The sequence below is a fragment of the Acomys minous genome, assembly GCF_964271855.1.
Source record: "Acomys minous genome assembly, chromosome: 10".
NCBI classification, from domain to species: domain Eukaryota; kingdom Metazoa; phylum Chordata; class Mammalia; order Rodentia; family Muridae; genus Acomys; species Acomys minous.
In genome coordinates, this window is record NC_140491.1 from 17,340,546 (window position 1) to 17,412,023 (window position 71,478).

Below are 71,478 nucleotides of genomic sequence, written 5' to 3' on the forward strand. Positions count from 1 at the left end.
AGTTTATTTAATTTCTCACCAACTTAACCAATCAGAATCCAACTAGGAAAACAAACCCTTTCAAGTATGTGTAGAGAGGAAATTTAACGAAGCCATTGGTCGTACCAGTGATGGCGGGGGTGGGGGGGGGCGTGGTGCTGGTGAGAGAACTCAAAAGGCCACAGAGAGGTAGTCTGGAAATTAATACGTGACAATCTGGTATTATCAGAGCTTAGGGGTCAGCACAGCCCACAGGAGGCTGGGACCATGGTGGATGTGACTTGATTGTGTGTTTGGAGTTCAGGGGATGGTGAGCCCCAACCTTAGACAAGAGGGCCATGGAAAAAACACCCTCTTGTCCTTCCTGCCTCTCTTACTGGCTAATCACATACCACAGCTCCCTGACAGGGCAGTTCAAACTGCTAAACAAAACAAAATAAAACAAACAAATAAACAACAACAACAAAGCAGGCCAGGAATAGACCAAGCACAAAGCTTTTAGGGCCTGGAACCTTCACTAAGACATACTTCAGGAAAAGCTGTTGAAAGGCGAAGGGTATTACGGGTATTGACCACGCACCTACCCCCCCACTAACCTCCTTCTATTTCCCTTTCTGAGCCAGACAGGCCAACACTGCCCAAACCCTAAACCCTAGAACTGGGAACAGGTCACCTTAAGTGGCAGATGGCACTTTCTATCTGAGAGGAAACGAAGGCTTTTGAGAGGGAGAGATGATCCTGGGTCACTCAGGCTCAGTGGGTCACGGGGGCCTTGGGAGCAGGAGCCAGGAGGAGCATAGACTTTGGAGGAGAGGTAGAGTATAAACAGAGGTGGTAGTGACAATGATGGGCTTTGAAGATGGAGCAAGGGCCACCAGGCATGGACCGTGGAAGCTTGTGGAAGATGCAAAGGAGGAGATGGAGGTTGTCCTATGGAACCTACAGAAACCTCCAGGGGAGGGAGAAGAGGAGGACTGACCATAGTCTTCTGCTTCAGGAGGAAAGGTAACACGGGTTTTTGTGAGCTGGCATGACAGCAAGAAAACACGATAATGGCTCTCCTACTCCGTCAGCAGCCAAGCTGCCCTTCTTTTCCCTTCTCACCTGTTCCTTGTTGCAACTCCCCACCAAAAGAGGTCCAGGAAACCACAAGTTTCCTTCCTCCAAAAACATGACAGTGATGATTCTGTGCAGTTTGATGAATTAAAACACACACACACACACACACACACACACACACACACACACACACGCACGCACGCGCGCGCACACACACACACACCACATGCGTTTAAAGATGCCACACGGGCTAGGGTCCTGTCTCAGTACAGGGCACTTGCCTAGCACACATGGGCCTTGGATGTTTTGTCCTCTGGTGTGGAATTGGGGAAGCAGCTACCCTCAGTGATGTCACACCAATCTTGTGTAGAAGCTTGCTTTTTCACTCGCAGAACAGCGTTTACCCCAGTGCCTGTGCTCAGCAGGTAATCACACCGCATCTGACAAATGGCCTTTCTAACCCGTGGGCACTCGCCTTGCTTTGGGATTGTTTTGGCATCCCTGGGATGGCGTTTGTTAGCGATGAGAAATGCTTTATGGGATTAATTGAATGTCTTCATGAAAGGCAGCCAACTTGATTCAGATAAATGAAGTGGGAATAGAAAGGGTATTGCCCGTCATAATGGCTCATGTTTTTGCAAGAGTTTCTACAGCCTAATTAATGGCAGAGTCCCATGGCTCCAACATTCCTTTCTCCTTTCTCCATTCTGGGGAAAAGGAAATCAAATGAAGAGAGAAAAGGAGCCAGTCTCTTTAGCACCCAGGGCTAACAGACTAATAATAGTGGCAATCATGATATAGTAATGAATTGGACTGCATGGCACTTGTGCTGAGAGAGTGGCTTTGTGAAGCCTTTATTTGGTTCACGCGGCCTTTTCGTTTGGTTCTCAAACCCTGTTAAAGAAGTCTGATTAGCCAGATTGGAAGCTGAAGCGGCCACATCTTTGCAGATCAGATTCATTCAGGTGGTATGTATGGTTTGAGCCAAACTCTTGAATCAAGTACTTGAAGGGCTATTTTTGTTGTTGTTGTTGTTGTAGTTGTTTCAACAAACAGCAGCTTGGCTGACTGTCATCTGAGAGCATTGAGAACACCTCGACGCGCAATAATACTTTATTCATGGCATGTCGCAGTTTACTATTTATCTCATTCATTATGAGTTAATGAGTGAAAATTGTTGCTCTGGGCCCACACACCTAGGCCAGCTACCTACTGTTCTGCTCCTGAGCAATATGTTTCTGGGTGGGAAAAGACTGAATGGCTTAGACTTCTCCCTCCCTCCCCCCTCTGTCCTTCCTCCCTCCTTCCTCCCCCCTCCCCTTTACTGGCCCTTTACTGGTCAGATATTACTGAAGCTCATCATGAGTGAGTGCTAGGCTCCCATGGGAGTCACAGGAAAGGACAAGGCTTGGAGGTGTTTATTGTTTTCTCTGTAGGTACCGAACCCCAGCCTGTGCAGATACCATGGAAGACGACGAGCCCTAAAGCGCACCTTGGAGGTCATCTCTCCAATGTTAGGCAAGAGCCACATAGGTCTGGGTCTACATCCTGCTCCGTCACTTCCTAGCTAGATGTCTGGCTACATCGGCTCAGATGGTGACATTAGTACACACCTGAGAGACTTGCGCTGAAGTTCAAATGGGGTGACACGACATGGCCAGCTCAGGACCCATGCTATTATCTGTCCGCTCTTAGCTGTTAGCATCATGGTTGTGTGTTGTATCTACTTATCCACATTAAGTTCCTCCAGGACTGGTGGCCACGAAAGGATGAGGCTAAGTCTGGTTTGAAACTCTTGGAAGTACAGGGGCCAGTCTATAACCCTGTAGAACTGTGTGACATTTTCCCCAGGACTCTTCTAGCACCTGGCCTTCCTGCTTCCCCTTGCTTTCGCTGGTCTCCCTTTTGCACAGCAAGCCCTTTGCCTGTCTTAGCTTGGCATCTCTTTCCCTTCCTTCAGTTACCCCCACTGTACTTAAAATGAAACTCAAACTGTTCCTTGTGCCCTGTAAGCTCCCTCCGACTGCTCTGACGTCAGCCTGCCAATTTTCAAGGCCAGGGTTGGCTGCCTCGGCCTTCTGTCAGCCCTTGCACACACCAAGCCCTCAACCGCCTCAAGGCCGTTTTGCTTTCTGTCCTTTCTGTGCAGTATGACCTTTCCAACCTTCCCTCCACTTACTCAGCTTCTTTTTCTCTTTGGTTTTATTTTTTGTTGTTGTTGTTTTGTTTTGTTTTGGGTTTTTTTTTTTTTTTTGAGACAGGGTTTCTCTGTGTAGCCTTGGTCGTCCTGGACTCACTTTGTAGACCAGGCTGGCCTTGAACTCACAGTGATTCACCTGCCTCTGCCTCCCGAGTGCTGGGATTATAGGCATGAACAGCTTCTTAAAGGCCCTCCATCTCCTCAGATGGCCTTCGGGACACTTCTCACTGTGTGTATACCTGTCAGTCTCCAACTCTAGAGGGTAAGGTCTTCACAAAGACTGACTTCCTACAGCCCCAAGGCCAGGGACAGAGCCTGGCATAGATTAGGTGCTCGATCAATGCCTGTTGAATGAACAAATCCCCCACAGTGGTGTCTTCAGTTTGGAGTTTGAGGAAGGCATATTTTACATTTCAATCTGATTGTCACTATCTAGTTTTAACGTTGTATATGCTTGAGCCACAACCATTGCACAATAGCACCAAGAAAACTCACTGATATTGTCTCCCTCCCTCGGGGTAAATGGTCCATGGAGGTTCACTCACGTGTAAGGTGGTGCGGGGATTAGACACTCCAAGGTATCAGGCTGGTTCAGAACAAAGGGTTTCTCAGGACCCTAGAAGATGCTTAAGTTCACCCAGCGCAGCTGGACACCTGTGGCTGAGAGCACGCTAAACTGGAAGCTCGTATCCCCCGTACCAGAAAGCCATTAAAAGACTAAAGGCTCCCGAGCCCTTCTAAGAGTCTGCCTGAGATCCTTAATTCATTGCGCTGGCATTTCCATTTCCTGTGAGAAGTGGAGCCTATGGGAGTTAGAACGACAGAACAAAACTCAAGGGGAGACAGAAAGAGAACGAGGAAGTCAGTGCCAAGAGCCGAGCCACCACCAGGTTTCCTAAAGTGGGAAGGACTATGCCAGCTGTGAACCAAATGTGCCCTGTGACCTGGACAAGCTGTTTAACTTCCCTGAGCCCCAACTCCCTTATCAGGGAGAAGGGAGTGAAGACCAGTGAGCTGTTCTATGGGGGCAGGCCTCCCAGGTTCTGCTAGGGAAGGTGCCAGTGCCTCCAGGCCTACGGCTCCATGCTCTAAGATAATATTTTCCCTCCCCTAAAGGTTCCTTTAGACTCTCAGTTGCTATAACAAAATCCCCAAGGCCAGTTATTTAATAAAAAACAGTTTATGTAGCTTGTAGTTCTAGGGGAAGTTTAAGGGTGTGGTAGCAGCCCAAATGGGTAAAGACACCCCAAGTAGGTAAAGACACTCCATGTTGGTAAAGACACCCCAAGTAGGTAAAGACACCCCATGTGGGGAAAGACACCCCGTGTGCTCTCATGCAGAATAGTGAAGGAAGATGGCCCTTCGGGTTCTCGGTTCAATTACTGGACAGCTTTGAAGTCTGTTTTGAAAACTTTTGGGCATATGCTTCCTTTTCAGCTAGAAATGTGTTAAATAACAAGCATGGATAAAATGTAGCTGAGGAAAATTTAGCGCCGTGAGTGTAAACTGTCATTTAACTGCAAAACACACCACTAAAGTTGACGCCTCAGTGTAAGACTCAACTCTGTGTTTTAAAGACTTAATATGAAGAAAATAAAAATAGCTCAGTGTTGATCAGAAGATTGAGGTGAGGACATCTTGTGACTATCTGCATTGACTTGTGTCCTCCTCCAAATTCCCACGTCAAAGGTCTAACCCAGGGCACTGGGAAATGACTGTGAGGGCAAAAGGGTCACTATTAAGATGACACTGGACCACAGGGTAGAGGATTTCTAGTTCCTTGGGACTGATGTAAAGAATGCCTATCCTTGAAGTGACCTGCCAGGGCGGACGACATATTTACAGTCTCATATGTGTGCATGATGAGGAGTACACATGCTTAAACTTACGCGATGTATGGCCTGCACGTGTAGAGACTGTCCACAGTTATGTAGGAACTGTGCTAATTAGTTAACCTCAGTGGTCAAGTTGAGGAGCTCTGGACTAGATGGGCAAATGACTCCCTGCAATGCCACCCCCGGCTGAAGAGGGGCGCTGTAGGTCAGAACCATAGTTACAGAGTTGTAAAGAAGAACCAAAAGAAAGCCATCAGCCTATGGACAGTATTACGTACAACTGCAAGATTAGAGGAAGTCATGAACTGAATGATTCATGGGCTTACATAGTTCAGGACCACGTAGAGATGGGCCTGTGATAGCCGAACAATTTCTCCTTTCTCTCCCCACGCCCATTCCTCCTTTTTCCCATCCCTTCCTTTCCTCTCTTTCCTTTCTTAGACCAGAGTTCTGATGACTCCAGGGGTCCTGAGAGCCCATGGTTTTCCCTGGTTTCTTGCTATGTGGCTCCCTCTGTCCCATCCTCCATTTTTTTTTAAAGCATTTCTTCAAGGCCCATCTATCCCAGTGCTTGGTCACATTGGAGATTTCTGGGATGAGCTTGTTCTTTCATTTATTCATCCGACAAATATTTGAGGCCATTAGGCAATGTGAAGTGTGCTGTGTGATGGGGCAGTGGAAGGGTCTACCTTGGACCTCTGCGGGAGCAGGCTCAGTGCCATTCACACACGCCCTCACTCTCAGGGATGGTCTATCCTGGGGATCAGGTTCTTATGAGAAAACAAGCCCATGTAAACAAATGTGCAGACAAGTATGCCAAGGACGGGAACCACTTAGGGACAAAAGGCTGTGTGCATGGATGGAGATGAGGGTGGGAACCTATCAGAGGGCAGCAGGGACAGGACGGGCCCATTTGAAATCAGGAGAATCAGAACCATGGACTATGGTTCAGTGAAGGTGAGGGGCAGGCCATGAGGACAGAACTGGGATCATGTGGAGCCACAGTCCTTGGCACCTGAGTGGGTGCAAGCTTCGTCAGCATGGCGGGATCTCACCAGCATTGCTGTCCACCCTTTGGCTGAGAAAGTCGCTCCCCAAACGTTATGTCCATGTTAGCTGGGGATAGTCACGACAGAAAAGCCCAATTCTCCATTCTCCATCTCTCTCTCTCTCTCTCTCTCTCTCTCTCTCTCTCTCTCTCCTTCCTGCCTCCTGAGAGTCCTTCACCTGTCCAGGGAGGGGTGAGTCATTTCCTAAAACTGCTGGATCACAAACTAATTACCTCCATGGCCACAGGGTTCCTGTCACCTGGCTCTGGGAATCAGGTCAACAGGCAGGACAGAATGTGCTGTCCTGGAGAAGCAGGAAGTCATGCCAGCCACGCACCCCAGGGTGGCCCACTTGACTCTGCTACAGAGATGCACCTGCTGCGAACTGCATACACCTGTGCTCAGTGCCTTACTGAAAAGGAACAGTAGCTGCTGAGACTTGAGGGGCCAGAGAACTAGATCTGACGATCACTACTCCCCCAACAGGCACCTTGCCCTTGTGCCTTGTGCCTTGGCTCCAAGTTCCCAACCTTCTTGGGCTCGGCTCGCAGCGGCCCTGGGAGCTGCCCTTTGTCACACGCCTCCTGCAGAAAGGCCAGCAAGCTCTTCTTTCTGCCATCCCTTTTCTAGAGTTCTAGATGTGCCTAATAGGTCAGCTATGGGATTGCTTGGGCTGGGGATCCATTGTGGGGACCCAGAACTCTGAGGTCTGCGGTTGATTTACTGAAAGGCCAGCAGCTGGTTCAGGCTCACTTGGGCATGAACTTCTTAACTGGGCGTGGCCTCCTTCTCCGGGAGTGGCCTTCTTGACTGAGTGTGGCCTCCTTCAACTGGGCATGGTGTCCTCTGCAGCTTCTTCGGTGGTTGGCCTTGAAATTGTTCTAGTCTCAGCTTATCCTTATAACACGGTGAAGATGGCAGATCCAGTTTGACTCTCTGGCCTGTGATGAGAGGTTTCTTCAACTGCATGGATGTGGCCAACACTCTTTAACTGAGGTATACTCCAAACCTTCTTCTCCATCTTTCTTGACCTGTGTTATCAATTCCTAAGGAACCGTGAAACTAAATCACCACTTACGGTCTGTAAGAGGAAGCCCAGCTGAGCCCTAGAGAGCCAGGAGTCCCTGTGAGGTGCCATCACTAACATCTCTGTCAGTCTGAAAGGCCTAGAGAGATGCAGCGGTGTTCACTGAGGTCCTCTCTGTGTTATGTTCACTGACTCAACCCACATGCCTTTCACGCTTTGCAGCAGATCCAGACAATGGTACTTGAGATGGCTCCCCACAACAGGGACTAGCCATGTGCTTAGCTGACAGCTTCCAGCTGTTCGCTTCATGGGATCGCCCTCAGCCTGCAAGCCTAGGTCCTTCTTCCTCCAAGGAACTCCGGACTGTGACTGAACAAGGTGATGGGACCAGCCCCAGTCATTTCCGCTAGAGCCATGTGGGACTCCTCCCTGCGGCAGAGACTGTGTGTCTGTGTCTGCCCTGCCAGAGGTGGCTCCCCTGCCCAGATTCACTTTGGTTTTTTTCTTCTTTATCTTCTACTCCTTGGTGGACCTTCCCCTGTCTCTCTAGATCAGGTTGTGCCTCTAAGCAATGTCAAATAGCACTCACTGCATGCCAGAGGTCCAAGAGAGCCCAGAGCGAGCCCGAGAGCAGATGCAGCTCCTATGGCACCACACACTGAAGCAGACAAAGGCTTAGAGCATCCTGCTGTGGGTGCAGAGGTGATCCCGTGGCTAAAGATACTCGCTGCTGAGCCTGGGGACCTGAAATTTGATCCCTGGAACCTATATGGTAGAAGGAGAGATGGCTCATGCAAATTGTCCTCTGACTTCAAACTCACTGGCTCATGTGCCCCGCCCCCAATATAACATTATGCGCACGCACACGCGCGCGCGCGCGCGCGCGCGCACACACACACACACACACACACACACACACACACACACAGAAAAAAAAGGAAAGAAAAACCAAGAGCACTCCACTGATCCAGCAGCAGTATCAATTTTTTGGTCTTCTGAAGGCCATCAGATAGGTGCCTTTTCCAGTGGCCTGTCCATAACCCAGAAGGACACTAAGAATCTTTCTGGGGAATCCAGCTGTAATTACATTGTCCACAATATTATAGAAAAGTCAATCAGACTATGCTATTCTTGGGGCACATTTTCAGATTTCCCAAATGAGCCTAAAGCCAAGACATTATTGATGAATCCCATTATTTCTTTCAGAGGATAAAAAAATAAAAATAAATAGTGCTGTCTGGGACGGCACCCCCTGGGAGCTGCTGAGAGGCTTGCAGGGCTGTGGAGAGCAGCTGGGACAGCTTTCCTTCTGGCCCCTTTCTGGTCTAGAGCCCTCAGGAATGACCTCACAAGGGTGACTATGTCTTTTTTCCTTTCTGCTCTCTTTAACCTTTCACAACCCTCTCTTGCTTCTTGGGGATTTTTGTCTCCATCCAGGCCCTAGTTTCATGGAGCGAGTTTATGAAGAGCATTCCTTCTGTCATCCCCTCAACACTCAGCTGGGACCTCCTGGGACATTTGGACACGGTCATCTTGAAGTTCCCATGTGTCTGAGTTGTCAAGACTTACTCTCTGAGGGACTTAAAGAACAGATGTACTTCGTCTTGGTCTCGGACAAATTTTAATGTCAAAGATGCCTTCTAAAAATTGCATGAGGAGGAAAGAATGGCCAGGTTTCTGCCTTCTCCAGAATATTAAAGGCGCTAGTACATTTTCCCCTCACGTAGACACCCATCAATAGCACTATGGATGAAGGAGAACTCTGATCAGTCCAGTGTTTGACACAAGGACACTAGTTGTCTGATTCTGGACATGTTTTAGTTGCTTCCTCTGTCCCAGGGTTATCATGAGCTGCTGTTGAGATTAGAGGGGTGAAAAGGCTTGTAAACTGTGAGCCCTCCGTGTGGCTGTCAGATACTGTCATTGTGCCCCTAAGGGCCGTTTCTCTTCTTCAAAGTGAGTAGATAAGGGAAATATCTCAACAATGTGCATGCTTCGAACAGATACTCTCAGAGTTTTCTGTGTAACAGAAGGCAAGCCTCAATATGACAGGAGCAAAGATGACCTGCTGAGGACAAACCTGGAGTTTATGACTATCTGCTCCGTGTAGTGCCTGCTTTTGTGTGACAGGTATATGTTGCACAGAAATGACCCTTTGACCTTCAATAAATGATGGACCATCGCCCATCCTGCCAAATTGCCAGTCTTTAGTAGCCACATACATTCTAAGCTCCAAGGTCACTGAAAGACACAGAACAAGGAGGCCTGTTTAAGGGATTGTATCTGTGCAGTGGCAGGTCCAGTGTTGCCCTGGCATAAGGGCAGTGGTGGAGTTAGGGGTTTTTAGCCATCTTGCCCTCTGAATGGATCCTGTGAATCCCATTGGCTGAGAGTGGGTGTGGCTGTTAACTACACAGTTCAACATGTCCACTAGATTCACAGGCATATAAGGTGGTCTGAAGGCAGCAAACATCACATTAACACTGGGTTCAAAGTCCAGGATAGCACCAAGCCCATAGGAGCCACTAGGAGAGAAAAAGATAATGTGTTTTAGTCTCCAGCTGGACACACATCCCATCTCTTGAAGCTGTAGAGTACTGAGGAAAAAGTAAGACACTGCTGAGATCCCAGAGGGCTTTCCTGACACAAGGGAATCTTATTTCCTTGGGGGCTATTTCAAGCTTCTGGAAGAAGATTATCTGTCTTTAGATTCATATCAACCAGTACCTATGCGTAGTTACACATTGTCTTAGTTGTGGTGACAATTGATGCAATAAAACAGCATGGCCAATGTCAACTTGGGGAGGCAAGGGTTTATCTGGCTTATGCTTCCACATTACTGTTCATCATCAAAGGAAGTCAGGGCGGGGACTCAGACAGGGCAGAAACCCAGAGGGCAGCACTGATGCAGACGCCATGGAGGGGTGCTGCTTGCTGGCTTGTTCCTAACAGCTTGCTCAGTCTGCTTCTTATAGGACCCAAGACCACTAGCCAAAGGATGGCACTGCTAGGGATAGGTTTTTCTTTATAAATCCCTAATTAAGAAAATGCCTTACACAGTTGCCTACAGCCTGATTTTATGGAGGAAATTTCTTAATTGAGGTTCTCTCTTCTCAGATGACTCTAGCTTATGTCAAGTTGACATAAAACTAGCCAACACACACACATGTATCATGGTGTCAGTACCTGTGATAATTTATGGCTCTTAATAAAAACAAATAGGGACCAACCTAATAACTGCTTGGTTAACTTGTATCGCATATAAGAAATTTACTGACGCCCCTAGCAATGAGGTGATGTGCTCTGTCCTTTTCCACCTTCAAAGCAGAAAGTCAGGATCTTGAAGAGAAACAATAGAAATGGGGTTCAAACCATCAACTCTGATGCCATATTTGATGCTCTTTGGTATCTGGGATTGTAGTACTACATTCTAAAGTGCTCAGAAAGGGAAGATGTGTGTGTGTGTGTGTGTGTGTGTGTGTGTGTGTGTGTGTGTGTGTGTGTGTGTGTGATCAGAAACAAGTTTTGCCTACTTATCTTCTGAGGAATCTTTTCTATAAGACATAGGTGAAGCCAAGAGGAGACACCCATAGCTAGATTTATAGGGTGTAGTGTAAAGCTGGGTCCATTTTCTGACTTTAGGAATGTCTTTCTGCCATCCTGACCATGGCTCTTAGTCTAAGTCTGAGAACTACGTTTCTTCCCTGCCTGTCCTGAACTCACTTTGTAGTCCAGGCTGGCCTCGACTACAACGATCTGCCTGCCTCTGCCTCTCAGAGTGCTGGGACTAAAGGCATGTGACGCCATGCCTGGCTCAATTCTAGTTTTTTGAACACTTACCACATATTACCTATTGAGTTTTGCTCTCAGTATTCTGGGGCTTCTCTAGTCTCCATTCCCAAACTCTTCCACATTTCTCTTAGAAATCATTTATAAACACTACTAGCCATGGAGTCAGATTTACCATAGCAATGATCCCACTCCTGGTACCATTTTTTGCACTAGCTACTTTTTCTTTTCTTTTCTTTTCTTTTTTCTTTCTTTTTTTTTTTTTTTGGCTCTGTGACAAAACACCTGCTGGAAGAAACTCAAAGGAAGAAAAGTTTATTATGGCCTATGGCTTCAGTCCACCGGGATGGGAAAGGTATGCCTGTGACTGTGAAACAGATCAACCTGTGGTGGGGTGTGGGGCAGCTGCATGGGTGGTGGGGTGTGGGGCAGCTACATGTGTGGTGGGGTGTGGGGCGGCTGCCTGTGTGGTGGGGTGTGGGGCAGCTACATGTGTGGTGGGGTGTGGGGCGGCTGCCTGTGTGGTGGGGTGTGGGGCAGCTACATGTGTGGTGGGGTGTGGGGCGGCTGCCTGTGTGGTGGGGTGTGGGGCAGCTGCATGTGTGGTGGGGTGTGGGGCAGCTGCCTCTGTGGTGGGGTGTGGGGCATCTGCATGTGTGGTGGGGTGTGGGGCATTTGCATGTATGGCGGGGTGTGGGGCAGCTGCATGTGTGGTGGGGTGTGGGGCAGCTGCATGTGTGGTGGGGTGTGGGGCAGCTGCATGTGTGGTGGGGTGTGGGGCATCTGCATGTGTGGTGGGGTGTGGGGCAGCTGCATCTATGGCAGGGTCTAGGGAATGTGGCTGGGATGCTCACAGTTTGGCAGACCAGGAAAGCAGAGAAGTTAAGCAGGGGCAGTTTACAGCTTTTCTAAGCCCATCCCTAGTGATCTACTTCGGCTAGCCAAGGCCCATCTCCTAAAGGCTCCACAGCTTTCTAAATAGTTGCACAAATTGGGCGCCAAATGCTCATAGCAGGAGCCTTTAGGGGACAGTTTATATTTGAGCCATGACATATGAAAAGCCCAATAAATAGGCAGTCTTTGGGGTTCATGTGCAAGCCTTTCAGATGATTCCTTCAGAATACATTTTGATGTGGGCTGGGCCAGTTGATCAAGAGCAAGATATCACAGAATAACAGATGCTATGAAACAGAAAAATTGTAAAATCTCTAATTTGGTTTGGCATAGATTAAAAATAAGTAGGGACCAAAGGCTACTTCAAAAGCATGAATCTTGAGAACATAAAAGACCAGAATGTAAAGCATGGGATTCATTTTTATTTGGGATGAAAGAACAGCTTAGAGGCTATTTTAAGGCCCATTATTATAAGTCTAAGCATGTTCACTAAGAGGAGCAGAGGTAGCCTGTAAAATTGTCACATGACTATGAGATTGAACACTTTCCATGCAGAGCAGGTGACATGATCCTAGACCCCCTCTGTGCGACCTCTTTGGTGTGATTCTATCCCATTCAACTCAGCTAGATTTAGCACATTCCCCTAGAAGTAGGAACACAATCAAGGGCATCCTGGCTTGTAAATATAAAGTAACGCAAAGATAAAGTGACTTGTATGATGAAGTAACTCTAACTGGTGGAGTAATTTTTACAAAGTGCAGAACTCCAGAATAAATGGAAGAAAACAGATTCCTATAAACAATATAGCAATCCCTGACAGAACAGGTAGTTAATGTAGGGTCAAAGCATGGAAAACCACGGCAGAGAAGAATAAGCCGGCAAAGGCTCTCTGAGAAGACCATGAGCACAGGTAATGCTCTAGCAAATGCTGTTCAAGAGAAGAGAGAGGGCACTGCTGAGTGTCCACATTTCTTTTTTTTTTTCCGAAGTTAAATAAAAAATATTAGCATATATTGATTGTGGAGGTGATGGCATCTTTAATGTTTCAGTACATGCACGTCTTGTACTTTGCGGATACCCATCACCCACTTCTCCATTTCGCCCTTCATCCCAGCAGTTCTCACGTTATCAAGTATATATTATTATGCATATAAGCAAATGTACATGCTGCATATATGTGTATACACACACACACACACACACACACACATATATATATTCCACATATCAGAAAAATGTGATGTTTGTCTGAGTCAGGCTTATTGCATTTAACATGATGATCTCTATTCCCTTTGACTTTACTGCAGTAATATAATTTCATTGTACTTTAAAAGAAGCTTTTGTTTTTTATGGGTATGAGTGTTTTGTTTGCATGTAGGTATGCATACCATATGTAGACAGTACCTATCAAGAACCAACCTTGCGGGTGCTGGGAACTGAACATGGGTCCTCTTCAAGAGCAGTCAGTGCTCTTAGTCACTGAGCCATCTGTCCAGCCCCAACTTTGCTTTTCCTTATGCTGAGTAAAACTCCAATATATATGGACCACAGTTTTTATCCACTCATCTGTTGATGGACATGTAGGTTGGTCCTATATTTTGAAAATTGTGAAGAGTGCCATAATATACATAAATGTGTAGGCTTGGTAAAAATAAAACTACCATATGATCAAAATTTCTTTGACAAAGGGGATATTATAGGATATCACAGCACTGGGGGAAAGAGGGCTGGAGAGATGGCTTAGTCAGTGAAGAAATGATTGCTATGCAAGCAGGAAGAGTTGAATTGGATTCCCCTAGAAGCACTGTAAAAATCTGGGTGTAATGAGCTGGGGGTGTGGAGACAGGAGAATCACCGGGTGCTTCCTGGCCAGCTAGCCCAGTTAAGTTGGACAGAACAGGTGAATGGGGGTGCTTGACTTGAGGTCCCTAAAATGCTGCAGCAGCCCTTCAGCAGGTGGACTTCCCTCTGGCTGTGTGAATTCTCTCACTCCCAACAACACAGCTCCCTCGCAGGTACAAAAGAGAGCGCTCCCTTGCATTTCATGAACATGCTCAGTCAAGGGCTTTGTGAGACCTACATTTGGTTCCCTTTGCTGTTGCTGTAATAAAATACCCTGGCAGAAGCAACTTAAAGGAGAAAGAGTTTATTTCAGTTTGCTCTTCAAGAGACAGTCCATCAAGGCAGGGAAGCCAAGAGGACGGGAGCTTGAAGCAATAAGAGTGCTCGGCTCACTCTGTCCACTCTTTCTTTAAATTTGTGTTTGTTATTATCATTGTTATTATTACTGTCGTTGTCGTCGTCATCATCATCATTTTTTGTTTTTTGGGTTTTTTTTTTTTTTTGAGACAGGGTTTCTCTGTGTAGCCTTGGCTGTCCTGGACTCACTTTGTAGACCAGGCTGGCCTCAAACTCACAGGCGTGTGCCACTGCTCCTGGCCTTTTAGTTATTTTTTCAAGACAGTCTCATTATGCGTCTCTGGCTGTCTTCCACCTCACAAAGATCTGCCTACCTCTGCATCCCTAGTGCAGGAATGAAAAGTGTGTACCACCATGCCTGCCTTCTACTCTTTTTTTTTTTAATTAAAAAAATTACCTGTGTCTCTGTTTGATTTGAATAAACGCATGTGAGTGTAGGTGCCCATAGAGGCCAGACATGTTGGATTCCCTTGGAACCACATGATGAGGGCACTGACAACTTCACTTGGTTCTCTGTAATGAAGCTCACACTCCTACCTGCTGAGCAATCTTTCCAGCCCCTACTTTATCTACTCTTACATAGTCCAGAATCCTCTGCCTAGGGAATGATCCTGCTCATAGTGGGTGGGTCTTCTCATGGCAATTAGCATATCAAAGCAACTCATATCAGACATTTTTAGAGACTAACCTTATCCAGACAATTCTTCATGAATGTGCCTCCTAGGACTTGAAATTTAATACTTACGAACACAGCTTAATTACTCAGTCTGTGTGGCCGGAAGAATGGAGTGTCTGGAACAATCTGTTGAGGTGACATCTGCAATGGAAGATGAAGGTGCTCCTCAAGTGAGCCACGTGGTCAAAGAGGCCTGATTCTTTATGATGCAAAATTATGTACTGTTCTTATGAGACCACGTGGCTGCTGGTGCAGGCTAACAAAGATCCACAGTATTCCATTCACAGGTGATGAGGAGGAGGTGACAAAGGTCAACAACACTATTGCCAGTGTCCCAGGGTCCTTTGGATAGGGGTAAGACAGACACCCACAGGCAGTCCTTTGGGACTTGAGTGAAATCAAGGGGCAGCTCAGAGTGAGTTCCAGCCTGGGAGGCCTACGGAGATTCTTGACAACAGCAGAGGAGGGTAGCTTGAAATGGTTTGTTTGATCAGCAGCCAAACACAAGAGTGGCAGCTTGGGGTGATGTGGTCAGACTGGGATTGGCAAACTCTGTGCGGGGCAGGGCGGGGAGGCCAGGCGGCGGGGGGTGGGGGAGGGGGGAGAGGGCAGCATCACCAAAGTGCAGTCATTGAAACCAAGTGCCTCTGAGGTTTGAATGAGCAACTCTCTCTCTCCAGCTACAGAAAGCCTGGGAGCCAGGGGCATCAGGTGTTGAGATGGCTTTCCACAGCCTGTGGTTCTGTGGGAAGGTCAGGCGGGGGTACGGGTAGGGTTTGGTTGGCGAGCTGGGGAGAGACAGAGGCAGCATGAGGAAGGCTCTGAGATTCTCAGAAGATTTATTATATAGTCAGTTTAGGATTTGAAGATTACTTGTGATCTAAAAATACATTTCCAACTGCAGTATTCTTAGCTCCACGGTTCTCTGTAATATGCATTGTTCCTGACTGAATACGTCTGAGGGATGTCTTCTCTCTAATGTACATCTGAAATGTCTCCCATTTCTGCAATTAACCGGCTGTACACTGAGAACTTAGAAAGAACTGAGGCTTCACTGAGCGTATGAAGGCCTCCTTCTGTAATTCCTCCCGACCAGTATGATTGCGCATCGAAAGACCCACTCGGCATGTGCACTACTTGGGTGCCTCCTGGTCATTTAAATGTTCCTGACATTCAATGTTCCTGACATCAAGCCCTCATCTTTTCCAGATGTTGTCATCTTAGCAAGTGGAGCCCCATCCATCACCCACAGGCTCTAGCCAAACCTTGAGAAGCAACGTTGACGTTTCATTGGACTCCCCACCTGAATCTAACCCAACGGTGAGTTCTGCTGACCCTACTTTTAGATGCCTCCTGAAACTACACCCGCCATCATCTTTCCTGCCATAGGTGGGACCCAGCTGCCCCGATCACTTTCCCCAATTTGCCAATCCTCTGACTCAAGTCCTTTCATGGCTCCCTCTGGCGTTGGGAGTGACAGGCTCTTTGATTTGTCCTTCAGAGTCCTGATTTTACAGCACTCAGCGGTTCTCAGTCCTGGGCCTTTGCACGTGCTGTGCTTTCTGCCTGCACCACCCAGTCCTTGGCCTCTGCTGTCTCCTTGTCTCCTTCACATGAGAGCTAGATCTCCCCATAGCAGCTCTCTCTCCATTTGTAATTGCGTATTCATTTGTACGTCCTTTTATTTAAGGTCTGTCTCCAACAGAGGTAGGAAGCGTGTCTGTCTTGGCATTGCTTTATCACTGACTGCCAGCTCCTAGCAAGCTCCCAGTCAGTGGCGACCCACGGTTGATGGTTGACTGTAGGGTCACGAATGGATGCAGTGCTGAGCTTGAGGCATGCGCAGTAATGTAAGGTACAGACAGTGTTAGACCGGAGTTCTACTATCTCATACACCGCAGGCCTCACTAGGACACGTGTCCATCTGAATGAGGACATTTACATTTTTCACAAACTCTTACTAGCTCCTGGAAACAGATTGTGTCTCTCTGATTGTCTTTTATATTCCCCCCCCACCCCCAAACTACTGAAGATCTTGGAACCAAATCAAAGTAATCTGCATTTCCATTTTTATGTCTTAATTTATAAACTGTGCCTTATAATTTACAAGCACTCACTTAGTGTCTCTCCCAGAGCCTAAACAAATAGCAGCTCCTCTGCCAGCCCTACTCCTCCAGGCTTTCCCCTACACTCTGCTCAGGATGGGCGGCAGCTGGCTCTAGCACGGTGTGATGGCTGGAGTGAGGATGGTCCCCATACTCTCATGCATTGGAATGTTTGGTCCCCAGCCGGTGAAACTGTTTGGGAAGGGTGGGTAGTATGGCCGTGTGGGAGGAGGCATGTCCTTGTAGGGTGGGCTTTGAGATTTCAAGAGCCCATGCCATCTCAAAGTTAGCTTTCTCTCTCTGCCTCTGACTTGCCCATTCGGGTGTAGGCTCTCAGCTACCGCCCCAGCACCATGCCTGCCTGCCTGCCTGCTGCCACGCTCCCTGCATAGATGGTCATGTACTTGCCTTCTGAAGTTGTACTCACCCAATAAACTCTTTCTTCTATAAGCTGCCTTGGTCATGGTGACTCTTCACAGTAATAGGAAAGGAACTAGGATACCAGGAGGCGTTAAGGACAGTGGTAATGATGATTAGCCTCATGGTACAGGTGAGGAAAAAAAAAATCATCCGATGATGGCGTGGTGTGACCGAGAGGACTGTAAGAGATGGGCCAGGTCTAGACATGTGCTTCTGTACTTGCTCATGCCTGGGGCCCTTTCAGGAACAGGGGCCAGTGCTATTGGGGGGAGGGCTGGGTCACTGTTTGTGCAGTCCTGGCATCTTCTGCCCTCCCCAGACCCCAGCAGCCAGTCCTGGAATACAAGCCTTTCTGCCTGGGTCCTTGGTGAGCTTGGGGAAGTGAAAAATGCCTCTGGGCTCAGTTTCTCGACCTAGAAAATGGAACGATCCAATCCTCAAGGCAGTTGTGTGTGTGCGTGCGTGTGTGTGTGTGTGTGTGTGTGTGTGTGTGTGCGCGGGATCAGTGAGGAGTGGTTCACATCACTGCTACCTGTTGGATACGTGTTGACCTTCAATGATGTCTTTGATGGTTATGGCCAAGTGCCAACATGATAGGATCTGGGAGCACCTAGGACACAAGCCTTCAGGCACTCCCTTGAGGGGCTGCTTAGACTAGACCAGCCTTTCAGCCTGCCTGTGCTGTGCAGGATAATCTTAATTAGGCGAACGGAAGTGGCCAGATCCACCCAGACATAAGGTGGCGCCATTCCCTAGGCTTGGGTCCTGGACTGCATTAAAAAAGGAGGAAGCTGGCCAAAATGAGCATCCATCCTTTTTCACTTCCTAGAAACCTGATCAGATGCCTTGAGGCCCCTACCACAGAGGACCTCCCTGAAATGATGGACTACCTTTGGATGTAAGCCCAAATAGATGCTTTCCCCCCCCCCCCCGTAAGTTGTTTTTGCTAGGGTATTTTACCATAGGGACAGGAAAAGTAACTAAGACAGTGTCTTACTCTTTCCATGAAGTGCCCTACTAGCAGCCTACTTTCTATCCCTGAATGCTCTGACCAGTCTATTATATCCATGGAACCCTGGGAAAGTCCTCCCATTGGGCTATCTGTCCAGCTAGACTGAAGTTTCCTGCCCCTATGCACTGTCCCACAGTGGGCAGCCGGAAATTATCCACATGAATGGTGCTAACGTGATTTAGAAATAAGTCACAGTATTGATGACATCCCCTCTTCTGCATTGGCTAGTTTGCCTAGTCGCCTGATGGACAGGTCACAGCTCTGAGCAGTTGCAGGGGTGAGGTGTGTGGGGGGGTGGGAATCTACAATGTTTTGCTCTGCTTTGGCATTTTCCTCCATTTCGCCAGTAGCACACTACCCTATGGTAACATTCAAGCTCCCTGAGACAAATTCCAGAAGTAGTAGAAAAGGGGTTCCCTGGGGCTAGTGACAAGGACCCATCTCAGACTCCAGTTTTTCTCTCTGGTGTTAACTGTGACACAGTTACTGAGGCCTTCGGGGCTTCAGTTTTCTCATCAGTAAATTCCGGAAGGTGGCTAAGGGTTAGGAGATGGAAGGCACAGTTTTTGGTGAATCAAACTCTCCAAAATAAATGAAGTCTGCTCAAAGGTCTGGCTTCTTCAGAGCATTCAGGGCAGAGACTCGTCTCCTAGGTCAAGCCAATGCTCCCCACCCCTACTTTTGGGAGGGTGTGGGGATACCAGTTCTTACTGCTCTTACTTTTTTTTTTGTCTTCTGGGAAGGAAGCTCACATTTTGACCAGGCAGGAAGGAGTCCACTGCCTCTGAAATTCTTTGCAGCCCATAGAAGGATTGCAGGTCCCTGCTCCTGCTAGGCTAAGTGGGGATCCCAAGGGGTCTGAGCCACGGCCCGCCCCTCCCCCAAGGTCATCCAACTTTTCCCTTCCCCTCCCCCGCGGGGCGGGCCCCCTCGTGCATTATTCATTGGTCCCGGCCCGCGGCGGGCGCGGGTGCTGATGTCAGGCCAGCGCGGGTGAGGCGGGTGCGGCGGCCGCCCAGCAGCCCGGGCGCAGGTGGGGGGGCGCCGAGTGGGGGTGGCGGCCAGCATGCTGCTCGGCTGCGGCTCGGCCTCCCACACCCGCGGCGCCCGCGTCCTCGCCAGCAGCGCTGGCGGCCGATCGGCAAGCGGCACCCGCGTCTGCAGAGGCGCTGGGTCCGAGCGCGCGGTGCGGTGCGGCGGCGGCGGCGGGGGTCCGGTCCCGGTCCGGGACCAGGGGACCCGGCATGGCGCTGCGGAGAGGCGGAGGGGCGCTGGGACTGCTGCTGCTGAGCGCCGCGTGCCTCATCCCGCCGAGCGCTCAGGTGAGGCGGTTGGCGCGCTGCCCCGCCACTTGCAGCTGTACCAAGGAGTCCATCATCTGCGTGGGCTCCTCCTGGGTGCCCAGAATCGTGCCTGGCGACATCAGCTCCCTGTGAGTGGGACCCCTCCATCTCCGCCCCGCCCTGCCCTGCGCCGGCCGCCACCAAGGAGTTGCGGCTGGTGCTGGGGCAGCGCCACCTGACCCTCCTCCTCAGTCCCTTTCTTTGCGTTTGGGTTGGGGGCACAGAACGTGGGTGGAGTCTATGCCGCAGGGAGGATAGGGGGTACTCTGAACCCCAGAGGACAGGAATCCAGACAGGTCCGCCTGACAGTTTTTCATTGTGGCCCGCGGCCACCTGCATCAGACCTACTACCTGGGGGAGCTGGTACTGCTGCAGACCCAGGGCCCACCGTGGGGTAGGGTCTCTGCACCAGAGTTCATAGTCTGCTCCCCGGGGTGATCCTTGGGGTGCCTTAAAGTTTTAAGTGGTTCTGTTGTGTTGTTGGGTGGGTGGGGGTGTGTGTGACTGGAGAGCAGCTGAATGTCCCCGGACTGAAACGGGCTAACTAGGAATGGGTGAGGCCTCACCGCAGCCTCCCTCGGTTGTGCTGTGAGGCTGACCCCCTCCCGATCTCTCCACACTGCAGGCTAGGAAGAGCCTAGCCTGGGCAAAAACACGCAGCTTCTAGAAATGGAGGGGCTGCTCCACGTGGCTTCAAAGAGGGGGGGGGCAGAGGGGCTTCCAAGTGCTTTACAGTATATGAGGTGTGCAGCTGAGCTCCTAGGGTAGGTAGCCACCCCGACTTCTCACCTTGAGTTCAAGAGGGCCTCTCTTTTACCACCTTTCTCCGTGGTGGGATGTATTACCAGCACTGGCTGAACACAGAAAGGGTCCTCTGTCCACTTGATAAGTGCTTTTCACACAGTCATACTGGCGAAATGTCGGTGTAGAAAGGACCTTAGGGCGTTATCTTTATTGCTGTTCCAGGCTGAGGTTCTGGGGTACTCCCTGCAGTTGTACAGGAGGGATTCCTAGGGGTGAAGGGAGTCCTGAGGATCACATTTCTTGTGCTTTCTCGAGCGTTCCGTCATTCCTGTGCCTCTTCTCCAAGGCAAAAACAGCATCAGTGTTCAGGGACGGAGAGGGTTGGGGTCCGTGTTCTTTTTACGTTTCTAAAAAGTTGTAAGAGTTTGGAGCAGCAGGCCTTGTTGATTCTTGCTATTGGTAAATCAGATCACATGGAAGATTCTAGAATTCATCTTGTTAAGCCCTTGGGATGCGATCAAAGCTGAAGTGTTTTCCAACAATGTATGGAAATCCTGCTGTGGCCAGAAAGGATAGGGGACCCTGAGGCAGAAACAACCATGCTTCTTTCCCAAATTGACTGTTTATCTGGCAGATGGCCTTGCCTCTCACTTCTTGGGCAAGTTCAGGTGTCTCTAAGATTTCCCCAAGGCCTTCACAGTGCATTTAATCAGACGTGCTCTGCGTGTCTTTCAGAGACTTGTGCTTCCAAGGGGAATGCTTAATCCTACCCCCAGAGTTTTGTGGACCAACATTAACTTTGTGTCTGCACAGACAGAATCTTGGATGAAGTAATTATCCTTTTTTTTTTCAGCCTGGGCCTCCTGTAGTTAAACGAAGCAAGCTAGGGGATTGATTTGAGCTGGCTGAGCTAATGTCTGTGCAAGGAGGCCCAGGGTCCAGGAGTCAGTTAGCCACACTAGTTTTCCTATTGGTCACGTGCATAGGACAGCAGCTTCTCCTCTTCTCGTCTTGTTCCCTGGGAAGACAGTGGCCAAGCATATGAAGCTTCCCTCCCCCTGCTGCCCTCCCCCACTACCTCCCCCCCACCAGAGGAGGAGTGTGAAGTTCAGGTGGAGGATGAGGCCAGCTGCCCACTTGGCTTGGGGCATTTCCTGAAAGAAACCTGGGCCTCACTCTGTCCCTCTCTTGCCTTTAGGAGCCTAGTGAATGGAACATTTTTGGAAATCAAGGACCGAATGTTTTCCCACCTGCCTTCCCTGCAGCTTCTGTGAGTATGAGGCATTCCTGGCAAAGTGGGGGGTCCCTGAAGTGGGGTCCTCGTTGGCGCGGGTCTTCCGATAATACACCAGCTCTCCGAGTCCCCCTGGCTGCCTCTTAGCTTTAGCTTGTCTTACAGTGTCCATGTTAAACCATTGTCCTCCTGCTCTGGTTGGTTCCCTCTCTGATTTTATGCCAGTTTCTCTGCTGGGACTTTGTGGTAGATCCTATTCACAGAGCAGGCAATTAGGAGGTGCCTGCATTGATCATAACCAGAGTGTCACCTCAATGAATAGTTTTCCCCAAACATCTCACCTCAAAAAAAAACTTACCTTTAAAAACCTTGATATCTGGCGCACGCCTGTGATCCCAGCACTCAGGGAGGCAGAGGCAGGCAGATCGCTGAGTTTGAGGCCAGCCTGGTCTACAAAGTGAGTCCAGGACAGCCAAGGCTATCTTGCTATCAGTCTTCAAATAGGACCAGGATCCAAACCCAAAGCCCAAAGCTACATTTGCCCCAGCTCTACTTAGTGAACCGTGTCTAAGTCACCATGGTGAGTGCACACATAGGGCCCTGAAACCCAAGTCAGGTGATGTTTGATAATGAAAATAAGTGCCCCAAAGTCACCTTTTGAAAGCAGTTCACTAGGCTGGTGTGTGTGTGTGTGTGTGTGTGTGTGTGTGTGTGTGTGTGTGTGTGTAGGTATGTAGCTCAGTGGTAGAATGCTATCCTACCGTGCAGGAAGGCCTGAGTTCCATTCTTAGCACTAAGTAAACAAAACAGAGAACCGACAGGCAGTGCGACTAAGTAGCACAGACTCTTATCACAGTTTTTAGACTGAGCGGGACCATCGCTGCAGCAAGCAATGCACTGTGGAAAAATACAGATCACTACTTAGCCACAGTAAGTTGCCGTTGATAGTTTGGTTTTTAACACGTTGTATAGCTCCTAGAACATTAAACTTACCACTTAGAAATCTCACTTTGTTCCTCAGCAAGATGACTTAGTAGGCACAGGTGCTTGCTGCTGTGACTAATGGCCTGAGTTTGATCCCTGGATCCTGAGTGGTAGAAAGAACAAACTGACTCCTGCAAATGATCCTCTAAGCTCACACATGTGTTGTGGCACACTTGTGCCCACAGATATGTCATGCGCCTATACAATGAATGAAAGAACAAATGAATGAATGAATGAATGAGTGAGCGAGCGAACAAAATGAACAAATAAATAAATAAAACATAATTTTAAATCTTAATTATTTTAGCATTGAAATATAGCTTAGATATAATCTTAGGCAGTTTCTATACTTACTAAAAAGATTTACCTGGCTACTTAAATTGAAAACTACATAGTGATAGTCTTCTAGAGCTTTCTTAACCTTTTAAAAATGATTATTTCTCATGAGAATGTACAGTGTGGTAGAAAGATTTTGTTTTTTTTGTTCCCACCTTGTGACTTTCATCAAGTCCTTTATTTTCTTTGGGCTCAAATATCTCTAGAATACAGTTGGGGTAGATCCTTGCAGGTCTGTAATTCCAGGGTTTCTTGGACATCATGAAATATTCATTAGCTATCCTGTTGTGCCTAGCAGAAAACTGTTTTTGAATAATGATCATCTGGTCATATTTCCTAAGATCCTCTGACAGAGAGAGAGAGAAAGAGAGAGAGAGAGAGAGAGAGAGAGAGAGAGAGAGAGAGAGAGAGAGAGGTTAACATTGGAGATAGCAGGAAATTCAGCCAACAGGGACCCCTTCCTCACTGTCCCTATCACAGTGGTGAGGACAGTTGGAGACCTAAGGGCTTGCCTTTAGGCTGAGAGGCGCCTTCATTTGCCTAGGGATCAGCACCTAGCAAAAGAAGAAGAAATGGTTTTTAACCACATAACCTGTCTGGTTTTCAGATTGCTCAATTCGAACTCATTCACAGCGATCCGGGATGATGCCTTTGCGGGCCTCTTCCATCTCGAGTACCTGTAAGTGCTGTGCTGTGTCTGCGTGTTGCCTCCTCGTGCTTTCTGGCTTGTGTCCTGTGGAGGGGATGGGGGTGAAGAAAGCCCCGTTCTCATGCCAGCGTTGACCTGTGGATTGACTTACTTCCCAGCATGCTGGGGCAGGAGGAGGCTGGGGACAAAGGCCAGGAGGGGAGGCACTCACTCACTCATTCTCTGCTGACACTCAATCTGTCATGTAGTACGCAGGATTGGAAATTGTGTTGGGTATTTTTACCTCCATGACTGGGCATGGATTTGCTGATGGGCCAGGAATAGAGCGGGATGGTTGTGAGGGCTACTTATTTTTAAACGAAGTTTCCCTATTTGGGGGTAAACTGCCTGGTTTTTATCCAGCTGTCCCATACCCCATTTGCTCTATCTCCTGTGACTTCTGCAGAAGGTCTAGTTAGATTTTCCTTTTTCTAAAAATGGAAGCCAAACCAAACCAAACCGTAACAACAAAAAGGCAGGGGCAAGAGATATTTTCCCCTCCTCAGATGTCCCGTTTCCCCCATTAGCAAGTGAGCTTGGCCATGGTTCTTATTTCAGCCTTTCCCACATCCAAGCCTTTCTCTTCCCCCTTAAGTTGTCCCAGCCTTGTATTCGTTAAGTCTGTGATAACGTTAATCCTGCTAGCAGTTGGGATTTTTCTTGTTTGGCATTCAGAGGATTTGCAAAGCCTTGTTCCTGCTGTCTTATCTGAGGTGAACAGGTAGACGTTGGGATTCCAGACACATCCCAGGTAAAGAAAGCTCTCTGCTGGGGTGAGGTCTCAGGGAGTGATGGCTCCCCAGGAATTCTTTCTCTGGAGAACCCTCTCGTAATCCAGTATTGCGGCGTGCATTTGCTGTGGAAAGAGTGTCACAGCTGCAGGGCTGAAGCCACCAGGGTCTGGCAAGAGCCCATGAATATCTGTGGGGTACCTTGGATTTTCTCTGTTGTGGCGTTCACATGCTGCCCAGGGCATCAGGGAGAAAGCTGCCTTATCAGGGTATACTATAGTATAGTCCTAAACAGACACCAGAGTTTTTAAAAACAGGCATCAGAGAATTCTCCCTGAGAGAACTAACTCATCAATTGTGTCGCAGACATGGCCAAGTCTTTCCTCTGGACCATCTCATCAAAGACCCGCTAGCATGTGACTTAACTCCTTGGCCCTGGAGAACAGTGTCCTGTCCTGTCTTGAGAGTTTATAGCTTGGCCGGTGTCATTGCCTCAAGGTCTCTGTGTGATCTCTGTATCATTTCAGCACAAAGAAAGTCAGCCGTGGTCCCTGGACTGTCCTTCCTGCCTGCTAGCCTTGCCCAGAGCTTGAGAACATCCCTGCCTTGTTTCCATTTGCCCAGATATGAGGCTGTGCAGGGCAGGATGAGCTCAAAGTTGCTGGAAGCCTTGCTTAACTGAACTCTTCCTCAGCAGGAACTAGAGTACAGAGATGTAAAACAATGGGCTCCCCTCTAGGGACAGTATTAACAAAAGGATAGATAGCTCCGTGATGGCACAGGGCACTGTAAGAAGGAAAGTGCCTGGAAGCCTTCCAGTGCTGCAGAGAATTCCAGTGTTGGGAGAATTGCTGGCCTCTATGCAGAGTGCATACTCCATCTTTCCTCAAACCCTGGATGTCATTGCCCATGTTGCCGGCTCTGAATCTGGAGGCATCCAGGTTAGTCTGGAAGGAGCAGAGAGCACATGTTCTTGCTCACATGGCCGCCTCCCTCGTGGAGTTTAGCGTAGCTTGTTGCTAGCCTTGGGGTGTCCGTGCTTCAGGAGCGCCTTCTGACTTTGTTGCCAACGCATGCTGTATCATCTGTTAGAGATGCTAAGGACAGGGAACTCAGTTGTGTCATATTGCTTCTCTCCTTAGGTTCATTGAAGGGAACAAGATAGAAACCATTTCGAGAAACGCCTTTCGGGGCCTCCGTGACCTGACTCACCTGTAAGTTTTATGAGATCTGGCGTGTGGTTCTGGGGAAATGGCTCAGTGTGTAAAGTGTTTGCTGTGCAAACATGACGTCCTTGGTTTAACCTCTAAAACCCATGTAAAAGACAGGTGCAGTGGTGAGTATGTGTAGTCCTTGCTGGGACAGGAGGATGGCCGGGGTTTGCTGGCCAGCCAGGCTTGCCTAAGCAGTGATTCCCAGGGAGGAACTCTGTCTCAAAAATTAAAGTGGATGGCTCCTGAGGTCACATGTGCACACACATACACTCAGATATGCACACATGTACATGAACACACACACACTCAGATGTGTACACACGTACATGAACACACACACAGAGTTGTTTTTCCATGATGTTTCCATATTCACAACATCTCTCAGAGGAAACTCATTTCCAGATTACCCAAGAGGTTCCTATGCTGTCAGACAGTATCCATTGTGGTGACCAACTGCACATTGGTTTCCATCATCCTATGTCACCATGGGGACCACGTGGCTCCATGTGAAGTGAGAAACAACCCTCAGTGCTGTGAGGGCTTTGTGCTCGTGGAGGGAGTGGGAGAGAGGCATAGTTCACAGACCCACTTGGTGCCAGGTGTCAGGCTTGGTACCTGAAGGCCTTCTCCATGTTTTATGATAATCTGTGAGTTCCCAGTCTACAGAACTAAGAACTAAGACTTAAGGGACTCGGGGAAAGGCATCACCTAGAGGGCAGAGAGGCATAGAGACATTGAGTGTCCTGCCATTAGGATGAAAGTTGCTTTTTCTTTTCTGTTAGATTAATCTGTACTTTCAGCTGAGCTCTCCAGTTCCTTAATAGCTTGCCAGAGATCAAAGGGGGTAAAAAAAAAAAAAAGGAATTGATCTGAATCGATCAGCACATCAGAATGAAGCAGGCACACATGCTTAGGAAAGTTAATAAGATTGGAAAAAAAATAATGGCTGTGTTTGTGAAAATGCAAAGACAGTCATTGTCACGGGAGGCGTCATTTATTAGCCAAGACATGGGCTTCATTTGCATAATAGATCATTTTTGTCTGAGGAAGAGGATGAGCCCTATATCCATCATCCCCTAGGCTACAATAAAAAAAGGAATTGAGGAAATTGGAAGTCACTGAATCTAGGTGCTAGGCAGGGATGGTGGTATCTTGGAGTATAAGTGTGACCATAGTATAGGGACATCGTCACTTATAAAAGAGTCTTCTCATTAAGCAGTAATGATCTTGGTGAAGGCATCTGTTGGTGGACACAGTGAGCTGGGGCACTGGGGCCATCACACAGAAGGCCTGCCTGAGCTAGAGGCTGGAGAGTGAGGAGATAGGGAGTGACTGTGGGAGATGGGAACATAGTTGTCAGCACGGTGCACACAGGAGGATGATGTCCTGTTAATGTCATCGCGCACAGGAGGATGTGCATCCTGTCAGCGTCACTGTTCTGGGGTTCCTTTTCTTCCCGTGGGAGTGCAGAGTCAACCTGTATGCCAGTCTGCAGTTCGCATGGACCGAGACTTCAAGTCTGGGTTCAGAACTCCAGGCATCACTTACTGAGATTGCTTTGAGCTTTTCTGACTCTTAGGTTCCTCACTCTCAAGATTAAACATTGACTCTACTGACTGGACGGCTGACGTACATAACAGATATATGATGTTTTGGCTGCAAAGACCGCAGCCCTACTCTCCGCAGTAAATGCCAACGCCAAGGGTCTGGCTGTATCACCATCATCACCATCCTCCTCCTCTTCCTCTGCATCATCATCATCATCATCATCATCGTTTTCTCCTCCTCCCCTTTCCCAATGACAATATCATCCCATCCTTCCAGTTATTAAAAAGTCTTGTTTTTCCTCCCCGGCTTGCCAAATTTTCTTAGTGATTTGAGTATCCAGACAGACACTGCTAGGGGATAGATGAGGTGGCATGGAGAACAGCTGAGGCAGATAAGTGTGGGCCTCAGAAGTTGGGAAGGAGGGCCGTTGCTATTAGGCACGGGCTGCAGGCAGGACTTACCCATTGTTTATATAGGGAACTGTCTCCATCTCCCCTTTAAATTTCTCACAGAGGGGACGCCTCAGCGCCAGAATCACACTCGCTTCCTTAGGGAAGTCACGAGCCAGAATCTTCCCGCTTAAGTGAAATGTTCGGCCTTGGCCCTTTGTGAACTTTCCCAACACTTAGAGACCCATATTCATATTAAAACACGAGTTGGGTTCCAAAGCAGAGGGAGCAGTGCCAATCTGTAACTAAAATCTAGGACATTTGTTTTCCAGCAGTCTTATAGAACCCAGGGGATAGGAAGCTATTAAATAGTTTGAGAAATGAAGTAAGTGCTATGGGTTTGTAGACAAAATGAAATTGAAAGGAAGATGTTAAGCACTTTTAGCATGGGTAGGGTAGAGTGCTCATGAAAATAGGGATGGCTCTGAAACCTAAATAATGAGCTTAAAGCAATTGCTAAATTTATTTTCCCCTTTGGCATTCTATATATTATTATAGGATTACCATTTCAATGCATAGCTTCCAGGTAGCCACATTTTTTTAAAAAAGCTGAACAATTAACTGATAGTTAGCTAAAGGTTTGTTTGTTTGTTTGTGTGTGTGTGTGTGTGTGTGTGTGTGTGTGTGTGTGTGTGTGTTCTGCTTTCTAAATCAAAACAAATACCCCCCCTTAAAAACTTCCAAAAGTTACCCCCGTGTATGTTTAGTGTTACACATCAAAAAAAAAATGTGTAAGTACCTCATTAAGAAAAGCGAGGTAAAATGACGCATAAGATGGCATGCTAGTCCATTTCTCGTTACCTGAGTGGGAAGGGGGATAATTAAGGGCTGCTCTTGTCCTCTTTCTCAGTCAGTATTTGAAGGAAGAATGTTTGGAGTCAAAATGAGCCTAAACTTCCCACTACACCCAACTGACTGTAGAAAGAAGTACATATTTATTTGGCCATCACTCTTGGGTGGAATTGACCATGCTATGACTAGGTAGGACTAATTTCATAGGCAGTTTTATAAACCACCTACATGTTTATCATTTATACGTGTTGCCATTTGTACTTAGGAGTAGAAGAAAACTCTAGAAGAAACTATGCATTTCTTGACCAGTTTGCTTTAGTGTCTGGGGAAATCACAGACTTGATGTACGTCCACTCCACTCAGCATCTTCCCACAGCAGCACTGCTCTGAGGGCATCCATCCTCGGCTGGCTGGCGGCAGGCCACTGCAGAATCCCCGCATCAACAGGGCTTGGCGCTCTTCTCAACAGCCTACCTTAGCTGGAGGTGGGAGTGGACGAGCATCTCAGAAACCTCTTCCACACTAAGAAGAAACAGGGGAATGGTTTCTCGTCAGCCTCGATTAATAAGAAGATGAAATTAATCACACTCGGTTACTCGCGGAACATGCCGCTTCACTGGCATTTTCATTATGTCACCCTGATGTGTCAGAGTGGAGTGGTCACTGAGCCCATTTCAGAAGCACAGATGATCGATTACACTTGGATGGACCCTAAGAGACCTTCTCAGGAAAGGATTGTGCGTCTTCTGTTGTCAGTCTCATTGTTGCTTCATTCATTCAGTTTTCACAATAGCGTACCCGCCTGCTTGATTAGCACAGTTTCACAACTTTCTGCGTGTCTGCCCTTTTCTAGGGATGGCGTAAAACCATGGACAGACAGCGATCTCTGTCTGTGTATTGCTTTTGTGTTGGGAAGGTACGCAGGCAAGAAGCAAACAGACAAAACATAGTTTGCAAATGACCACCTTCCAATGAAGTTCAAGGAGCCTTGACTGGGACTAGAGTAGTGGGCGGTGTGGTCTCACCTAATGGGGAGGGTCCCCAGACGATGGAGGGTCCTACACACCGTGAAATGGAACCTTGTCTTTTTTTCCTTTTTTTGGTTTTGTTCTTCCTTTTTTTTTATTTTTTATTTTTTTTTAAGACAGTTTCTCACTATCTAGGACCGACTGGGCTGAAATTCACTGTGTAGACCAGGCTGGCCTCAAGTTCACAGAAATCCACCTGCCTCTGCCTCCCAAGGGCTGGAACTAAGTGCTCCACTAGACCTGGCCTGGGACCTTGGCTTTTATTCCAAGAACCATAGAAGCCACATCTAGTGTAATAGGTGTGCATAAAGAGCTTAATAAAGAGTTTCTTTTTTAAAACAAAACAGCTTCATTGGAATCCAGCTGTTTTTGTATAATGGAACTTGTATCTTTCGCTCAGTGTTGATGAGCAAAGCCATGGATGGAGCTATGTTTTCATGAGGAGGCCCAGAGTTTTCCTTGAATCATTAGATGTACTTAAAGAGACTTTAGAATGACTGCCATGACATTAAAATGTGACCTTCTTTTTCTAGTTCTTTGGCCAACAACCACATTAAAGCTCTTCCAAGGGACGTCTTCAGTGATCTAGATTCTCTGATTGAACTGTGAGTAATGCAACTTAAGTTTGTGTATGCTGTCACAGGCCCTGGTCAATTGTGTCTTTCAAGTCCCTTTGCTCCAGACTGTTGGCCACAAAGTGGTACACACTGAGAGATAGCAAGTATATTGTCTTGTGTTAAAGTCAGCCATTATACTGTACTCTGTGTCCAAAGTAAATTATGCTTGCTGGCCAGGTGGGCGCTCCCTGTGTAGTCTATCTATCTGCTTTACTGTCTCAGATTTCACCAGAAGCATCCTGACAGCGGCACATCTTACTGGATGCAGTTTAACAAGACCTTGAATGTTCCAGTTGTGTTTGTGATCCTGTCTTCCCATTGTATCCTGTTTCCACTTATGGGAAGCCTGTACTGGGATGTTTTTCTCTCATCCCTTCCTACCTCCACCATTGCACTGTGATAATTTTCAAAGGGATGATGTCTCATCTTTGGGAACTCTCTGTATGCTGCTCAGTTAAAATCACTACACCAAGGGATATTCAGTGAAGACAATAATAAGTACAAGAAATAAGATGCATGGATTACAACTATTTATTTTAATTCCGTATTTGGATTGCTTCAGATGAATAATTCCAGTGTTTCATATTACTACCAAAACACATCCGACACATCTGTTTCCCTGTGCGTATGTCTGTGGTTTGTGTTTCAGAGATTTAAGAGGCAATAAATTTGAATGTGACTGCAAAGCCAAATGGTTGTATCTGTGGCTGAAGATGACAAATTCCACTGTGTCTGATGTGCTTTGTATCGGCCCACCAGAATACCAGGAGAAGAAACTCAATGACGTGACTAGCTTCGACTATGAGTGTACCACCACAGGTAGGCGGCGCCCCCGGCCTCAGGGATGGGCATGTGCAATAATCCTTTGGTTTCCTTGTAGACTGTCAACTGCACAGGAGGCAAAGTGAAGTAGAGCTCTTCTATCAAAATCATTTTAGAGAAAATGTAAGGATTGTAGAAGGAAGGAGTCAGGGCTGACAAGTGGCTCATTGAGTAAAGGTGCTTGCCACCATGTTTGGTGACCTGAAAGACTCAATGCCTGAGATCTGTGTGGTTGAAGGAAAAGAACAGACTCCTGCCAATTGTCTTCTGAGCTACAAATGCACGTGGACACACACACACACACACACACACACACACACACACACACACACACACGAACTGTTTAAGAAATGTATCAATGTGGTTAGGAATCTCTCTCAACAGTTGGGAAGGGCTTCGTTAGCTGTAGTGCTCTAATTTGAGTTTTTTTCTTTATCTCCCTCCCCCTCTTCTTCCCCCCCCCCCCCCTTCGTGACACGGTATCAGTATGTAGCTCTCAGGCTGGCCTGGTTCTTGTTATGTTGAACAGGTTGGCCTTGACTTTGAGGCAACTGCTCTGCTTCAACCTCCCAAGGCTTAGCAATTGTGGGTTTTTTTTCTTTTTCACCAAGCCTGTTTTAATTTTGATTCTTTGCAAAATTCGAATTCTCTAGTGTTGTTTCTTCCCTCTAATTGTGTGTGTATGTGTGTGTGTGTGTGTGTCTGAGTGCATGCACATATTCACGCATGGTTTTTGAGGTGGCATCTCTCATCGGTCTGGAACCTGCTGACTCAGCTGGACTGGATAGCTGGTGAGACTCTGGGCTTTGCCTGTCTCTGCTTCCCCAGCACTGAGCTTTACCATGGACTTTATGCATCCATTTTTTTTTTAAAGTAGGTTCTAGGGGAAGAAAACTTAAGTCTTCATATGCAGAAAATACTTTTCTGACTGAACTAACTCTCTAGCTTGCCTGTCTGTCTGTTTGTCTGTCTTTTAAGAATGAAATACAGCCTTAGAATTTGGCATGAGGCCCTCTTCAGACTGGCCTGTTTTTCATGGAAAGCCAGTGTAGAAAGGTCTGGATATTTTGTTGTCACTGGCTCTCTCTCTCTCTCTCTCTCTCTCTCTCTCTCTCTCTCTCTCTCTCTCTCTCTTTCTCTCCAGTAAGATGATACTTATTGTAAGTTTAATGCCACATTTTTATATCTATAAATTATATTCCATTTCAAGTAGGAAGAGATAACTAGGGAAATTATAGCCAGTGGCAAAGTAGAATATATAAGTTGACAAGTGCTTGCTGAAGAAAAAGAATCACACTGAGGGGAAACTGCAAAGGCGGTTTAGCTTTGTTTATTTGCTTTTTTTTTTTCCTTCAGAGCCCACCTCAGGGTTTCCAGTTCCACGTTTTTTTGAGGTTATAAAATAAAATTAAAATGCCGACTACCTCCCAAGTCCCTGCAGGTAGAGGGGGGGGGGGTACCTCGTTTGAAAGGTTCAAGCAGATTTCCACTGCTTCTGAAGCCGGATTTTCAAGGAGAGAAGATCAATCCACAGTGTGCAGCCAGCTTTCTGAATGTTTGTGGAAATAAACGGTGAGGTGAGGAGTTGCTATCTACAAAGCCTGAAGGCATGTTGAGAGGAACAGTGGGCATGGGAACTCAAAAACCAGTTAGGGAAATGCAAAAGTCATAAAAACCCCCGAGAACAAAGTATCACATTTAGGCCAAAAGCTACCACTCCCTTCCAAACAAATAAGCCAGACACACCAAGCAGAAATGAATTTCAGGTGTTTGAATCTGTGCACATGCACACGTGTGTGTTTGCGACTAGAGAAACTCACGTTCTGCTCTTTTATGGGAAACTGGAAGTTTCAAGGAAGTAGCCTTGTCTTTCTCCACAAACCTGGGGCGTATTCAGCTGTGTAATTGGCAGGTGCCCTCTACTCAGCCAGGGACTGAGGGATTATTTATTGTGCTATTAGGCCAGTGCAATAAATCAGAGGTCATGGTCAATGACATTTGCACAAAAAGCTGTCATTCAAGGCCACTTGGCATTAAGTGCCATGTCATAGCTTTCTGAGGCTTCTCTTGGCCTTTCTTTTAATTCTAGTCTATAGAGTTCCCTAAACCCCGCAGTGAGGTTGGAATCTCCCATCGCTCTGTTTGCACCTGGTCACAGGGTCCGTCCATGAGAAGATGACACAGGCTTATAGAAAGCTCCGGGAACAGAGCATCATTTGTACAAGAAAACAGGATTTCTGACCCCAGGGTTTTCTCAATGGTTCTAATCCTGTCCTGGGACTGAGGATTGCTGCTGGAAAGGGGACGCCTTGGAACTGGAGCAGACAGGTCCTGAGTCCCAGAATCCATCGGGGGCAGCGTGAGTCCTTTATCACATTTGGGCCATCTCCTGAGTTTATTTGGCTTTGCTAACTACATTCCTACTCCTTTGCAAAGTCCACATTTGCTAAGATGTAGCGGACTGTTCTGTCTCTGTGGCCTTAAGGCTTCATGGACACCATTAGCTCTGCTCCAAGATTTTTCTATGGGGACGGGGAGTGACACAACAAGATGACCCATCCCCAGTGACACAGGGACAGTGTGTGATCAAAGTGTGAGGGTATGACGATCTGTTCTTCTGCTCACCTCAAGCCCTGGCCTCTGGTGCTTCACCAAAGGCTCAGGAGGGTGTGTGTGTGTGTGTGTGTGTGTGTGTGTGTGTGTGTGTGTGTGTGTAACTGAAGGATGGAGACCCAGACTCACTGAGAGAGAGAGAGAGAGAGAGAGAGAGAGAGAGAGAGAGAGAGAGAGCTCAGGGTCACCTCATGGCTTCCTTACTTTGGAGAAAGGTCTCTTAGCTCAGACCTCTCCTTGCTAGGCCTTGTTACCATGTTGTCCCTCCGCAGAGGGGACAGATGGACAGATGAGCAGGCAGCCACCACCGGCTGCCTCAGCAATGCAGCCTAATCACAGTTCGTCCACATGCTTCCCTTCCAGTCTATTTTTAACCAGATTCCTGTTACCCACCGATAATCCCATGTTAGGTGGGTAATTCGCTAAAATTCCTTAGAGGGAGTGAGTTTTGCATCCTAATTGTCCTGTTGCTGTCCCTGTTTCGGGGCTGATGAAAATGCAAAGAGAAATAATGCATTAATGTGCATTCTTTCTCCCCATGGGCTCGGCATCATGTATAATTTATTTTCTGCATGTTCTATAAATAGCTATGTAAAAATCTGTGGATTCCAGCGGGAGAAAGGCCGAAATTGTAAGAGACCCACTGACATCATGAACTTGATCAGGTGTGAATGGAAGTGGTGGCTCTCGGGGCAGAGTGTACCATTAGGATTTTGATGCTAGGAAATTGATGTCACTTCAGTATGTGTGTCCTTTGAGGTCTCGCTACAGTGATCGTGCCTTTGGCTTTTGTGAAGTCAAGTTCAGACGTGGGTAGGAAAAGGCATTTAAATTTGTCCAGCACCTTTCTCCAGAATGTGTAGAAGCCTGCGTCTCAGTCACTGACTGACCCCTTCACCCTTTCTGTCTTCTCCTTTGGCGGTGGGAGTCTGGCTATGTCTTCTCTGAAGGATTAGTCATTTCAGTGATTAACAGTTTGTGTCATGCCAGATAGTCAATGTATAGGAAATATTATGAAATGATGAATTAAATTTGGAAAAATAAATTTAAAACAGTCCCAGGGAAACTTGATTTATATAACATGTATTCTGGTAGAAGTTTTTTTTTTTTAAACCAGAAAAATGTCTTTTTCTTTTTAATTGTGTATGTGCCTATGGATTGGTGCGTACAGTTGTGCCTGTTGAACACAAAAGAGGGTATGGTATGCCTTGGAGCTGGAGTCACAGACACCTTTGAGCTGTCTGACAAGGGTGCTGGGGATTGAACTAGGGTCCTCTGCAAGAGCAGCAGGTCCTCTTAAGCATGGAGCCATCTCTCCAGACCCTATTCTGGCAGATCCTTTGTATTTTAGGATTCCTCAGGAAAGGTGGGAACCTTTGCTCTTCTTTAAAGCACACACATTCTAACGCAGAGGCTTATGTTTCTGAGTTTTGAGAACACAGTTGGGAGAGGAACGGGAGCCAGCAGGTACATGAACTCAAGACGTTGGGGAGGGCTTAGAACCTGTGGCCTTCATGATGGAAAGAAAGCAGCTTAACGGAGAGGAGTTTGTCACTGTCTCTGCTGAAGTGAGAAGAGCTGCAGTTTTTGATGTTTTGGAGCCCAAGAAAGGGAGCTTGCAGGAGCCACCTTCTTCTTTCTTCCTGTTCTCCTGCCTTGAACGTAAGCTGGTTGCCTTCTGTGCTGGCTTGGCAGTTACTTCTTGGTGGGGGTGGGGATGTCAGGAGCAGGCTAGAAGCTGCTGGGCATCTTCCCCAAGTCTTTAGGAGATGACTTGCTACTATCATCTTGCTTAAATAACAATCCTTGCTGATTGGCACGGGCTAGGTGCTATGGCTCACGCCGCCGCCGCCACCTTTGGAAATGTAGGCTGCTCTGATCTTACCCTGGGGGTTCTCGAGGCTCCATCTCCCGCCTTCGGTCCCATGGAAGCTTCATTTGCCTGTCCTCCAAGGCTGGCCTCCCCTGGACTTTTTGCCGTGATGTGGGGGGTGGGGTAGGTGGGTCACTCTGTGCACTAGACATGAATATCCCCCCCACCCCCATCCCTTGTTCACCTTCCTACCTGTTGGGCTACAGAGGCATCTTCCTCTTAGTTTCTAGTGACAAACTCCTCACAGGAGTGACTCCCCACTCTCACAGGACCTGCTTGCTGCATTCAGCCTTCTTGTCTGTCTCCCACAGGGTCCATAACACACTCGGGTTGAGGCCACGCCTACCTATTAAGTTAAAAAGTGTATTAAGCACTTCTTGTGTACCCCAGATGAGGGAGGGGCACCTCTTAAAGTGAAGATGTATGGAACCTTCTTTTATGTTAAGCTAAGCGGTACTCACAGGCGTACAAATGTGTGTAGATGTGTGAATACGCCACTTCCCCCCCACCCCCAATGCATAAGAAGGCAGAGAGAGGTCATGCCATTTCCCCAGGGTTACTCAGTTATACCATCAAGAATAAACTCAGCAAAAATGTTATTAAGATAACCCCACCCCAACCTCCTCCCCTCCCCAAGATGCTCAGGGCATAGACACAGGTGAGATGACTTGTTTGAAGTCATATGATTAAGACTTAATTAGGAAGGTTAAGGACTGGATGTGAAGGAGCTGAGCAAAACCCACAATTGCCTCCTGGCTGTGTAACCAAGGGTTCTGGCCTGAAGAACTTGCTTATTCTGTTTTTTAACCCTTTGTTGTGAGTTTTTGTTTGTTTGTTTGTTTGTTTGAGTCAGGGTCTCACTGTGTAGCCCTAGTTGGCTTAGAGCTTGCTGTATAGACCAGGATGGTCTTGGACTCACAGAAAGGTACCTGCTTATGCCTCCTGAGGACTGGGATTAGAGGTGTGTACCACACACCCTGCTCGCTCACTCGCGCTTTCTCTTCCCCAACTCTGTGTAGTGTGTGTGTGTGTGTGTGTGTGTGTGTGTGTGTGTATTCTTTCTTTCTTTCTTTCTTTCTTTCTTTCTTTCTTTCTTTCTTTCTTTCTTTCTTTCCTTCTTTGTTTGTTTTTCGAGGCAGGGTTTCTCTATGCAGCCTTGGCTGTCATGGACTTGCTTTGTAGACCAGGCTGGCCTCGAACTCACAGCGATCCACCTGCCTCCACCTCCTGAGTGCTGGGATTAAAGGCATGTGCCACCACCACCCGGCTTGTGTGTGTGTTTTAAAGAAAAAAAAATTTCCCTCTAGATTTCTAAATCCCCCACATACAGGCTATGCTAGCTCTGTGGGCATGCCCCCTCTGTCCCTTGGCAATTCTGTACCATACCCAAACTTCCACAGAGAGTTGGCTGTCACTTTTGGGCTCAGTGTGTTTGAGGCACACTCCCATCCCAGGGAGACGGAAGAGGAGAGCCCATGTTGCTGTGTTACCAGCAGATGTTCCTTCCCTGCTTGCTGCTGTGTTGTGATTCCTAGACCCTGGGCACAGCACACCAAGGCCAGTGTCCAGAAAACTCATTTAGGCTTCCCCTAATTTCTCCAGTGGTTCCTCATAAACCCCTGGGACCCCTGCAGAAAGGATTTGTTTCTATACTTAGGCAAGCCCTGTTTGGAGTGCAGTACTCACTGTGGCCTGCAGGGATGCTGTTTCCCAATAGGGGTGTGTGGAACTGGGCATAACTCACAGGTCTGGACCACAGGATGCCTATGTTGGGTGAATTTGAGAAGAGTATCATCAAGCTATATTCAGCCAGCTTCTTTGCCACAGGGGCTGCTCTGAAAGAGCTAGAAGCGTAGCATTCTCAGAACTTAACTCAAACACAACATCCCCGGTCACAAGAGCAATTTGTGTGCCAGCTTCATGACTCTCCGGCCACCTTCTCTCTGCCCTGGCTTTCTGAAAACCAGGTCTCCCCGATTCGCTTTGACAGTTGAGATCTTGTTGGTAGCGTGTGACAGTGACTCCTTGGAAGCAGCATCCGAAACTGCACTGATCTGGCAGTCCCATCGATCAGAATCTACAGAGCAAAACGTTCCACGGGGCAGCGTGGAGCTGCCTGTTCCTCCCCAGGTCGCTAGATTGATGATGCAAAGCAGAGAGGATGGCAGTTTGGGATTCTCACTGGGGTTTTATGAACTAATAATACTTGTTTTTACGACACCCACTCTCAGATTTCGTCGTTCATCAGACTCTGCCATACCAGTCGGTGTCAGTCGACACGTTCAACTCCAAGAATGACGTGTACGTGGCCATCGCTCAGCCCAGCATGGAGAACTGCATGGTGTTGGAATGGGACCACATAGAAATGAATTTTCGGAGTTACGACAATATCACAGGTGTGTGGTGGAAAGAAGCATCTGCTGTCCTGATCCAGGGAGGGCCTGGATGACGTAGGTTGAGGGGGAGGCGGGGCACCACAATCCAGCTCACACCAACGGTCCCTCTAAGGCTTTCTCCATTCGGTCTGAGATTGGCGATAACAGAGTTTCAGGTGGTGATGTCTCACTGGCCGTGGTCCCTTTGGGGAAGAGGAGGTGGGGACTCCATGAGGAAGGGGAGAAGCTTCTTCCTTTAGTGGTAAGAAGTCACATCGGAATGCCAGGGTCCTGTGTCTCGTTAAGGCAGGCTGTCTGTCCTGGAGTTAGTCACAGCTTTGTGTTTGTTAAGCTGATTATTAACTAACGTACTTACACACACACACACTCACACACCACCCCTTCCCCCATTGCTCCCTTGCTGGGCCTTGATGGTCACTGCACACACTTAGTAAAAGCATAGAAATGAGAGTGAACCGATCATAGTAAATTCAGGCCTTTCGCTCCTTCCGGGGCTGCTGTGAATTCCCGGGGGTTCCGTGATACTACAAACAAACAATCTGCTTGGCCTTTAAGTAAATGGATAAAATTAGGATCAAAATAATCTTTCAGTCTCCTCAGCTTTTCAAGTGTAACTGATACTGGCCATAGAAACAGCACTCTGAAATCCTGACCACTATCCTTAGAGAGGTTGGCTGCCCGGGCTCCAGGAGGCATGGAACTGTTTCTCTGGAGTCCATCATGGTAGAAATTCCAGCTTGGGAAGAGCCTAGCAGTTTCTCGGGCACAAGTGGCTACACAGCAAGTGCAGGGGCATAGGCAGGCAGAAACAGTGGCGTGTCATCCCTGGGGAATGGACTCCTAATGAGTCTAAGCATGAGCGTGCCGTCCGGAGGGCGGGGCCTGGAAGCGCAGACCCAGCACAGATCTGCATGGAGGACCTTGACCCTGGGGGAAAGAGAGGCTGCAAGGAGACTAATATCCTGAGGGAGTTTGTTCCGTGGTTGGGGCCTTGAAGCTTGGTGGAACATGCATGTGCTGGCTGCTGCTTGTGTCTGCTTGTGTGCCAGGCAGTCAGCACAGCTTTACAAGTGACCTACTCTATTGTGTGTGTGTCCCTGTCCCAGGTTGATGAGGCTAGAAAGGCGTGGCATCTGCCCTCGATGCCACTCACTGCAGCTGGCAGTATAGGGGAAACTGGGTCCCCCTTTAGGGTTCTTAGTCTCATTAATAGAGGGTTTTAAGGATGAACTAAATGTAAGCAGAAGGGCACTTTTTATTAGTATTGAAAGGAAACACTCAAGGAACACAAGCTATCCATTTCAGCAGCTGCCCGGACAGGGTGGATGAAGGAGAGTGAAGGAAGGAAGGAAGGAAGGAAGGAAGGAGAGCAGAAAAAGCCATGCCATTTCAGCTAGTCCAGAGTCAGAGACAGGTGAACAAGAGGCTGCACGTGAGGGGCGGGCATGACACTTTAGAGAAAGAGTAAGGAATCAGGAAAAAGCCCAAAGTCGTAAGGAAAGCAGGCTTAGAAAAGAGATAGAGGAAAAGGAAACGTTGGACACTTATCTGAATGATTCAGAAAAACCAGGCAGACTTATGAACCTACTTGGCTGTGGTCCGGGTCTGTGAACTTCTGTACTAGGGATGAGGATTCTGGAAAAATCTCGTTAAAGGACAAAGTACTCCACCTAGCTTTTTAGCGTGGCTTAAGGTGAGCCTTCCTCTCTAGAGGTGGTCCTCAGCTAAGGTGGTTGGGCTGGCCCAGCTGGAACGGGAGGTCTCCCTTTCGCCCGAGAGTCTATTCTCTTGGTTAGCAATTTTATTATTTATTTATTTATTTTGTTTATTTATAACTCCAGCACTGGTGGCAACTACAGACCATTCATTCATTGGACATTTCCTCGGAGCCAGCTGCATTCTAGCTGGTGGGGGCATAGTATTTGGACAAGTTCATTAATGTTCATATGCTTCGTTCTTCTGTGCAGTGGGAATTTTATTGCTTCTGTTTCATCTATGCAATGGGCTTAGTGTGGGATTGGACTTGCAGTCTGGTAAGGATGTAGCGGCTGGCGTGTATAATGGACAGAGCCCGAGGTCGATGGTAGCCTGCCTCATCCGCCAGGGCTGAAGTAGAATCAGTTCTCCTTCTTCCATCAGGGACCCCAGCTTACTGACTTCAGTTAAGACTTCTAAGCCTTTTACAGGCACAGAGACCCTGGGACTGGCAGAGACGGCCTGAGAGTGAGTTGTTCGGGCAGGGGAGATTATGTGTCTGTCCTTCGTAGCTGAAGTTTAGTTTGGCGTTAAAGAAAACCTTCCGGGTTGGGTGGTCAAGCCAAGCCACATGTGGAGTCACACCCTCCTCAGCTGGACCTGTCTCGTTTATCGTCTTGCTTTGTCATGGGTGACCCTAAAGTCAGCAAGTGCTGCTCAGTGTGTTCTCAATATGTGTCTGTTATATGGGGGTCTTTGAGGAATCAGAGGCGCCCAGTTTTTCTTCTGGGTCCCTGGGTCTCTGTTTCCAGCGAGAAACCCAGTGGTCATTTTCAGGCCAATGTCTGGTACTTCTTTTCTTCGGTACTCTTCAGCTTTTCTCCTTTTTAAACTGTTTTGTGATTTTTGCATGTTCTGACCTGTCATCTTTGCTCCTACACAAACAGACAGACAGTCAGACAGATAGACACACACACACAGACCCACCCACCCACCCACACACACAGACCCACACACACTGGTGTTGCTGACACACTCATAGGCTGGTCACCTGGACAGTGGGACTGGGGTCCTCCTCTAGGACAGACAGACTTCTAAGCCCCACCCCCCGCAGGCATAGGGACCTCTGTAGCCAGTCCCTCCGCTCCCAGGAGGAAAGGAAGCTTGAATTAAAAATTGCTGTGTGTAAGGTGGGAGTCCTTGAAGAGCACATAGGTAGTTCATGCCCTAAAAAAGATACACAGCATTTATCCTAGCAGATTCTCACAGTTGAGAACACTGCCAAATGGTTTCAAAGCACGTTTATTTAACGATATGTGAAAGGAGACATGTCATTTATCAATAACAAAAATCTAGAAAGAACTGTTTTGTCCAACAGTACAGGATTAGTTAAATAAGACAGTGCAGTCATGCAGAATGATATTGCATACTCTTGTGGTTTTTCCTTTTTTAGTTTTATCAAACATTTATTTTCATGGGTATTTTGCCTCCCTGCATGTATGTGCACCACTTGCATTCCGGGTGACCACAGAGCCCAGAAGATGGCATAGGATCCCAGGAACCGGAGTTACAGATGGCTGCAATGTGGGTGCTGCTTGGAATCAAACATGAGCCCTCTGGGAAAACATCAAATGCTCTTAAACTCTGAGACATCTCTCCAGCATCGATATATAGTAATAAAAAAATCTATTATAGAAGATGGCTGACAGCATAGAGGTTCAGTGAAAAAAGTAGGTGCTAAGGCTGGGAGACAGCTTGCTCAAGAAAGTGATACTGGCCAGGATGAGGACCTGAGTTTGAGACCCTGAACCCACATTAGAAAAAAAAAAAGATGGCCCAGCACTCAGGAGGTAGAAGTGGGTGGATCTCTGTGAGTTCAAGGCCAGCCTAGTCTATAGAGTGAGTTCTAGGACAGCCAGAGCTCTCTCAAAACAAAACAACAACAACAAAACCCCAAACAAATAAACAAAACAAACAAAACCAACTACAAAGAACAACAACAAAAACAAAGGAGGAGGAAAAGGCAGCTGTGGTGCCTCGTGCTTGTGATGCCAGCACTGAGGAGGCAGAGACAGGATACCTAGGGCTTTAATGCGAAATGATACCCAGGCTCCTCATCTGGTCTCTGAATGTACATGTACATGTACACATGGGCACACAGAGATACTCATGTATGTACATATAAAAGTAGATTTTTAAAAGCATGTATATAACCTAAGCCCCATATTTGATATAGCTATATAAAGATATGGATACATAGATTAAAGATGAAAGAAATATATCAAAAATGTTTTTTGGTTTCAGCATAAGTAGATTTTAATTATTTTTTGTATGTGTATTTGGTATTTTGGTTGATGGAATATATATGGAGTGTAGGTGATCTAGATTTAAAATCCAGGCACTACCGCATACCGGCTGTATATGACCTTATATAAAATGCTTCGCCCTTCCGTGTTTCATTGTAAGAGTGACCGTCATGGTAGGAACTGCACTTATCTCCAGCGGTGTCTGGGATGGGTGAGACCAGAACCCACTTTCTAAGTTTCATCTGTTATTTATTTTCAAATCTTGCTTTGGCGAGCAACACTTGGGGCACTCAGAAAAACAATGCCAGAGTTTGTTGTAAGCAAGAGCAAGGGATCGGGTTCCAGGAAGTTCAGAACAATGAAAGAGAAAAATAAAGACCTATCGGAAAGCCACTGATTAGCCCGAAAGGTAATCTCCAGGACAGAAACTGGGTCATTATCCTTGTAATTTACAGACCAAATTCACTTTGGTCAAGTTACCAAGAAAATTGAAAGAGAGACAAAACTTGTAACGGTCTCGAGGGAGGGGCAGTCACTCTTTGAGATTATGAGTGGTCTTCCGGCTTGCTAGGTGGCCCTCCTCCGTGGGGGATGGGAGTCCAGTGTGGGGGATGGGAGTCCAGCGTGGGGGATGGGAGTCCAGTGTGGGGGATGGGAGTCCAGTGTGGAGAGAATGCCAACTGTGACCCAGAGCTTGACTGGGCCTCAGGCTGCTGTCAATCTCACAGACACTTCTGAACTGTGGGCAGGCATTAAGTGGGTAGGGGATGTCTCGGGATTGTCAGGACAGTCACTTCACTTATCCCATGACGACACCCCTGTGTGCCAGCATCATGCGCTAAGCATTCTGCTTTAAGCAATCTTGCACACTCTTTTAGGTTTCCAGAGGCCCTGAGGACCCCACCATGGAGACACACAGTACAAAACTCACCATCCTGACCCCCTCTTAAGTACCACGTAGCCTCTAAACAGTAGCCCACCCCACTCCCACCCCCCCAAGCTCTTTATGTCCAGTCTTTATGCCTGTGACTTCTGCAGGTGAGCTGGCAGCTTTGTCATTTCATGGCTGGCTTCATTCACTTAGTAGAATGTCCACGAGGCCAGTCCATGTTGCGCTATGCATCAGGCTTTCCTTGCCTTTGGAGGCTGAATACCCTTCCTGGTGTTCATGGACCACAGTTGGTTTATCCTCTCATCTATCTGTGGAAGTGTGGATGGCATCCACCTCTCAGCTGTTGCGCACAATGATGCTTTCAGCATGATTGTCTTGGTATATTTAGGGCTGCTTATTACAGAAAGGCGTATAAGCAATAGACGTTTCTTTCTCAAGTTCTGGAGTCTGAGACATCCAAGATCAAGATACCAGCAGATTTAATGTCTGGTGCAAGATCACACTTCATGGCTGTGTGTGTGTGTATGTATGTGTGTGTGTGTGTGTGTGTGTGTGTGTGTGTGTGTGTACATGTGTGTGGTATATGTGTGTGAGTGCAGGCACATGTGTGCTGCGTTGCATGTGTAGGGGTCAGAAGACAACTTTGGGTGTCAGTCCTCACCTTCCACTTTGTTTGCGCAGATTTCCCTCTTGTTTGTCTCCACCAGGCTGGCTAGCTGGAGAGCTTCTCCTGTCTCCAGCTCTCATCTTGCTATAGGAGCCCAGGGACTCTAAGACCTGGGGGGTTTGACCTCAGGTCCTTGTACTTATACCCAGAGCCATTTCCCTGGTCCCTTGGTCTAATTGCACCTGACCCCATCCCTACCTGACCCCAGTCTCCTTATGGCGACAAGGTGGAGGGGGATCCCTAGGGGCTCCTTTGTAAGGGTAATTCTAACCTCGAGGATTACCTAGTGACCTAGTTGCCTGAACTTCTGCCTCCTGGCACTATTGCCTCTGGGTTGTTATAGATGGAAAAACCCCTACTCCTGAATTCCCTCCTGCCCCAGCCACGGCATGCATCTTGATTCCTGTGCTCTTGGGGGGAGAAGATCTCCCAGTGGGGGCACTGCTAGAACGAGCAGTCTTGTTTAGTTTTAACAGGAGGGTAAATGAAAAGTGAAATATTCCCTGTAGAATGGAGGGCAGACCCAGGCAAGCAGCAGTGTAACCAGCCACCTCTACGCCTGGACTTCCAATAGCTGACCTACCACTCCCCCAGTTATCCACCCCTGGCGTGACTTCGGGGTGGTCCCTTTTCCAGAATAGCTGAGAAAATTTTTTTTGGAATAATTTTAATCCACAATTCTGTCTGTTATTATTAAATGTGTCAGGTGCAAGAATATGAATAAATGTGTAACTACCAATACAGTTGACAGGTCCGCTAGGAGAAAGGGCAATGGTGCAGTTAGTTCCCTTAAGTCACGGTTTCTATTGCTGTAACAAAACACCGTGATCAAAGGGACTTGGGGAGAAAAAGGCTTATTCAGCTTATGCTTCCCACATCGTAGGTCATCATCAGAGGAAGTCAGGGACCCCCATCATAGGTCATCATCAGGGGAAGTCAGGGACCCCCATCATAGGTCATCATCAGGGGAAGTCAGGGACCCACATCATAGGTCATCATCAGAGGAAGTCAGGGACAGTAACTGAAGCAGGGCAGGAGCCTGGAGGCAGGAACTGATGCAGAGGCTATAGGAGAGTGTTGCTTACTGGCTTGTTCAGCCTGCTTTCTTATAGACCCAGGACCATCAGCCCAAGGATGGCACCACCCGTAATGCACTGGACTCTTCCCCATCCATCGTTAATGACGAGAATGCCCTACAGGCTTGCCCACAGCGTTCTCTTATGGAGGCATTTTCTTATATGTTTCCTTCTCCCTGATGGCTCTAGCTTGTGCCAAGTTGACATAGAACCAGCCAGTACACTCCCCAAAGAGGGATCTGTGGCATCTGGCCAACCCTGGCTTTTTTGGTTTCCCTAGAGCCCTGGCTTTTCTCTTACAGAGACTGCTTGGCTGTCTCAGACACCACCTGCAAGCCCTCTTCTGTATCATCCTCAATGTTCCTAGTGACTGTCCAGAATGGTTTTTGTCAACTAGACACAAACCTAAACATATCTGGGAAGAAGGAATCTTGATTGAGAGAATGCATCCCTAAGTTTGTCCTGAAGGCATAGCTGTATATCTGTATAGTATTTTCTCGATTGATGATTGATATGGGAGTGTCAATGGAACTCACTGTGAGTGGTGCCACCTCTGGGTAGGTGGTCCTGGATGGTATAAGAAAGCAGGTTGGGCAAACCACAAGCCAATCAGCTGCCCTCCTCCATGGTTTCTGCTCCAATTCCTGCCTTCAGTGTCCAGTTCTGTTTGAGTGTCTGTCCTGACTTCCCTCAATGATGGACCTTGAGATGGAACAAAGCCTTTCCTCCACAAGCTGCTTATGGTCATGGTGTCTTTATAACAACTATGGAAGCCCTACCTCAGACACCAACCTCTCTGTTTCAACCCTAATATTTGTTTTAAACCTAACAAGGTCAGGTTTCTATGTCTGACTTTGGGGACTATAGAAACATTTGGTCTCTCTAGTTGGTATCCAGGCATCTCATCCAGGCCCTGCTTTGAGTTCTCTTGGGTTTGTATCAAGAAGTAGAATTGTCATCTGGCTAGTCTAGGTTTAAGTTTGCAAGAAACCACCATGCTGTCTTCCTCGGTACCAAAGTGCCTTTGGGCCAACTCGACCTAGCCCAGGGTCTGGAGGGAAGGGTAGCATTCACTGTAGCCACACTAACGCCTTCTCTTTTTCTTGGCCACAGGCCAGTCCATCGTGGGCTGCAAGGCCATCCTCATCGATGACCAGGTCTTTGTGGTGGTGGCCCAGCTCTTCGGCGGCTCTCACATTTACAAATATGACGAGAGCTGGACCAAGTTTGTCAAATTCCAAGACATAGAAGTGTCTAGAATTTCCAAGCCTAATGACATTGAGCTGTTTGAGATTGACGATGAGACATTCTTCATCATTGCTGACAGCTCCAAAGCGGGGCTGTCCACGGTTTACAAGTGGAACAGCAAAGGGTTCTACTCGTACCAGTCTCTGCACGAGTGGTTCAGGGACACAGATGCAGAGTTTGTTGACATTGACGGGAAGTCACACCTCATCCTGTCTAGCCGCTCCCAGGTCCCCATCATCCTGCAGTGGAATAAAAGCTCGAAGAAGTTTGTCCCCCACGGTGACATCCCCAACATGGAGGATGTGCTGGCTGTCAAGAGCTTCCGGATGCAGAACGCCCTCTACCTTTCGCTCACCCGGTTCATCGGGGACTCTCGGGTCATGCGGTGGAACAGTAAGCAGTTTGTGGAGGTCCAGGCTCTCCCGTCTCGGGGGGCTATGACCTTGCAGCCCTTCTCCTTCAAAGATAACCACTACCTGGCCCTTGGGAGCGACTACACATTCTCACAGATATACCAGTGGGATAGAGAGAGGCAGCAGTTTAAAAAGTTTAAAGAAATCTATGTGCAGGCTCCCCGGTCCTTCACAGCCGTCTCCACCGACAGGAGAGATTTCTTTTTTGCATCCAGTTTCAAAGGGAAGACAAAGATTTTTGAACATATCATTGTTGATTTAAGTTTGTGAAAGTGTGATTTGTGGGCGGGTAGGGGGGTGGTGGATTTCAAAGATGTGTAGTATTAGCTCTCACAAGAGAGTGAGAAAGGACCAAGAGGAAATAAAATAAAATCATAAAATAAGCCAGGCTCAGAGCTCTGAAATTAAAATTCATAATGCACTGGGAAATAGACATTTTCAAACTTTTAGGATTCATGTTTTAACCAGGGATTGCATTTTTTTTTATTTTGGCTGATTGCATGACAGGCCCTGCTGCTGTTTAAAAATGACATCTTAAAGCCTGCGATTTCTGAGAAAGAGTACAGCATCTTTACCACCTAGAAAGCAGTGAGCTTCTGCTTTATTTTCAGTAAGAAAGGATAAGGCAGAGCAAGACAGGCCAACTCTTTCAGTGAAATTAGGAAACAAAGACGGAAAGACCCCACCCCACCCCACCCCACCCACCCCTCCCCAACTTTTCTCATCCCATCTTAGCGGTCTTTCAGCTAACAACTCTTCAAGCCAAAGTGAGCTGAAAAGATTTGCTGATTGTCCGTTTGAAAAAAAAAAATCTTAGAACACTCTACAGTGCCATTTTGAGCCATCCTTGTTTCCTGAAAGTCATGGCTGAGTCTTCCAGAATCTTCCTTGGAACCTTGGCTCTGCCCTTGTTTGGATTGATCTCCCTCATGAGTGTGCTCATGGCTTAATGTTTGACATTGCTTCCTCTGCCACAGAGAGAATATTCTGGTGACACATGTCTAGGCCAGCATGGGCTGTGGGCCCAGAAGCAAGATAAAGGGGTTTCCCCCTGGTCTTTTTTTCCTTGGTTCAAAGGTGACCCTCGAGGTGGCTAGAGTAATCATGCGTGTTTGATGTGCTCTGTTGCTCAGTCGCATCTCTGAACCCATCCTTGTAGTTGGTGGGTAACTGGCAGGCAGGCCAAAAAGGCTGAATGGTGCTTTTCATCTGTCCCTTAGAGGGATGGAACAGGTGTCTCCATCTCCCGAGCCTTGGGTAGGGTTTTTGAAGTGAGATTTTTACGGAGTCAGAGGGGACTTCACTCAGATCTCCAACGTGCTTTGAGACCCAGAGGGGGATCCTTTGATTTATGCATGTCTTTGCCTTCTGGACAAGTTAAAATTTCAAGTAATTGATCGAATAGCAACCCTGCCTACCTGCCCACTTACCTCCCTTCCTCCTGGAACAGTCTTTTGTTGAGTTGTGGGTATTATAGTGGCTGGCTCGTGCAGCCCTGCTGAAGTTTCTGCCCATCCAAAAGCCAAAATCACAGCTTGGATGCTGTTGACAGGGTCACAATCCCTCTTTCAGCACACTAGGCAAAGGAAGCATGACCACATGCTAGTGATGGGGCATCCGGTAGAGCATCAGGAGAGACCGGTTGAATCCAGATGTCCTTAATCTCATGGACCAGGTCTGTGGGTGGGACCAGGTAGCTGATTGCAAACTAGGCCTCTGGCGGGGATGTCAGGGAAGCACTTGGGGTCTGGTTTTGCAGGTGATTCCAGAGTGGATATTCTAAGTAGCTGGTTCTTGTTGAGACTACGAAGCAGCTGCTTTGAGGGGGCACTTTTCAGTGTAACCCCATCCCACTACAGTGCGGGGTGGCGTTTTAACGGTCCTTGCCACACTGTATATAGGTGGCCGGTATGTCACAAATGTGAATTCGGGTCTGTTGTCTCCTGACTGTACCCAGCAAGGAATGGTCAGTACTGCTGGCTGATGCTTCCAGCCCAGGGGACCGAGGACTTTAATGAACTCTGTCACTCATGCTCCGTAGCATAGTTGCTTGGGACTTCGGTGCTAAATGCCAAGCAAATAGAAAGAGTGGTCTGTTTTAATTTTCTAAGCATAAATTACTCTTTCTTTGCACTCCTTTGTGCTCTTGGTTTGTTTGAATGGACCACGAGTTCCCAGCTCTCCTCGTTGGAGGCTGAAAATGTGGTGTTCTGCTATGGTTTCCCCCATTCGTGCCCCCCCCCCACCCCCATAGTACTGATGTCAGGTAGAAACAGCACTCCTTGTAGAGGAACTCTGGAGCATCTCTCAGAGTGCCCGCACCACCTGATCCCTCCCAGGCTGAAGTCAGGGACTTGCCATGGCCATTGCTTATACTTAGGAAAGCCAAGATAAACAGGGTCTGACCTTGGGATGACGGGGTTGGGGTGAGGGGTGTCACACCCAGATGAAGCATTTGAGCAGCAAAACCGATGACTCCCAGTAAGTGGTGGGGCTGGGGTTTGAGAGGACTGGCATCCCTCTCGGCAGCTGTCAAGCTCTCGTTTTCTTTTAAAACAAGTTTACACAAGACTGCAGTCTTCTGAGTTCTGTGCGGTGGAAGGAGAGATTTGTTCTGGCCAACTTAGTGAGGGAGTAGAGATGTTCTTGGCATAAGGTGGGGGAGCTTTGCTTCATTAATCTTACTGCTCTCTCCCTGGAATCCCTGAAGTTTTAAGCCATTTCTGCAAAAATGCTTTCTCCCAGTAATAATGTAAAATAGCAAAACCCACCCACACAACCCTGACACAAGCCCAAGGCAGAGAAATGCATTGGATTGTCCAGCTGAGAGGGACTGCTCCTACCCTTATTATCTCCCCTCCCTCCCTCCCTCCCTCCCTCCCTCCCTCCCTCCCTCCCTCCCTCCCTCCCTCCCTCTCTTCCCCCCTCCCTCTTTCTTTCTTTCTTTTTTTCCTTCCCAACACCCATCCACTGTCATCTCAGCTTGTCCTTTGTCCATCTCTGCAGCTGCGCTCCTAAGCTGATCCCTGCAATCAGCCTTGTGGCTTTAAGGCCATAACCTGAAAGCAAAGGGTTAGTCCTCAGACCCTGTAGGACCCTCAGTAGAGTGCTATAAAGACTAAAAATAAACCCTGGGGCTGACAAGCACTTTGTTCTAGGGCCGTGGATAAGATCAGCTCACATGCCGGAAGCTTCCTTTTATTCCCACCTGTGCATCTGTGTTCCTCTCATGTGTCGTGTGTAGCTCTCCGGGGTTACGGAGGGCAGGTGTTACTTTAACTTCAGAGAGAGAGAGAGAAATAGACACCGAAGTGGATGGCCTGCCTGCGTTTATCCAGCTTTAAGCAGCAAAGCTAGAACTGTCCCTTGGACAGCAGGTGTTGCGTTCTCTCTCTCTAATGCTCTACCAACCCAAAGAGAGACTCTGTTACCATGACAGTGAAGACAGCAGTTCTTGTAGATTAAGTAAAAGTACAGGCAGAAGGAAGAGCCAGGAGGAAAGTCACGCCTAGTAGATGCCATTCAATCATCCGTGCCATTGAACATTTAGCAAACAGCCCAGAACTGTGTGACATGCCTAGCTGGGCTTGAGAAAGCCTTCCAGAAGTATTAAATAGCTTCAGTTGCCTAGAGGGGGTTTCTAACAGGCATGGCTGTATCTCCTCCCACATAGCCATGGGAGAAATGCCGAGGCTGGACACATCTGGTTATTGTCACAGTGTCCACCAGATAAGATAAGTTGTGGGAGAGAGAAATTAAAAGCCCAAGTGCAGGCGCAATGATAAATTACTCCGGGGCCTTGTTCAGCCTTCAGGGAGCTCGCAGCAAGCAAGCGTGCTCTTCTTCCCATGGAACAAGGCTGCATGTTTTTAGGGAAGAAATCAATGTGAGATGCTGGAAGTTTGAGCTGGCAAGAGTGTTCAGGATGAAAATTTCTCTGGCTCGGGGAGCTCCATGCAAGCCAGCTCCCTCCTGCATGCCACCTAAAGGAAATCGCTAGCCAGCTTCCCGATTTTTCTGCAGAGAGAAGCAGTCTTTGTGTGAAGTTTGGAAGAAAGTTATTTCATTCGGCGGTGCCCAGGGTTTTTGTTCGACAGTGCTGGAGCAGGATCAGCAATCCAGCAGCAGGTGCAGTGAACAAGGGGGCTCAGATCTGGGGCACCATGGGAAAATGGGGAGAAATGCAGGGCGGTGGCTATGGAGTGAACACTTTTGGGGGAGCGTTAGGAATAAGCTTGAAAGAAAAGAGTAATCATAATTTCCGTTGCCTTAGCAGAAGGTAGAATGACCAGGCAAATCAACAGCATGCCAATAATTGAACAGCATCCACTGCGATGCTGATTCAAATAATGACATCATCGGGCCACTGGGCTCTCAGCTGAGGCACTCTGCCCCTCACCCTGTCTCATCGCTTGCGCCAGAAGCCACCTCTTTCTAGTGGGGAACTATGCATTTCCTATCTGACCCCTTGACTATCAGGAATGTATGTGAACTGTGATAAAATAGGCCAATATGCCATTTGGTACTGTTTTTATGTCTTTTAAATGTACAACCTAGGTGAAATAATACTTTATATGTATATGGAAGCAAGTTTTACCATGGGTGGATAATGATGGATGTGTTTTCAAGCTGTAGATATACTTAGCTTTTTTTTTTTTTGAAAAATGGATTCAACACATGATATGCCTCTTAATTCTATATGTTCTGTAACCCTGTGAATAAAAAGTAGCAAATGCCTAACACAGCTTTGATCTCTGGTCTGCTTAAAAAGGGTCGTGCTCACTCAAGTCACAGAGCTGAAGGGTGCTGCAGAGAGCTGAGGCCGTTGGGGGGGATGGAAATATCTCTTTAAATGCCTTTCTGTTTAAATGGAAGATGGTTGCCACAGGGGCCCTTAGGAAGAAGGATATCCAAATCTTGCTGAACTCCTTGGTCCTTGATGTGCCTAGGATCTAACCAGCACATAGTAGGTCTATAGCACATGCTTGTCACAGGTACTTTCACCTAAGGTCCATTGGTTTATCTGCATAGAGGAAGGGCCAACATCCTAATTCATATAACTGAGGCAATACCTACTGTGTGTAGAGCACTCTGATGTGCTATGGGCTTTATGAAAAGTGGTCAGGTGTCGAACAATTTATCCATCATAGTGGGCTATGTAGCTAGTTGAGCAACAACAACAAAAAAATCATTAGGGGTCCTAATTAGATAGCTGATGACTACCCAGGTATGGCACAGTACCGACTTTCTATTGCTACAGTCATGGCCCATTTTCAGGGCCAGGAGCCTAGGCATGGCATAGCTAGTGGCCCTGCTCACGGTCCCCCATGGAATCTCCTCGGGGACAGCTTGCTCACACTGTTTGTAGAATTTATTTTTTTGTGACTGTGATGGGGGAGTCCCCATCTCCTTGCTGGTCATTGGTTGGGGGCCTCTTTCGGCACCTAGAGCCCACAGCCAGGTCCTTGCCTTCCTCCATCGGCCCTTCAACCCCATAGCTGTTGGCTTCTTCTGGTCATGTGGACCCCAGAAGAGAAAATCCATCACTTTGGCCGGGTTCTATTGCTTTGAGGCAGGCCACAAATTCTCCACTCACCCTTGCAGGGCTCTATGAGGACACAGTTTATGGGGACTGAGAAGGCACCCTAAAATATTTCCTCTTTAGATTGGATGCCCAGCTCATCAGAGTAGGCAGTCACTTACACGCAGGGCAACAGGATATTGTTGTGAAAATTTTGGTTTGCATGTAAACATGTTTTTGTTTTAATCCCAGGTGTGGGATATGGGGCCTGCTCCAGTTTGTCCACAGCTAATCACTGCCTCCTGAGAGGGCGCATGATGTTTGGCAGCTGTGAACTACCTTATGCAGGGGCGTGGTCTTTGTCAATGGGGATAAAAGCCAGACCCAAAGAGAGACCTAGGCCTCTGGTAGGCTGCTGGGACTTTCCTCCTCCTGCTTCTGGTTGCTGCTGATGCAGTTTGACAAGAAGAGGTTGGAGAGATCCTGAAACAAGGATTAGACTTGCCCCAAAGAACCCAACGACCTTTAACCTCAGGAAGTAGATAAGGAAAACTATGCCCCCTTCTCCCCACCATCCTTCTTTCTCTCATACCTGGTGTTGGGGTGTTGGAAGGGATTGGGGTGGGATAGAGAGAAAAATATTTAAGGAACCCAAAACAAAAGCAATTGTTTATATGGCACCAGCCAAGGACAATATGTGCAGTAAACTTCGAACCCCTAACCAGATCTCGCCAATGAACAGGACATTCTTCACAGTTGAATGGAGAGTGGGGACTGACTTTCACATGAACTCTGGTACCCCATATTTGACCACCTCCCCTGGATGGGGAGGCCTGGTGGCACTCAGAGGAAGGATAGCAGGCTACCAAGAAGAGACTTGATACCCTATGAGCATGTACAGGGGGAGTAGGTCCCCCTCATACACAGTCATAGGGGAGAGGAGTAAGGGGAAAATGGGAGGGAGGGAGGAATGGGAGGATACAAGGGATGGGATAACAATTGAGATGTAATATGAATAAATTAATAAAATATATTTCAAAAATAGCTGTTTAAAAGTACACCAATAGGATACGTACATCTAGAGAGCCGATTCTTAGGGGAAAGGTCACCACGGGCCATAGGAAATACCTTTTCAGCTGGTAGACACAGGAGAAGGGTCTGGTCTTTTGTATTCTCATTTTGCAGTTAAATCGGTTGTTTCATGTTTGTGAAGTGCAGAAAAGAAGTGAAAGTATCCAAGCCTGCAAGCCGAAAGCTCATTAAGGCAGAGGCTGATCCTGACACCCCAGTGTGGTTGGTTTTGGATATCAAGAGCTCTCCGAGGTTCGGCAACCCCGATAGAGGCAAGGACATTTCATCTCTCCAGTTCTCAGAGCGCTAATTGAAGCCAAACTGTCTGGGAAGAGTTGAAGCCCCAAGTAACATGTCACCTTCACTGATCACCTGGCTGTACAATTGGCCTGTACCTGCCTCCCAGACAGGACACTCCTTTACTCACCAGGTCTAATTGGCACAAATGGCTTAAAAAAATAAAAAAAACCAATGAATTGGTAGCAAAGGTGATACCTCCCACAAACCAACCTCCTGGATTCTGTTCCAGACAATCTCTCCTTGAGTGTGAACTTCTTGTCCTGCCTGGAGTCAGACAGTAAACCAGGCAAGGTGGCTGCCCAGGGTGGAAGGCCTCCTCTGGCAGTAGCCTAGCAACTGCCGCCATCCACGAGTGACAGCTCCAGAACCTCCTTCCTGTGCAGACCTCTGTGTGTCTGGTCCAGGAGGCTTCCAACACACAGGAGGGAAAGGACAGCTGGGTTTCCCTCGGGGCAGGAGAAGAAAGTTTAGCTCACCACATCTCAAGACTTGTCATTGTCCCCACCTCTCAAGGTGGCACAGAGCTCGGAGCCCTGTCTCCAGTCCCAACTGTGATGAATACTCACTCCAGACAGTTCAGTTTGCTCAGAGAGGGCAGTGCAGCCAAAGGCTACAATAAAGCCCGGAAGGGGCTTCAGGTAAAGTGGCACTCTGGTCGTTTGTCCCGGTCAAGGCTCCCACATTTGTTTCCTTTCAATCTGCCATGAATTCTGGACACATCGACATTTCCAGGGTTTGTGTGTGGTTGGTTTTGGATATCAAGAGCTCTCCGAGGTTCGGCAACCCTGATAGAGGCAAGGACATTTCATCTCTCCATTTGTTTGTACATGCCTTTAATCCTAGCACTTGGGAGGCAGAGGCAGGTGGATCTCTCTGAGTTTGAGGCCAGCCTGGTCTATAAAGTGAGTCTAGAACAGCCAGGGCTACAAGAGAAACCCTGTCTCGAAAACAAATAAACAACACAAAAGATTTGTTCTTAAGGGAGAGGGAGAGGGAGAGGGAGAGGGAGTTTGGGTAAGAGAGAAAGGCTACCAAGAAGAGACTTGATACCCTATGAGCATGTAAAGGGGGAGGTAATCCCCCTCAGTCACAGTCATAGGGGAGGGGAGTAAGGGGAAAATGGGAGGGAGGGAGGAATGAGAGGATACAAGGGATGGGATAACCATTGAGATGTAATAAGAATAAATTAATAAAATAAAATAAAATAATTTAAAAAGAGAGAGAGAGGAAAAAGGCTGGGAAGAGGAGAGAGACTAACTAGAGTGCAACTCTTAATGAAAAAGCCCACAGAACCATATAGATAGGACGAGCTGTTTTGATTTCTTCTCCTCATGTCCCCAACAGAATAGAAAAGGGAGGCGTCTATGTAACCTTCCACAGGCCATTTCTGAACCTCAACATCCCAAGCCCATTTTTCTCTCACATTTCTATCATCTTCAACCTCTCCATACCTCAGCAGCGTTCATCCCTGGCCTGTTTCCCTTTTCCCACATCCATTTCGCTCAGCACATGAAAGAGGGGGAAATGGCTGCACCAGCAGCTAACACTCATGTGTCTGATTCCTGCTGTTGTTAGTTCAGCCAACTGTTAACTGCCTCTGCTTCCCTCCTCTGACATTCTACTCGTGGGGATTTTAAAAATAATTTCCCAGTTTCTTCTGTGCTCCTTCCGTCAAGAGCTGGGACCTGAATTTCTGCCCTGGAGTGTGAGCTTGGAGACTTGCTTCGAGGGTAAAAATGTAACACAAAGATTTATAAGAATAGGTGTGTGTGTGTGTTGTTGTTGTTGTTATTGTTTGTTTGTTTTTTTTAGAGACAGATTTCATGATGCAGCCCTGGCTGGCCTGGAACTTGCTATGTAGACCATGCTGGATTTGAACTCACAGTGATCTGCCAGCCTCTGCCTCTCAAGAGAACAGGTCTTAAAATGTATTGGGTGTCTTTTTGTTACGTTGACCAGTCCTTTTAAGGAAGGCCTGCTACTGTGAACCGCTCCAGTAGCCTGCTGAGGAGCCCATGGGAGAAACGAACTTCACACCACCAATGTCAACCTCTGCCAAGCCTCTGAAGACCCAGATCTGGCTGACATCTTAAATGTCACCTTCCTGTACCACGAAGTCACTGCATGATTCCTACCTGGCTCACAGAAATGATGTGAGATTTGAGTGTCTGTTGTTTTGAAACTATTGAGGTTGGCGGAAGTTTAGTAACAAACCAAAAAATAATATAGTCTCTTTATTGTCATATAGGATGAAGTCACTGTTAGATGGATGCATTTCTTTGAGAAGGTTTAGGAACCAACACATACATGCCTCACCACTGAGAGATGTGTTTTCCATAAATAAAGTCAGGCTGGCATATGTCAGCTCTGTTTGACCTCTCTTAATCCAGCAAGTCTGGTCGCCTCGATGGATGTTGTAAGCATCCAATTTGATTATATTTGTCCACCTACTGGCTACTGCTGTGCTACTCACTCACTTGAAAACGGAAATATGGCTACCTTACAGCATTCTTTGGGCCTCTTAGAACAATGTCCCTGTCATCTCCTGGGGTTTGAGATCACCCTGTCCCAAGTCATATAGTCACCCGAGTGTCACATCCCTTAGAAAAGCAGGGGAAATGGCCTGAGCAGCACCTTTTCGAGCAATCTAAGGATCAGACCATGAGGCTTGTAGTGCTCCCCCTGGTGCTCTGCGGGAGGACCTGAGAGGCCAGACTGAGGCGAGCATCACCAAGGCCTGTTTCCTGGTTCTAAGTGACTCGGTTCATTGTGAAGGAGGTTGAGAGAACAAGGCCCCAAGGAGGCTGCCAGGAGCCTCCCAGCAGTACTCCCATGATGGAGAGGGAATCCTACCAAGGTTAGTTGTCAATTATGTCCCCTTCTGAGGACAAGCAACACTCTGGTACCCTTGAGAAGCTGGAAGCTTGGCTCTCTGTCTCCTGATTCCATTTGCAAGCTCTGCCCAGCGACCAGGGAGTCTATTTTTACCCTGTTGGAAAATATCTTTTTTTTTTTTTTTTCCCTCGGAGGCAGGTTAAGGAAGGAGAAAAGTTTGGTAAGGGAGGACGTGTCTGCAGCACAGGTGATGAGGCTGGGGACGGGGCCGAGGCAAGCCGGTGGGCGACAGTCTCCTTGCTACCACTCCCTTCTCACCAATTTGCTCTTATCAGCTTTTCACATTGCAACTTTCGGATGATGACAGTGAACTACAGTGGCATCCAGGGTCCTGAGAGAAGCCGGTCAATTCTCACATAGGGAGTGAGAATTTTCTGGTGACTTGTATCTCTAGCCAAGTGGAGTATCTGCTCTACTTACTAAAAACACAGCTCCCTGCAGCCTCACCATCTGCATTTACGGTGGCACATACTGCTGAGGTGGCTTTCCCTCCCTCTGTTGACTGACAGACACTTGCATCTTCTGCCACTAAAAAGAAGCCCTCCCACCCCCAGCCCCAAACCTCCAGTATGTAGGTTCTAGCCCAGGCTCCTTGTAGCCTAGGAATCCTGTGCAATGATTTATATACACAACATCACAGAGGAAGGGAAAAGCAGGCAGTTGGGAAGGATACGTGAGTGAGAGCAAATTCTAGCAAAGTTGTTGGAGGGGTGGTGGTGGGCTGAGCCCGGGGCAGGAGGAAGTGGTGGGTGCAGAGCCAGGGCCTGGTGGGTTAGCATTGTTCTTCCAGCATGCCTCTCCCCATGGGAGTGGAGAGAAGAGGGCCCACGTTGGGTGCTGGGCACCTAGCCGAGTGGGACAAGACCTTCTTTCACTCATTTATTCTCGGGAGGCTTCTGGGAAGTGGACATTCCCATTTGCCCATCTTACAGATGAGGAAGTAGAGGCATGGAGAGGTTGAGGGCTTCGCTAAGGTCACACAGCCAAGGGGTGGTAGAACTGGGACAATTAGGTATAGAGCGACTAGGACCATAAGGTATAGAGCGGCTAGGACCATAAGGTATAGAGCGGCTAGGGAGCTTATTCAGCTTTGTACCAGAACAATTTACCCCCCATAATAGAGTTGCCAGATACCATGTGGATTGCTCAGTAAAATTTGAATTTCAAAACAAGCAATGGCCCATTCATGTGGTGCTCACTAGCGAGGCTGGACTGGCTGGCCAGCAAATGCCAGGGATTCAGCTCTCTGCACCTTCAGCATCGCCATGCCCCACTTTTTACCTGGGTGCTGGGAATGTAAGCTGGGGTGGGGTGGGGTTGGTAAAGTACTCTACCCGCTGAGCCGTCTTCCCACCACCCTGAAATATAATTTTTCCCCTTTTCTCTTCTCCCTCTCTCACCTAAATCCCATGACCCCCACACTTTTAACCCTGCTGTTTATTCTTCAGCAAGCCACGAGGGCATCCTGGCAGAGCGATGCTGGCCTCAGTTCAGCTCGTATGTGTGTGGAGAGTTCATACTTTACGTAAGGTTTTGCATGAGCGACTTCAATATGATTAAGAAAGTTGAGACTCAGTTCATATTTGCCTAGGGTGATGGAGAACAGGGACCTGCCTCACCCTGATGTGGCCCTAGCCTAGTGATATTCACGAGTGATGCTTTCTGAGGCCAGTCGTTTCTCCTGTCCACTGCACTCACTGTCTTACCCCCGCTGGCCAGCCCATTCCCTCTGGTCCCAGGACATGGGGAAGACCAGGCCTGCTCATGGTCCATATGGGTCTGAGATGTTTTTGAACCTTTAGATGGTCTGGGAAGGAAGCTAAAGTCTAGAGATGACGCGTCTTTCCCCAAGCTGGACCTGGTCACTTCCTGCTTGTGTCTTGTCCTTACTGTGCAAAGAGAAGTGATGATGCTCACTGGGATCTAGCTGCAGGTTCATGAAGAAGAAGGAGGGTCATGAAGGCCCACGGCCGTGCCATTTCCTGAGGAGTCCCAGGAGGCTCAGGCTCCTCAACTGGAGTAGACTAGCCTGTGCCACGCCTCTCTCTCACCTTGGCATTCCTTTTTTTTTTTTTTTTTTTAACCGAATAGGATTCTACAGCGAAAAGTCTACATGTTAAAGGAATTCAAAATTTGCTTTACAGCTGACTCTGGGAAATTGCTGTACTATGTACTTCTATAAACTCTTGTATTTGTGCAGAGGATTCCTGCCTTAACCCCTCCTATTTCTGCAAACTTGTGTTGCCCCAAGTGCCACACACTATGTTAACCAGTATCTGTCAGTGCCTAAAAGAGGAAAGACAGTTCCTATACATGTGGCACTGTTTTTTATAATGGTATTCATCGATGAAGTGTTTCCAGAGGGTTTTGGTCACATCCTAAATGTGATTTGTAATTTTTTTTTTGATAAGCCAAGCAAAATCATGAACCTTCTCAGCAGACAAATAAAATAAAATTTAAAAATCAGTTCTTGATCTGCCTGCTTCTCCCTGCCCAAATCACTGCTGCCTTTCTTGGGTCTCTGCCCTAGCTGTCTTGTGGGTCCCAGGTGCCTGCCTGGCTCCACCCCCACCCCCCACCCCGTGTCTGTTCTCCACTCAGGGTGTGGAGGGCTCCTCTGAAAAGGTAAGTCCAGGTGGCTCAGTGCAAAGGCATCAGGCACAGAGTAGATGCTAACCCCCTATGGTGGCCTTTAAGCACTGCTCCTTTCTCTGACTACCAAACCTGCAAGATGGCTGTCTCCTTCTTCTGCAACCTTTGCTCAGCTCACTCAGCCACATTCTCTCTGGCCTCAGCCTTACTGCTGTTGGAATATGAGAGAGATCCTGGTTCCCAAGCAGAGCTACCTTGCCTAAGTGGTTCTCTCCAGACTGTCAGAGGGGGGAAGAGAGAAGTACTTTTGCCTTAGCTAGGGGTGACAGTTCAGATGCTCTCTACAACATCTAGGGCGTGGCAAACTATGCCTCTTAGGCAAATCTGGCTTTCTGTATGCCAGCTTTTGTAAATAAAGTTTTATTGGCACATAGGGCATGCTCGGTACTGTCTGCTGCTATTTCCTGTCTTTGTGAAAAAGTGGAGCAGCCGCAGCAGAGGCTCTGTGAACTTCAAGCCTTCAGTGTTTACTCTCTCTGGCCCATTGTTAAAGATGTTTGCTGGTTTCAGCTCTACATAAAATACACTTGTTCTACTGACTTTTATGTGAAGAAAATGAAGCCCTGACGATTGAGTGGGTCAAATAGCAAACAGCGGCTCAGCTGCGTTTCGGACCTGGTACTGCCTGACTCTCAAGTTAATCCAAGCAGTACCTGGGGCAGACTAGGCTTAGCAGTAATCAGGGCATGAGTCCACTCAAGTGTGCCAGAAACACAGTTTCTTCACTTTGTCTCTGATTGGCCCACTTGCTTGCTTGCTTGTTTATTTGAGGCAGTGTTTTGCTATGTAGCCCAGGCTGGCCAAGAACTCTCTACAGAGCCCAGGCTGCTCCTGGGCTCTTTCAGTTCCCCTGCCCAAGTCTCTTGTGTTTTTTCTGCAATTACTAGTATGTCAAGTCCAGCCTGTGTTAATAATTCTGTATGGATCCCACAGCACTAAGTAGCAAATAAACCATACTTAGGTCACTAACCCCAAACTAATCTGACATTTTGATGAGCCCCACTAGCTCATTGTCTTCCAGACCCTCTCCCTCTTCAGCTTTTCCAGAACTCTTTCAGGATCCTTGGTGCAGTAGGGAAAGGGCCTCAGGCACTTTCTGGATGCTGCTTGTCCCTTGCCCTGTCCTGGTTTAGGGTCCGACTTGGGACCAGGGCAGTCAAGGTGATTCTGTGTAACCTCTGAGTGATCTTGGCCAGGTGCCTCAGTTTCCTCAGGTGAAACATGAAGACCACCATTTCTCTTGGTTCAGTCATCTAGGCCAAAGGTTTCCCTGACAAAACAGATGGACGGCGAGCACTGCAACAAGGCTGCACATTTGGGAAGGGGTCCGATGGCGTCCAGTGCCGTTGTAATTAGACAGGAACTCTTCTGGATAGCAGCCACAGTGCTCCTTTGCAACAACATCCCCGCGGCAGCCTTTTCGCCGACAGGCCCCTCCCCCATCTTGGGCAGCCCCCGTGGGTCACCTCACCTAACAAGGACACATATATACATTCTGAGCCCAACGTTCTACATTTGACAGTGGGGCCAATTCTCCTGGTGCTGCGTTGAAAGAGCTCACTGGAATTTTCTCATGGACTGTGGGGGTGGGGGGGCTGGGGGGTGAGTCAGGAAATGGACTGAGGGAAGGAGGTTTCTCTTAGGGTGCATGAGATGGTGTGCTTCAGGCTCTGTGTTCCTGTTGGTCCTACCCCTGCCTCCTCCCCCCCATCCCCCACAAGCACATGTCTGACATCCAGGACTTCTCAGCTCCCCTGCCTCCCTCCCTGTGTACCCCTGCCTGCCCCGCCGTGTCCTGGATTAGAAGGCATGGTGGTCTCACTTCCCCTGCACCATCCCATGATTGCACGCTCCTCTGTCTCTTTGGAAAAGCTTCACTGTGGTCATGAAAGCGAGGGGGATGTAGAATACGCATCTCAGTGGACAGGGCCCACTGTCAAGTCTGTACTCTTGTTAAAGAGGTCCAGGAAGGCCGCTCACAGACTTCAGCTGCTCGATGGACAGCCTCTTTCTTTGGCTAGACGCTGTTCTTGCCTTCCCCGGGGCAACTGGGAATCATGATCCCCTTTGGAGAAGCGTTCCAGCAGATCCACTAGGTGGGGGTGTTGGAGAAGACAACTGAGCCCTAGCTCACTCGGCTTGGCCTAAATGTCCTCGAGGCCCTGCCTTACCGGGAGCAGAGAAGCCAGTGTTATAGCTAACGGGTTGTTCTGTTGTGTCTCTGGACCAGTGCAGGTCCAGGCAGGGAATTCCTCAGGGAATCATAGCCCTGAGAAGTGGTTGGGTGCACCTGTGCTGGGGGTGGGGGGGCGTGGGGGGCACTTCACAAGAGGCTGGCAAAGACACTTGCCAGTGTCCAGGCTGCCCGATGAAACCAGGGTGAGTGATGAAGGGAATTTTATAGCCATATCTGTTTCTGCAGAAAGTGAGTAAGGACTGGTGAAACAGCCAAATTAACATAAAAGAACCGGTGGGCAAGAAACAACTGAAAACCCTTCCCCTCCTGGGCTACATACAACGAACAGAACATGCTCCAGAAAAGACCCAGGTACAGAAGTGGGAGATGGGTTATGCAAATGATCTGTAAAGCGATGTGAGCCTGGTGGGCCTGTGCTTTTGGAGCCAGTGCTCTTTCCCTGCTAATGAGCCCACTCCCAGCCTCAGAGCACTTCCTCGGCAAACTGTCTCTAGTTCTATTGCTAACCATGTGATCCTGGTACAAGTCATCGTCCTGGGACACAGGATCAAGAATCTTCAGTGGGCATCCTCCAGGCTCAGATGTGCACCTAATGCATTCCTGCCCTTGAAGACATTGTGTGGGATGGGACCGGTATAGGGGGGCAGTGGAGATAGGGGCGAGGGAGTGGGGGTGGGGAGCAGGCTTGAAACAGCCTGCTTCACAGTACATCCTGCCGCTGTGTGACTTGGGGACTCTACCAAGGGCCAGGCAGACAGCCTTGAGAAGCGCTCTCATGGTTTTCCCATGAAGCCGCATGTGAAGAACAGGAGAGCTGCAGTGCAATTAAGATGTGGATGAGGAGAGCCGGCCCCACTTTTAATTATGGGCCACAAATTAAAATTCAGTTCTGCAGATGTCACAGGCTGGGTGCTTCTGTCCAGTCACGGCAAGACGGGTGTTTCCCAACACTGAAGTATGAGTGGTGACTCACTTGTCGCCAACACAGTGCTCCCGAAGTGGTTCTGTGACATTTAAAGTTGCCTCACTAGAGGCATGGGAGGTTGGGATGGGATGCGACAAACAGCCACGGTGTGGTGACTAAGCAGTAACACTGCCTCATGCTTGCACACAGTGTAGACATTAGAGAGCACGCACAGTGTAGGCCTTGGGGCTTACACACAGTGTAGACTTTAGAGCATTAAAGGGATAATCACATTGCAGAAGCTAGGAAGGTAAGGGTCCTGGAGCATCCCTAAAGGGTGTCCGCCACAGACGATGTGGCAACTCAGTTCTGCTCTACCTGCTACTGGAGCTCTCGGTGTCAATGTGAGTGGTGCCACTATCCTGAGGACTCCATGCTGAAAGGAGCTCCAGGCCAGTCCAAGCAGTGGGCTCTCCGGAGAAACCCCTGCATCACCAATGAGACAAGAGATGCCACAGCCTGGCTACTTCAGTCTCCTGCTTTTACAGCTCCAGTCACGACCTGGCCACCATCAGCCGAGCACCTCCTAAAATTTTGGGCCCACAGAATCATGGAAAGAAAATCAGATGATTATGATTTTAAGCTCCCAAGCTTTAAGGGTCATTCGCTGTACCTCCGTGGTAACTGGAAGAGTGGACATTCCAGATGGGGGACAATTAGAGAGCCACTACACAGACTGGCCCTGCTGGGGGGCGGGGGATGAGGTTTGTAGGGAATTCGTGTAGCTGTGTCTCCTGTCCTCAGCTCGTTCCCTGACCCATTCATCTCACCTTCCTCCACTGTTTCAGGTAGTCATCTACTCCCGCGACCACAGTGTCTCCCGCTGAGATTGTGGGAGTGTGTGCACTCAGGAACAGCTAGTGTATTAATACCCCCACTGTGGATGGCTGATCTAACAATGGGAGGGAGGCCGGAACTAGAAAAGTGAGTAAATGCCCAGGAAAGGCAGGAAGTTTGGAACATGGTGTCAAGATAGATCTAGAACGCTTCTTAGCACAAGGCCACACTCCAGCCTCGAGGGGAATGGGGTGCTCAAAGCAAAGATGTCAAAGAACCCATGAGGTTACCAGGGCAGAGCTGGCCCCTGACCCTCCTCTGGGTCAGCCCACTTCAGAAGAAGTCCACAGGAAGATGCCTGGAACCTCACAGCCACTTGGCTATTTAAGAGACCGTGCTTGGGATGGATGCAAGTAGAAAGCTATTTACTTCATTTTAGAAATAGACGATTTCCCTTTGTCCATTAAAACACAGCTAGAACATGTATTAGTAGCTTCTCTTTCATGGTGACTGAACATCTGACAGAAGTGAAATAAGGGAAGAAAGGCTTATTTTGGCTCACAGTGTGAGGGTGTAGGCCACCTCAGTGGAGGCAGGCATGATGCCTGCAGTTTCATGGTGGTGGAGCATAGCTGGGAAACCGCACCTCCTTACATCCGAATACTCGAGGAGAATTGTAGACAGATCTGTCTGCTCCCCAAACCCTCCTGTGCTGATGAGAGTGAACTCACAGGAGGAGAAGCAGATTGGCATTGTGGCGTTCCTGCTGGTCCCATGGCCATGGCCTGGGTTCCTTAGCTCAGAGTCCTTGAGGAAAGGCTACGGGTGGTGTCAAGTCACGCGGGCAGTTCCACAAGGCTGTGTTTGGAAGCTGCAGAATGAAGTTCCAACTCAGGGAATTTAAGGCTGCTTCAGGACTCCTATGTACACACCCTGCTTCAGTAGGCTTCGGATTCATCCCCACATCAGCGTATGGTTGGCCCTTTGGGGAGTAAGGTCAATGACGAGTGGCGCTTGACTGGTGGGAAGACACCGGGAGAGAATTAACCTGGTTGACAGGTAACAGCTGTCACTTAGAGAAAGCGTGCTATTCCCGCTTACTTGGCTAAACACCTAAGAGATGTTTTCTTACTTAATTCCCATTGCGCATCTTTGAGGTAAATAGCATTTCTATTTTATAGAGAAATAGGCTTGCCTGCATAATTTATAGGGCCTGATGCAAAACAGAAAGGCAGGCCCTTTACTCAAAACTTCCTGCTGATGGTGAGAGAGAGAGAGAGAGAGAGAGAGAGAGAGAGAGAGAGAGAGAGAGAGAGAGAGAGAGCGAGAGCTCGTTAAGTAGAGGGAGCTGGGGATGGAGACATAGTACACAGTCCTTGTATTGTTGAGAACAGCCTGAGAGGGGGGAACAGAAGCACAGAGTGGGTAAGCAGCCTGTGTAAGACCGCAGGGCATGTGACTGCTGGGGCCAGGATTCGATTCGATCCAGTGTGTTCTTGGGATGGAGGCAGAGTGTGAGCTGGAAAGAAGACTTTGTCAGAAGGCTAAGGAGCCGAGCAAGTCCTCACTGGTTATGTTCCCTAAAAAGAGATCAGCCATCCGTACCTTATGGTTGCCCAGCAGGTGTGTGCGCCTCGGCAGATAGGTAGGTGGATGTCAGTAGAAACAGCGTGCATTGTACCCAAGTCACAGAGGTCCACTACAAGGAGGTACCTGACCTCACCTGGTCATTCTCGGAAGGAATGCTGCTGCCTCCTGTGTGGCAGTTACCTCTGTGTGGGACTGGATTATAATAAGACATTCAAAGGTCAGATCCCAGCCGAGTCCCTGCTGGGTCAGCACCACCTATAGGGATATTATGGTTACATTTAATGTCAGCTTGCCACAGGTTAGAATCACCTGAATAGGGAACCTTATCTGAAGAACTGTCCCGACTGGTGTGGGAAGACCCATCCCAGTTGTGGGTGTCACCTTTGTGTCAGAGCCAAGACCAAAAAGGTTATCTTAGAAGGAAGTTCACCGTTTGGCCTTTTGCTCAGTTTGCCCAGTTACTGCTGCTGCTGCTTCCTCCACTGAGGACCAGTATCTCCAAGCTTTCATGGTGGATTAGGGACCAGTGGCTTTCTGGGAACTCCCCGGGGTGATGGTAAGTGGTTGGGACTATAGAGGTACTCTTCTTATAGACAGAATGATGACCAGTGACAGGCATGTGCACACACACACACACACACACACACACACACACACACACAGAGGAGCATGTTTCCACATGAGCACATGTGCACACATGCACAACCACACTCACATGTACACACAGCCCCATCCCACCAACATACCAAACACACCACACACATACACCCCACATATACCACACACACACACCATATACATACACACCACACACACAAGTGCACATGCACACATACACAACTACACACATGTATACACACCACATACACACAGCCCCACCCCCTTCCCACCACACACACACACACACACACACACACACACACACACACACGCATGTGCAAGTGCACACATTCACAACCACATACATACACACACACCACATACACAGCCCCCCCACATAACACACACACACACACACACACACACACACACAGGACCACCGACACCCACCACCCTGAGAAACAGGTTTTGTGGGAGTTCTGCTACTACTAAGGCATCCAGCCTCAAGGACGGAGTACCAGCTTGTCAGAATCTCAGGTATGATTTGGCCACTGTGACTATTTTAAAGCTCACTTAATACATTCTGATATATCCCCATCCCTTGGCTCTGTTCTGCTAGTGAACCCTGCCCAAAACACGAGGGCGGGCAACTGAACAGGCTTAGCTGCTAAGCATGTGGGGAGTATGGCCCAGTATTCTTTCCTAGGTTTTTAGGCATTTTGCTTGGCTAAGCTTCCAGCTCGGTGGTGGGGTGGGCCACTTTTATGGAAGATTCTGAGTTAGACTGCATGGTGGCCCACCTCAGCATTTTTTCCCCCAGCAAAGCAAGGATGCCCAAAGGCTTGGGAAAAACTGAAAATAGCAAACACTCACTGCTTTGACTCCATATGTGATGAGATGTCAGCCGGGAGCGCAGGTGACTCATAACAGAAACGCAGCTGCTGTGATCTGACCCTACATGGTGTTCTCTCTGTTCACAAGGTACAGAGCCCCAGATGGGCCATGTCGGCCCGAGGATGCTCCTGAAGGATCCAGGCTCCTTCCTCCACTCTTACTCTGTGACTGTCAGCCTCATGGTTTCAGAGAGACTATGCCACCTCTAGGCTTTGTGTCTGCATTCCAAGCAAGAAAAGAGAAGAAGAAGAAAGGGCAAAAATGCACTTGACAGGTAGGTCCCCTCCCCATCTCTTAGCGCTGGGACTCAAACACATGTCTTATGTCTTGCCACATGTAGACAAACTCTTTGTCATGGAGACACATGACTAGCCCTTGTTTTATTTTTGAGACAGGATCGTGCCAGGTAGCACACACTGGCCCAGGACTCGCCATCCTGTCTCAGCATCCTGAGTGCTGGGATTGCAGGCATGTGTCTCTCTGACTATCTTTGTTGTTGTTGTTTGTTTGTTTGTTAGTAACAAGTCCCCCACATCCCATCTAGTCAATTTCCATGTAGACTTTTTAAATAATAAAAATCAGGTTACACAGTAATCTGAGGTTAAGGGTCTTTTAACACAAGCCCATCCAGTACACAGCCAAGAGTGTCGGCCCAGAAGAGAACGTAGATACTGGCGAGACTGAAACAGTGCACGAACATAGCAGCTGGATGCTATTTTGGCTCAAAACCCCTCACCACACCCCACTGTCTAGACCAGCACTGTCCTATAAAAACAGAACATAGCCCCCAAAGTAAGTTAGGGTGAACTTGAACACGTGCTCTAGTAGCTGCATTAAAGAGGGGAAAGAAGCTGGGTGTGGTAACGCATGTCTGGACCCAGCACTTAGGAAGCCAAAGCAAGGGGAGGTGCATAATCCAAGGTGGGCCCAAGTGGGCTCTGGCTACACAGTAAGACCCAACTCAGAATAACCAGCCAAACCAACAAAAGGCGAAAGGAATCTAAATGTCTCCTTTAGCCATTAGCTTTTCATCATATACAAAGTAGCAATGACACACTGTCAAGGTTTGGAGGGACAATGCCCACCCTCTAGGCTTATACGTCTGAATACTTACTATCAGTTGGAAGTGTTGTCTTTTGGGAAGGGGGTGGAGTGGAGGGTGTGAGTGTCGGGTGGAGGGGCTGTGGGATAGTTAGGAGGTGGAGCCTAGCTAGAGAAAGTGATGGAGGCTTACAGGGTGGATGGAGGCGTAGAGTTCACCCCTGCAGCCACGCCTTTCACACCATGGTGGACTGTGCCTTCATTGTCTGAGCCAAACAAATCATTCCTTCTTGTTACATATTTGCACACAGCAGCAAGAAAAGTTGCCATATGGACAGGGATGTAAATCAGATGGTAAGGAGTTCACAGAGCACACCCAAGGCCATGGGTGGATCCCTGGCAACCCATAAACTCAATGTGGCAGCCCACTTCTGTAATGGGGTCAGGGCTTGGAGGTGGAAGGAATAGAAATTCAAGGTCATCCTTAGCTACATTGCAAGTCTGAGGCTAGCCTGGACCACAGATTCCCTACTCAAAAAAAAAATTTAAAAAAGGAAGATTAACAAACACAGTACTTTTGCCGGTTCCCAGCAGGACCGTTTATACTGCAGGACATATTGGTAGGAACAGTGGTCTTGGCTACCAGCCTTGGCTACTGCCCTTGGCAGCACCCGTGGCCACAAATGCTGTACCCGGCACTTGGTGCTTGGAAAACTTGTTCTCACCTTGATATTTTAATTCTTTTCTCCCCATGGGAATGTACATTTCTAAGCTTTTTTTTTTTTTTTTTACTTTTTGCTGATATAGTAATTGCATGTTTTTCATGGGGAACAGTGTGATATTTCCGTCTACAAGGTGATCAGAGGTATGTATCCTTCATCACAGACAGCTATTATTTCTTTACGGTTCCTATCCTCCTCCTATTAGGAAGGGGGTTTAAAAAGGGCAGGGAGGCAAGAATGTCATGGGACTTGAACAGAGTTATAGAAAGAACAGAAAGACCCCTGGCAGTCACATGGGGTGAAGAAGGTTCATGAAGATGAAGAATTGCCCTGTCCCAGGGCTGTTATTGCTCCTGTTTGGAGCTTCACTTTAGTACTGAAGAAGAGCTCAAAATGGTGCCTCATTCACAGGAAGAGCCCCAAAGATGCCAGTGGTCACTGTTAGGGCCAGCTGGACAGCTGTGTCCTAAAACCATGCCCACATGCACGTGTGAAAAAACTCATTATTTACAATAAGGTTTCTATGCCTAATTGTGGGTTATATACCTTTGTGAAGGTGGATGCTTAAGTGTGTAAGGGACTCTACCTCCTCCTAGGAGGGTGTTCTGTGCTCATTTGACAGGCCCTCAAATCTACTGTGTGAGTAACAGATTCAATACTATGGTCCCTTTGTACAGATGAATAAAGCAAGCCAGGGAAATTGAAGTGCCTGCTCACGTTCCCACAGCTAGCCTGGCTTCAGAGGCTACTACCGCCCTCATGGACAGAGATAGTGCATAAACAGCAATTCTGGGTCAACAGGTGTTGGTCCTGAGAGCCTGCTCTTAATCTCATTGCCAACAGCTGCCACGCCCATCCGGCGGGAAGAACCAGTCTCCCCAGCTCCAGGCTCCTCCTGTCCTGGAAACCGGCTGCAGCCAGGCACAAAGAGAAACATCGAGCGGCAATTGCCGCCTCAACAATGACAAGTGATGAGGCACAATAGGAGGATCGGGCCTGTAATCAGCTTCAAGCTATACTTAGCTATTTACGAGTCCTGCAGCCTCGCTCCAGAGCGCGCGAGAGAAGCGCACACCCTCGGCCCAGCGCTTGCTCATCACCGCTGCGCACCATGCGGAAAAGGACCCCTTTGTGACAGCGCCACAAATTACAGCCCAGGCAATCTGAGTTTCAGTTGGTGGAGTCTTCTCTCTCCTAAAAGAAAAATCTGTGTTAAGCTTAATTACAGTCTGTCATTACCCGCAATCTTGTAATGATCCAAAGTCCCAGGCAAAATGATAATAATAAAAAAAGGGAAAGTGAGCGAGGATCAATTGAAAATATGAATAGAAAAGATCTAGACAAACGCGGGGGAAGGGAGGTGATGGGGTATTATTCAGAAACAATCGGGAATGAAGACCAGCGTCTCCAGAGGTAAACAGTTGTTCCGGCTCCATTGTCAGTGAGCCAGGCGCAGGGCTCAGCGCTAACTTCCCTCATTCTTGGCACCTTGAATTCTGTCGCTCTGACATTCACCTTGTAAAGCGTGGGGAGCAGCTCACAGGATGCCGGGATGCCCATCAGCAAATGACCTAGATTTAATAGGACACTTCTCACATCCTGGTGCCCGAACAGACTGAAAGTGTTCGCTGATTGCATTCAGCTTATAGCAAGAAAGTGGTGGGCGGGGTGGAGGGGGGCGGGGGTTGACCGAGGACACCTTTTAAACCAAGTTTTCTTTTGTCACTTTTCACCAACCCGCGGTGGCTTCCTTCCCAGTTCTAGACGACCACTGAGTGCGCCCTCTTGTGGTTGCACGGGGAGTGAAGATGATTTTTTTCTTCCGCCCTTCTGCTGAGTAAGAGCTGATGAATTTAAGACCAGATGCTAAAGAATGGGCCATGCCGGGGTTGGGGTGGGGGGATGAGTGGGAGTAGGAGGGGGCTGGGGGGGGGTGAGTGGATGGGAGGTGGATGTGGGGGGTGGGGTTGGGGTGGGGTTGGGGTGGGGTTGGGGGCGAGTGGGTGGGGATGTCTCTGTCAAGCCTATCTTCCAGGAACCGCAGTGTGTTCCGGACTCCACAGAACTCTTTGCGATCATGTAGGTGTCAAAAGAAATCCCTCCTTTTCCTGTTTAACCTTATCAAATTTATGGACACAATTATTCTACAGCACAAAAAAAAACAATTCTTGCTTACTTCCTATTTACTGCTTATGAGAATTCCTTGTCTACCAAGAAAACTGATAGAGACTTTTTACAGTGAGACTGCGAGTAGGAAGGAAATCCATCTTGCGGCGGTAAACATCAACTTACTGGACCTATACCCAGGAGAACGGCTTAGTTTTAGAGGGGCCTGCTATAGGGGGTGATACAGTTCCGGAGGGTTAGAATTCATGACCCTCCAGGTGGGGACCATGGCAGCAGGCAAGCACAGCACTGGAGCAGTAGCTGAGAGCTCACACCTTGATTCACAAGCATGAGGAAGAGCGAGCTAACAGGAGTGGCTAGAGTCTTCTGAAACTCAAAGCCTGCCCCCAGTGACACGCCCACCCCTAATGAGACCACACCTCCTCATCCTCCCTAAACAGTTCCGCCAACTGGGGATGAAGTATCTCACATTTATTAGCCTACGAAGGAGGACATTCCACTTCCTTGTCCCCGCAGACTCATGGCCATAGCACAATGCAAAATGAATTAAGACATGCTTCAAAGGGCTCCCTCGTCTTTTACAGTGCTGATACTGTTTAAGAGACTTTAGGTGGTCTGCTGACTGTAAGCCCCTGTAAAATGGAAGGGCAAATTATATAAGTTCCAACATACAATGGCCTAGAATATGCTTTACCATTCCAAACAGGAAGACAGGAGGTATTGTGAGGTGATACTGAGCCAAGTGGAACCAAAACTCAGCAGGGCGAACTCCAAATCCTGTAGCTCCATGTCTGATGTCCAAGGGCTTAGGTGACTCCACCCTGCCATCCTTGCTGACCTATACTTTTCTCCTGGGTGGGTCCACTCACTGTCTGCAGCTCTCTTGACAGATTTCCCAAGGCTCTGGTGCCTCTAGCATCTTGGGGTTTCTAACACAACCCAGGCTTTACTTTCACATTCTCACAATGGCCCCTCTGAGCATCCATGCAGGACTCCCCAACCACACGCCCGACTGCAGCAGCTCTCTTTAGCCTCTGAGGAGGATCCCACGATGCCCTACTCATGTATCCTTCGTGACTGTGACCTAGAGTCACCTGGTTGACTGTCACGTTTGAAGCCTAGTTCAGCTGCCTGCCTATGATGGAGCCTGGCCCTCTCCTTCAGTTATGTTTGCACAGGCTTTACCGTGTTGTTGCTTTTCAGAGGCAGGAAATTCCCGAGGCCTTTGCTCTGTGTGTAAACTGGAAGCTCAGCTTTGTGGGGTCTTATCCTGAGGGCTCCCCTCCCTTTATCCCATTTCACCTCACGCCTCTCCTTACCTCTTTCAGCACACACCTTGACTCCAACCTCACATTTTCTAGTGTTCTTTTTCACTTCAAACTGTACATTTTGTATTTCTTTTTCTCCAACCTGTTCCTTTTCATGATAGAATTTCATAAGAGTAGTTACTAATTACCACATGACAGAGTCAATACTAGGCTGTCTTGAAATCTTCTGTGCCAAGAAAATTACTCCAATGTTTTTCAAGTTAGCCTCAGGCAGATTCTTAGGATAAGGGGATGGGGGGGTGGAAGGTAGCTACATATATCCTTTGCCAAAATACCACAAGAATGATTAATAACCTAGTTGTTAATATTGTCCTCTTCTGAAACCTCCACATTTCACATTGTTTTTGGCATCATCTTTCAGGCCTCTACTAGGATGGCACATAGAATCTGGTTTATAGCGTTCAACAACTTTCCTAGTCCAAGTTGCAATGTCTTTTATATTCCTACAAACAAACAAACAAACAAACACAGGCCCGTGACAGCCCATTCTGAGGAGACATCACGGCCAAGACAACTTATAGAAGAAATATTTTATTGGGGATTTATGGTTTCAAAGAGTTAGAGTCCATGACCCTTATGGTGGGGAACATTGCAACAGGCAGGTAGGCATGGTGCTGGAGCAGTAGCTAAGCTCTTACATCTTGAGATCCAAGCACTAGGGTACTAGGCTGAGAGAGGTAGCTGGGAATTGGCTAGAGTCCTCTGGAACTCAAAGCCCGGCCCAAGTGACACACCTCCTCCACCAAGGCCACACCTCCTAATCCTTCCCAAACAGTTCCACCAATCAGGGATGAAGTATTCAAATATATGAACTTATGGGGGTGGGGATGGGGGTGGAGGGGTGGG

The 71,478-nt window shown here is 48.1% G+C and overlaps 1 protein-coding gene across 1 annotated transcript; it reads left to right on the forward strand.

Moving 5' to 3' along the window:
- The first annotated feature begins 19,251 nt into the window (after nt 1-19,251).
- On the forward strand, nt 19,252-50,693 carry LGI2 (leucine rich repeat LGI family member 2). The gene is made up of 8 exons (XM_084798662.1): nt 19,252-19,676; nt 21,530-21,601; nt 23,493-23,564; nt 25,447-25,518; nt 29,869-29,940; nt 30,602-30,771; nt 37,492-37,656; nt 45,406-50,693. The coding sequence occupies exons 1-8, from the start codon at nt 19,489-19,491 to the stop codon at nt 46,221-46,223; spliced, it is 1,629 nt and encodes a 542-aa protein (XP_084654788.1). The 5' UTR covers nt 19,252-19,488; the 3' UTR covers nt 46,224-50,693.
- The last annotated feature ends 20,785 nt before the right edge of the window (nt 50,694-71,478 follow it).

What these genes read in the sequence shown, in the direction of transcription:
- LGI2 (XM_084798662.1), top strand. Translation starts at nt 19,489, where the DNA reads ATGGCGCTGCGGAGAGGCGGAGGGGCGCTGGGACTGCTGCTGCTGAGC. An exon ending in CTCCGTGACCTGACTCACCT is followed by an intron (nt 25,519 to 29,868) that starts GTAAGTTTTATG and finishes TTCTTTTTCTAG; the next exon opens with TTCTTTGGCCAACAACCACA. An exon ending in GAGTTACGACAATATCACAG is followed by an intron (nt 37,657 to 45,405) that starts GTGTGTGGTGGA and finishes TCTTGGCCACAG; the next exon opens with GCCAGTCCATCGTGGGCTGC.